Consider the following 54,554-nt stretch of genomic DNA (forward strand, 5'->3'; position numbering starts at 1 on the left):
AGAAATAACAACACTTATATGAAAATAAACCAGTCATTATCTAATCCAAACTCTGTTTAATCAAATGATATAAACAAATAGAAATAAGCAGTTATTGGCTACTTCAGTACCTGTTATTTGCCAAAACCTACAAGTGCAGATGCTCTTTCCTAAGTCAACAGCCATGTTGGTAGGCCAACCGTGGATCTCAAATATTTGATACTCTTCATCTACACTCCAAATCGGTGTCTATTTTTGAGATTCTCTCCTAATTTTCTGCAATCTACTATATTGTATTGGTGGGAGCTTACCAACATGGTGGGATAACTTGACCTTGTTTTTTGCAATGGACTGCATCGCAAACATCCGAACCTCCTCTAACATGGTGGGAGCTTACCAACATGGTGTGGACTTAGTTGTATTCGATGTGGACTTGGGCTGAGTTGCTGGTTTGGATGTGGACTTGGGTTTAGGTGCTAGTTTGGGTGTGGGCTTAGGTGTCTTCTTAGGTTCTGGTTTGGGTTTAGGTGTAGGATTAGGTTTCTCCTTAGGTGTTGGTCTGTGCTTAAATTTGGGTTTAGGTGCTAGTTTTGGTTGGGGTATCTCCTTCAATCGGAGACGGGGGGGAGGGGGGATGGAAGTAGATTCAGGTGGGGGCTTGGATGCTGCGTTGAAACTTGGAAGGAGCTTTAGTTGTGCTGTTGATGGGTGATTTGATATGAGAAGGAATGGTTGGTGTATCATTCTTTGGGCTAGGTGTGTCCCTTCCCTATCCCTCTCTACACCAGAAGGAATGGGTGTTTTTATCAATTCAGATGCTTCTTCCTCTACCATGGGTTAGAAAACTCCATGCTCATAGTATATGTGCACTCTTTTTTCATTATTCTTTGCATAAAAGCACATCTCTATCAGCTCTTTGTTATGACTTAGTACTCGCAGTCCACTCTTCATAGGTCTACCAGGAACAAGCCACCAATACTCAACCATTTTATCATAACCTAGGACCTTGTAGTAGTCTTTCAGTGAAATTACATCTAATACATTCTCATCCAGCCCAGTCAACTCATCAGTGTGATCATTGTCATAAACCAAACTGCCATTTGGTTTGGTGACAAAACTATCTCCATGATGATACACAATCATTATCCCTTCATCCATCTACAAATAAGATTAAAAAAAACACAATGGTTAAAAATAACATTAGCTTCAATAAATTAAAAATAGTAATTCAGATTACAGGTAATCAATCAAAAGTATTTTGGCAATCATTAAAAAAAATAAGTGTTTTAACTTGAATTTTAGAGTAGACTATTTTATTAAAGGTATCTAATTTAAATTCAACCTGTCTCATACAATCCTTAATCATTCCAATACAAATTAATTCTACCAACACAATTTACAATTTGCTGCCAATGAAACTTAAAATGCAGAGTTGAACATTGATACAAATTTATCTTATACAACAGATTTATGTACTAAGATAAGAATATTGAAATGAATAAAGTAAGTGGAGTAAGTTATGAAAGCAAACTAAAGTAATTAACCTTTCATTTTTTTTGGTATATATTAACCTTTCATATTTAGTAACAAATTAAACAATAAAAGCATAAAGAAAAAATATATCAACACAAGAAGAAACTAAATCAACAAATCTAAATATCCAAAAGAAAAAAAAACAATGAATATGATACAATTATGTGTAATTAACACACAGCAAAGCAAAAAAAAAAGTATAAAATCAACAGCAAACTTATTCTGATCTCACTACAAACATCAAATACAATATTAAAATACAAATTAAAATCATTCTTTAACATAAACACAAGCAAAATCAAAATCTTAGTTAAATCATGAGCTTCTTCTAAAATAAATCCATAACAACTAAAAAAACCAAAATCAATCATAATCATCAAAAAAAAAAGAAGAACATCAATTACATAGAAAAAAAATACTAAATTTTTTAGAAAATTATTCTCCATTTTTTCCATTAACCTTACTAATAACATTTTCATGACTACTAAGTGTATTAATTAAAAATCTATAACGAACAATCCACATATTTTTTCACCTTAAATTATCAGAAAATTTAACAATGTCACTGTATATCGAGTAGCATAAAAAATAGTTTTAAAGAATAACAGACTTTATTGTTTTGTTATTACCAAGTATTAAAAAATTGATAAGCATTGAACCAAACAGGGAGATAAAATATATGTACCGTACAGTTATTCTATTAGAGAAACATGAAAGAATAAGATTGTCCTTTTAAACTGATCAAGGAGTAATACAATTTTTCTAACAATGGTTACTCCAGTAAATAAATATATGTAATTTCAACCGAAAAATACTGGACAGATAATTAAATTAAAATAGGATATGAAGGAGTAAAATTGTCATTTTAAAATGGAATATGAAGAATCAATGACTGCTTAAATGGACAAAGAAATAAACAGTTGATCACAACCACATGCATGTAAAAAATAAAAAATAAAAACTAGCATACAAGAACTCTATCTTCATCAATAATCATAATCAATCACAGTCCTCCAAAGTTTCACTTATGAAATAGAACGGAAAAAATGAAGAACAACTCACAACCAATATTTTACAAAAAATAGAGCATCGTATGTTGAGAGCAACGATTTTATTACTAATTTATATTTTAAGAGATGGTGATTCTCAGGTAATTAGTTTTTACAATGGAGGGCAACATAAGTAAGAAAAGCTTCAAACCTCAGTTACAGTGACAACCATAGTTCTTCTTTGAAGGTACGTATACGAAGGGAGAAGAAAGAAGAAAAATGGTCAATTGAGATTTTACTTTTCAAGTGGTTAATGTTTGGGTTTTGGTTTAACCCTTTTCTCATGTCACACGACGTGGTTTCTAAGAATTTTCGACACCAAGAGTTAAACGACGTCGTTTGAACAGTGTCAATGTGTCATTTAAAATTGATGTCAGGTTAATTTTCTGATGATAGAAAATGACAAAAAACCTAAATTGAGACACAGGTCAAAATTTTAAAGTATAATTAAAGTCAATTAAAATCTAAAAAACTAAATTGATTTGGAATTCAATTTCAGAAGTCATTTTGAGTATTAACTATTTTTTCGTTATTTTGAGACGGATAAGCGGCCCAAAGATGAAAATTGAAAACAAAAAATGTAAACAATAAAAAGAAAAAGACAGTCTGTGGCCGTGTGGGTTGGCGGTCTCGAATCTGCCTCCAAAATTGGAACCATTCAAAGTGTCTCTGTTTGTGAGTGTGTGTGTGTGGGTGGGTGACGATGGCGATGGCGACGGCGACGGCGACGGAGGGAACCGAAACCAACGACGACGGTGCTCGTCCATGGCAATCCTACCACACTGTTTATACAACTGCCAAAGCAGGTCTCTATATGCCCCTACTCTTTTTTATAATTATTATTAATTTTCATTTCTTGTTTGGTGTTTATTCTTGAAAAAGGTAATTCAATGCAAATTCGCTGTTTCCTTTGCAAAGTGACAAAGTAATAACTCAATTTACATGATGGTTGATACTTGATACTATCCTTGACCCTATGATATTTGATGTATACATACTGAATTCTTTTGTTCAGGAATGGATGGTGTGGACAAGGAGAAAGTACAAAGGACAGTGTATGAAATGAGCAAAGGATCTAAGTATTTTCAGAACGAGGAACGCAAGGACGCTTTTATTACCCAGAAGATCGACAAACTCCGAACTCAATGTGATAAGCTTACCCAAGCAGACCTATCCCATTTTCAGAAGGTTTATATAATCATCAACCATGTGTATTATGTTTCTCACTGGTTTGGATTTTCTTTCTGATAATCAAAGGGGTTTCAAAATCATATGCACTCATTTGAAGTTTTTTCTGCAATGACAGGTAGCTGACCGAAGAATACTTGAGCTAGAAGCTTTGCGGGATCTTTCAAGGATTTGGTTACATGTAGATATGGATGCTTTCTATGCAGCAGTTGAGACTTTAAGTAACCCTACATTAAAGGGCAAGCCAATGGCTGTTGGTAGCATGTCTATGATATCCACTGCCAATTATGAGGTTTGTTGTGTCAATATTAAACTTGATGTTGAGGATTCTAGAGTCTGAATGATTCCGATGCTGATTTGGATTTCATATAGGCTAGGAAATTTGGGGTTCGTGCTGCTATGCCTGGGTTCATTGCACGTAAACTTTGTCCAGAATTAATATTTGTCCCCACAGATTTCAATAAGTATACCCATTACAGTGATTTGACCAGAACAGGTACTTTTATTTTGTAACGATTAATAGTAGATTGCAGTGTATTTTCTTTAAATTCTATTAGCTTAATCTTCACTTATTATTGTTAGTTTTTCGGAGGTATGATCCCAATTTTATGGCTGCTAGCCTTGATGAAGCATACCTTGATATAACTGAAGTATGCAAAAGAAGGAACATCAAAAGTGAAGAAGTAAGTTGAGACATTAAATTAAGTTAGTACTCAAAGGCCTCTCCTCTAGATGTGTTAACCCTCTAACTTCTCTAAATTTGGATTCTAGATTGCGGAAGAACTCCGCACTAGTGTTTATGAAGAGACCGGTCTCACATGTAGTGCAGGAGTGGCACCAAATCGCCTACTTGCCAAGGTTCCTCATCTTGTTTTAATATTGTGAACTGGAGCATCAGAAATAGTTCCCCTTTTGTTTTATCAAAAAATAAAGTAGTAGACATGGAGTGACTCTGATCTGAGGATTTCACCCACATGCAGGTTTGCTCAGATATTAACAAGCCAAATGGACAGTATGTCTTACCAAATGATCGTATGGCTGTTATGACCTTCATATCCTCCCTTCCTATCAGAAAGGTTCAAAATTTTGTCTACTGATTTCATTAATTATTAAAATTTCCATTTCAAATTACTTGTGAGGTGTCTTGTTGTGAGCACGATTGTTTTATATGCATGTGTATTTGGAAATTAGGATTTTCTGATTAATAATGAATGAATACTGTTGATAGATTGGGGGCATTGGTAAGGTCACTGAACATATTCTGAAGGCTGTATTTGGAATTAACACGTGTGAACAGATGCTGGAGAAGGCTAGCTACCTCTGTGCTCTTTTCTCTCAGTCAACAGCAGGTTAGATACCTGGGTGGCTTTAGCTGTTTTTGTAATAGTTACTGTATGCATGCTATATTTATAGGGATTTCTACTTTTGCATGGCAGTTAGACTGGAGTTTGTGCAATTTTCCACCTGAATCACTGACATCTATTTCAAATATGCTTGCTTCTATTGTCTACAACTTACAAAAGTTAATAAACTTAGCCTTCAGTCTAAAATTTTCCAACTGTAATAATGTTTAATTTTAAATTAATTATGTGAATCCTTTATTAACATGTGACTTTTTTGTGAATTTTCTGGAAGATTTCTTTTTCTCTGTGGGTTTAGGTCTTGGGAAGACAGATTCTCCTGAAGTCAGATTTCGGAAGAGCATTAGTAACGAAAGAACATTTTCTGCCACTGAAGATGAAGTTCTGTTGTATAAAAAATTAGGTACCTAACATATCTGTTCCGGAACTTTCTTAAATTTCTAGTTTTCAATATTTTCATAAAAAAATTCTAGTAAATTAGTTGGAATTTGGAGAAACTTAACATCTGCCATTCAGTATTCAGTTGGTTTAAGTTGCAGTGTTAATTTCATTATATGCATTGTTTTGCAAAACGGTTTAGATAATGACTATGACAATGCTGAATTTCTGAAATACATAAGACCCAAATTATGTTAGCCTAACAACATATCAGCTATTGAGTTATGCAAAGCTTGTGTTTGCAGCGGAGCTTGCTGAAATGCTGTCCACAGACATGCAAAAAGAGGGTCTCTGTGGGCGAACGTTGACTCTTAAACTGAAAACTTCTTCCTTCGAGGTACTATTGATGTCTTGACTATTTTCTTTTGCATTTGTTCCTAATGTTGTTCAAGAACAATTTTATAGCTTTGTTTTTATCCTCTGTAGACAAGGCTTTATTTTTAAAAGGAGAAAATAACTTCACTTCTTGAAAAGCCATGCTCATTATTTGTTAATTTTTATTTTTAGAGAACTAGGCACTGGGTTATTATGGTTTGATAAATTTTCTATATCTTAATTTCGATTCCCTTTTTTGTTATTTTCACTGTGTTTTACCATCATGGCATCATACTATACTGTTGTTGCAAGTGGTAATAAATGCCCAATCAACAGGTTCGGACTAGAGCCATGACTTTACGAAAGTACATAAGCTCGAGGGAGGATATCTTGAAGCATGCTTCGGAGCTTCTAAAAGCAGAACTTCCTCTTTCAGTAAGATTGATAGGTGTGTGTTTCTGCTAGGTTCATTATTATTGACAATATTAAGGATGGTGCTCAAGGCCGAGATGAAAGAGCACTAACAGTTTAAACTTTAGAGATGTAGACTACGAGAAAGTTTGCATTTGTGGCTTGTCTGTGTCAGTGTATAACTTTTTTCTTCTCATCCTAGGCCTTAGGATGTCACATTTTGATGGAGACAAGTATGGTGGCTCAACATCTAATCCGAAACAAAAGACTATCACCGACTTCATTGCTTCTGTAGATGCCGATAGGAACCGTTTTTTGCCAGATGTTGCAGATCATGATTTTGTCAGCCATACAGAGACTAATGTTTCCATTGGCAGTTGCCAAACAAGCAGAGATCCTGCTGATGGGAATCATTCATCTGATGTAAACTGCCAAAGTGGCACTGGCTGGAGTTCAGAGGAGGTATACTTATACAACAATCTGCATAGCTGAAATATGTGTCAATTTTAGAAATCCATTGATCAAATATGGGTGATTGTATACATGACTGTTATTTATGCTCTCTGATATATTTATTAGATACAAACATCTGGCAACAATGCTTCATGTTCTAACTATGGCCAAGTTAAAGAAGCGGTGGAATCAACTTTTCCAATTCAGGGACAGTTTGAAGACACTAGTACGCTAAATTTGTCTAATCTCCTGGACGATGAGCGACTTAATTCTTGTGAGGATAAGACAATGTTGTGGTTGAATGACTACAAATGTTCACTTTGTGGAATAGAACTGCCTCCTAGTTTTGCTGAGGAAAGATTAGAGCACTCTGATTTTCATCTTGCCGAAAAGCTTCAAAAGGAAGAATCTCGGATTCACCAAAGAACATCTGTTTCAAGTCGAAGGTAAAATCATGGATTTGTACACGTGCCATGTTTTCTGTGCCTTTTAATTTGACTAGTCTATGTTTCTTTCAGCTGGGATCAGAAGAACAGAATCACTAGAGAAAGGATATCCAAGAAGCAAAAGTTGTCTCAGAAAGAAGGCAGTTACAGACCCATTGATTATTTCTTTTTGTTAAAGAGCAATAAAAACCGTCCCAGTTAGTTTTGTACAGCGTATAAATCTATATATGTAATTATGGTACATTGTGTAACACTAATGCCCCCGCCCAAAAAAAAAAAAACCCACGCCCTCGAAAATTGATTTATTCCACCTGTAAATTAGTTAATAGCATAAACCTTGATGAATAAAATGGTTTCCCTCATGGAACGCTGCAAGTTCACAATTACAGTTACTAGTACGGTTTTAATGTGAATGGACGATTTCGTAAGGTACAGTAGAGCAGAAAAGAAATTATATTGTATATGCATGCAGGATTCGAAGAACATGAATTAAAGTATATTCTGCAAACACCCAAAAAAAAAAAAAATTCAAACAACTCGAACTAATTTGTCCGAATGATAGTCTTTAACCTTTTGTCTTGCATTGGGTGTTTTTCTTTTCTTTCCCTTTCTCTTTGTTAATCTACTGCATTGGAAGTTCGTTAACAAAAATAATCCTCATCCAATTACTTTCTTTTTAAGGAAAAAGCACAGTAAAGTGGAGCATCCTCAAACAAGCAAAACGTACTCAATTCCAGCATAACCTCATTCAATTTTTATATTAAGAAAGCATTTGATTATTATGAAGTGTTTAAAGTCTCACATCGAATAATATAAAGGTGGTTACTTTATGTGAGTGAACTGTTAGATAATTTGATATATTTAACAGAATTATCTAAAAATTTGAAATATCATTTTCACATGAAAATGCCTTTTTTCTAGAAATAGCCATCTAATATGAAATACTTGATGTTGTACTTAAGAGAAGTCATTCTTTTTTCTAATGGCTAACTTTAAAGATTTTGTTTTTCACTTTTCTCAAGTACTAACATTAAATTGAAAAGAAAAGAATCGAAATTACTTCTTTGCTATCCAGTTTTTTAGTTGTTAACATGCATAGTTTATCTTGTAACACATTATCATCTGATTTGCCACTAACCCGTCATAATTTGGCCTGGAGAAAAATAAGATTTCCTATGTAATGTGGTTGATGGAAGAATGCCATATATTTTCAGATATTGATAAAACTTTGGTGTTACACTCAATTATTGGATTTTATAGTGTTTTTTAAAATTTTGGAACAGAACAATATGCCCCCACATATTATCCCACTCTAAAATTTTGAAAAACATCATAAAATCCAATAACTAGTGTTACACCAAAGTTTCATCAATATCTAAAAAAATTAGCCGAAAAATGCAAGTGGCGCAGCGTAGCTGTATTTACCGGGAGTACAGAAATTAGAGAATGAATGAGCAGAGCGTGTAGGATGTGAGGAATTGTCCACTTCAACTCCTATTTGGCTATTTCCATCATTTCTTCTTTTTCTTCTTAATTGTCTGTCTGTGAACTTTGATTCATTATTTAATTTAAAACTGAATCTAAATGAATTCCTAGTTCTTGAATGAAAATGTTTACATATTAACACACGCATTGAAACTTGGGTGAAAGTCGCATTAATCTACAAAAATCGGGGGAGCGTTGCTTCTATGACATTCATTCACCACATCTACAAGCATCTTCGTTGTTTCACTCATGCGTCTTGCTTCTACTTAAAATTGGAAACGATACATAAACAAATAGACATTTAAAATGCAGCACTAGAATTAAATTTTTTAAGCTATATCAAATGAAAAGATCTTCTATGTCTGTTAGTGGTTCGGCATTTCCGAGAGACTTATCGGGTACATTAACCACCAATTGTCCACATGCACCACTTATGTCCTGACCCATCTGCTTCCGAATTGTTGTTCGGATATTGTACGTACCTCTAAGAATTTTCTGAAATGCTGAAACTTTCTGCTCAGTAGTTGGTTTGAATTGACTCAACATACCAATAGAGTTGAAAGGTATTAAGTTCACCACCTGCGAGATAGTTGAGACAATATGCACAAGTTTATTACATAACTGGGAATGTCGATCAAGTTTAATAACAAACAGATGCAAGGTGCAAAACAATTAGCCTACAGCAAGATATGAACTTGGTACCGTGATTAAAAATGCAACAGATGCCCTATTTGATTTTAATCATTAAGGGTCACTGAGTTCTTGAGAAACACCGACAGAAATATAGTATAGACGAGCTTAGATGTTCAGTGCTTACCACTTGAAATGTTTCTAGCAGTTTTCCCAATTGGTGGGCATGCTGCTCTTCATCATTGACCCCATCAAGCATTATGTACTCGATCAATATCTTCTGCTGACTGTTAAGGATGAAACATGGAAGTTTCAAAACCACTGGAATTGTTCACACCTGAAGGGCCAAAAATACAGACTAGATAAAAAGAAATCACACGAATAAGTGTGATTACCTGTTTCTTTGATATTCTTGCAGTGAAGCCATCAGTTTTTGCAAAGGAAAAGCACGAGCAGCAGGCATTATCTGGCATCTGATGTCTTGTGCTGGTGCGTGCAGTGAGACTGCCAAGTTCAAACCAGGCAGATCATTATGAAGTTTGTTGATAGCATGAATGATGCCAACCTATTAAACATGCAAACATACCCTTCATAAATTCTACAATTCAAGATTTATTTTATTTATTCTTTAACGAAGAAAGACTTATAACAAGAACAGAACATATAAATCAAGGCATGTCCAGACTCCGACTACAAACATAATTGGTTTACATAATTCTCAGATTTTACTCAACATTAACCAATATGCTTATTAACGAAGAAATGCCATCACAGGGCTTTCCACTACTACTCTCAAACGAAGTTGATAGTACTAATTGTTCAGTCTTCCATAGTATTTGCATGTAAGTAATCCCTACATGAATAAAACAGAGTTTCTGAAAGGTAGTTTAGGTCAGGAAAATAATAGGAGAAAACAATGCAATACCGTTGAGACAGTAATCCTTTTCAATGACAATTGAAACGGCAATCCAGTCATGACACGAATGGATTCTACCACAGCAGAATAGTTGTTTAGAGGCTCTCCCATTCCCTGTCAGAGCCAAAAATAAGTATTAATTGCCCTAAGAACATATATATGAAAAGAATGAACAAGGTCTTAGAATAATGTGTGCAATCATGCATCAATTCAAGTGATTAGAAAAGATTAGGCCCTGTCAAAAAGAAGCAGCAAAAAAGTCCAAGCTTTTATAGACAAATAGGCAATCAGAGTATACCATGAAGACAACATTACGGATTTGTGAAAACCTAGAGGCGTGGACCAATTGCTCGACTATTTCTCCAGATGTTAAGCTACTTTTGAATCCCATGGTTCCAGTTGCACAGAACTTGCAACCCATTTTACAACCAACCTGAGATGATATGCACAAAGTTGCTCGTAGACCACCGGGACGGGGTTTACCGGCGTATTTGCCCAAACGAGTGTCATACCTCATGATCACAGCCTCTACAAAAGCGCCATTCTGATACAATAATGATTGATTTAAGAAAACAAAGCAGAAAAGTAAGATGTTATGTTAAGATGGAGGAGGAGGAGTTAGTTACATGGAGCTTGATGAGGAGCTTGGAGGTGACGTTATCGTTGGAGTGGAAGACGGAGTGGAGGGAGGAAGAGAGAGGGGGGATGGAGCGGAGAAGAGAGTAAGCCGGGGAGGGGAGAGAAGGGGCGTGGTTCTGCCAGTCCCAATCGGAGTGGTGATTAGATTTGAGGATGACGTGCTTCCAAACAAGAGGAAGGAACTTGTCAGGATCAACACCGCATTTCTCCAATTCTCTTCGCATCTCACCCGCATCGAACACCGACCGAATTCCCATTCTGCTCTTTCCTCGCTTCCTCAAACCAGAGGCCCAATATTTTGCTTTGTTTCCACTCAAAAGATTGACAGTGACGGGCAGGCCACGACAGCGACGTTGCAGGCGTAGGCGACGATGCGGGTGACGGCGGCGTGGACGAAGGGAGCGACGGCAGCGTTACTCAAGGTGGATGAAGGTCGCACACTCATAGTCGCAACCTAGAGAGGCAACTCTCGACAGAGTTTTGAAATCCGGGTCGGATTTGGGTATGGAGCTTAGGTTCCTTAGATCTGGGCCGGGTTGTTTGCCCAGATCCTGACAAAAAAAGATTGACAGTGCGGTTTGTTTGGATGCCACAAAAAAAAGAATATTTTTTTACTGATTTTTATTTTAAATCTTAAAAAAATAAAAAATAATTTAATATTTGGATATTTTAACAAAAATATTTTTTATTTATCAATTGTTTTTTAGTATAATAATATAAAAATATTTATTTATATATTATGTAAATTTTTTAAATAAAAAATATATTTTAAAAAATATAAAAATATGATTTCTAAAATAAAATTATTTGTCCAATAATTTTATTTTTATTATTAAAAATTTATCAAATGTACTAAAAAAATTATTTTTTAATAACTTCATGACACTTAAATAAGTGCATAATCTAATCTAAAATATTTTAAATTATTAAATAAACAAGTTTATAATAAAATAAAATGATCAATTAGTCTTTTATTTTTAAAAAATTTCAAATAATAAATTCTAATTTAAAAGAGAACAAAAAATCAGTAGAATAGAACTATGAAGGTAAATGCTACCTAATAACAAATTTTATGGAAGCAGTTTCAGATAAGAATGAGTTTGTTTAGGTAATTAAGGTAAACTTTTAATAAAAGATATTTTTTGAATGATTTTTTTTAAAAAAAAATTATAGAAAAACAAAAATAATTTTATGGGCAAATCACATAAGTAAATCAATGGGAGCAGAATATTATACAAATCGGCCAAACTAAAAACTGGTTCATGAATCAACCAAACTATGTCTCTATGTAGTTCGAATAAAGTAAATTCGAACTCAAATCATATGTAATTCGAATCATCTAGATTCGAATTACACACATGCACACTTTAACCATTTGCACGAAATCCTAAGTAATTCGAATCAGGTTGATTCGAATTACTCAAATTTTGCCCCTAGTAGTAATTTGAATGAGGCTGTTTCGAATTACACTGGATTCAGCTATAAAAGGAGTTCGAACCCACCTCATTTGAACTATTTCTCCATTCTCATACTCCACCAAATCCCAGAGAAAACGACCCAGATTTGCTCCGACAAAGACTCGAGCAGAATACTCAGCCGATGGGGGACGATCCGGAAAGACTATATCGTTTGGATGGAATTGCTTATATAGCCGGGGTCATCAATGACGAGGTTAGTAGATAGGAAAATTTTTTGCTAGTAGTTTATTTTAGTGATTTTGTATGTGGTTTATTCTAGTGATTTTGCATGCGGTTCAATTTAGTTGTTTTGCTTGTGGTTTTGTTGGTGGTTTATGCTAGTGGTTTAGGAGCGTGGTATTGCGAGTGGTTTAATTTAGTGGTTTTGCATGCGATTTTGTTGGTGGTTTATGTTAGCGGTTATTGTTAGCGGTATTGCAAGCGGTTTATTTTAGTTTTTTACACCTTATTTATGTTGGCGATTTATGTTAGTGGTTTATGTTAGTGGTATTACAAGTGGTTTATTTAGTGCTTTTGCATGCGGTTTTGTTAGCGGTTTATGTTAGTGGTATTGCAAGTGATTTATCTTAGTGGTTTTGTATGCGGTTTTGTTAGTGGTTTATGTTAGCGGTTTATGTTAGTGGTATTGGAAGTGGTTTATTCAGTGGTTTTGCATGCGGTTTATCTTATTGGTTTTGCATGTGGTCTTCCTAAGTGGTTTTGCATGGGGTTTATGTTAGTGGTTTATGTTAGCGGTTTATGCATGCGGTTTTGCTAGTGGTTTATGATATTGGTTTTGCATGTTGTTTTTGTTAGTGGTTTCCATATGTGGCTTATGTTGTTAGTGGTTTCTGTTAGCGATTTTGTAAGTGGTTCTAATTATGCGGTCCATCTTATGCGTAGCCCCAGCGATGCATCTCGAGCATGCGGCGGCAGCAGGGCATGTGACTAGATGAGAGGTACGTTTCGTACTTGCAGATGGACGGATTATACCATCTTGCGAGACTGAACGATAGATGGTTTTCGATTGGATGAGTCCCTTGTCAGTGCCTTCGTCGAGCGGTGGCGTCATGAGACGCACACATTCTACATGCTATTCAGAGAGTGCACGATCACACTACAGGACGTGGCGTACCAGTTGGAGTTGCCAGTCGACGAACGTTATATCAGTGGTTGCCTGACAGATTTCCAGATATACATCCAGGGTGGCCGTCCAGCATGGGTGTGGTTCCAGGAGTTGCTTGGTGTGTTACCTCCTGTGAACCAAATTCAGAATTCGCAGGAAACTGCACCTGGTTCCAGGAGACCTTTGGAGAGTGTCCCGCGGGAGCCGATGAGGAGACAGTGAGGCACTTTGCTCGTGCCTATATCATGATGTTGTTGGGCACTCAGCTGTTTGTCGACAAGTCTGGCAACCGTATTCACATTAGATGGCTACCCTACGTGGCTAGGCTTGAGGAGATGGGTGGCTACAGTTGGGGATCGGCAGCACTAGCATAGTTGTACCGGTGCATGTGTCGAGTGGCCAACAGACATGTGGTAAAGTTAGCTGGCCCGTTACAATTACTTCAGTCTTGGATCTTTTGGCACTTTCCTGGGTTTAGGCCTGCTAGGTATGATACATTCAGCTGGCCCTTGGCCTCGAGGTAATGTTCTCGGACTTGTCTATTTCAAGTTAAATTATTTAATTCAATGTCCGCTTATAATGTTATACTATTTTGTCACACTTTTAACCGATGTGAGATGCAGGTGGTCAGGTCACAATCCTTCCGGTAGCGAGAAGGGACCTAGAGTGTAGATGTGGAGGCTGAGGATAGACATGTTACAGGCTATGGATGTGAGTATACTAACCGCCAATGTTTAGTTATTTAAGCTTTCAGACTTCGGATCACGATTTGGCCTAACAATGTTGATATGTTTTTGCAGTTCATCTGGATGCCCTATAGCTCCCCCGACGTCCTTCAGGTTGTACATCTGAAGGTGTTGGAGCCTCATCATACGGCGTTATGGCGGTGTGTGACGGCACTTACATATTTTACCGTGATAGAGTGGCATCAGATTGATAGGGTCTTACCGCAGTTCGGCGGAGTCCAGCCCCGCCCCCAGCCCGCCCTAAACATCGACTTCTTGAATACTCAATTCGGTTCGCCCACTCACACATGGCAGGGTCTTCTGACCGCAGAATATCAAAACAGTAATCAAACTCCACCTCGGTCTTAGCATACGCTGCATTCACAAGAAGCCTCCTTGCGTCCTTGCCCTTGAAGGTCAGGGCAAAATTTGCTGCCACATGTCAAATGAAAAATGCACGGTAGGCAGCTGGAGGTAGCCATCCTCCGTTCGGAGCCTCAAGCGCGGTCTTGATGCCGTTATGCCTGTCTGATATAACCAGCAAACTAGGCTACGGTGTCACGTGCTGACGCAGGTGGGAGAGAAAGAAGGACCAGGACTCAGCATTCTCACCCTCAACTAGTGCGAATGCAACAGGCAGAATGTTAGAGTTTCCGTCCTGTGCAATGGCGACGAGCAACGTTCCCCCATACTTGCCATACAAATGGGTGCCGTCAATACTAACCAACGGCTTGCAATGACATAATGCCTTGATACATGGTGGAAACGTCCAGAACAGTCGGTGAAAATAAGCTTGCGACTCGTCCACCTGTCCCCCAACTCGAACAGGGCTCGTCCTAAGGACTGCAACAGTGCCAGGCATCGTCAACTGAACTCCTAACACCCACCTAGGGAGCTCGTTATACAACTCATCCCAATCACCATAGATGAGGGCAACGGCCTTCTGCTTTGCCAACCAGATCCTCCTGTACGTCGGCCTAAACCCAAAGTGTGCGGTCGTGGCATTTAGGAGCACCTTGATGCTGACGGATGCATCAGCCCTAACCATTGGCATAATGAATGCCGAGATGACATGATAATCCAAAGTCCTGTGGTCGCTGGAGATGGAGGTCGCGAGACACGTATGTGGTCCGTTGTACCGTTTGACCTCCCAAATGCCCTTGTGCTACCGAAGACTAAGCCGAATCAACCATGTGCACCCATTCCCAAACTCAGAACACTTCCCAACATACTGGCGATAGTCAGACTCCACCACCTTATACTGTACTCCGCGTTGGATGCTGTAAGTCTTGACAATTAACACGGCCTCGTCTTTATCCTGAAATTGCTGACCAACCTGAAACTCTGTCAGACCTGCAGACCCTTCTGCATCTCTAGTGCCAAATCCAGCAGGCTCCCCAGGAACCCCCTCCTGCCTCATGGCATCCAAGTCCAAAGATGAAAAATGTGGAGGGTACTGCTGTGTGCCAGAGCTAGAACCACCTCCCGCCCCAGCAGGCTCACTCGCTCCAATATCATCGCCACTGTCATCAACAATGATATCCGGCTCCACATCATCGTCCTCTGGATCATCCAACAATCCATCTCCAACCCCAGCCGATGCAGCACACTGTAAAGAGGTCGACACAAAATCCCCTATTCCAACCTCGCCGCCTACACTGCCGTTGAGATCAACAACGAATGAAGGGGAAGCGACAGATTGGACCGGAGGTTCGTACATAGGGACGGACGAAGATGCACTGGCAAGTATGAAGCTAGAACCGGCTACCGTGCCTACAGTGGGGGTATTCCAGTTCGAACCCCCCGAGCTGGATACCACATCAACCAACTTTGCCAACAGCTCTGGTGTCCTCACTTTGGGAAACTGTTGGCGACAATAAAACATGACCTACAAGTCCTCATCACTCCCGATCGTGAAACAATCATACTTCACGATTTCTTGGAGCACCGAGATTGGAATGCGATAGAAAAATTTCTTAACCCGATTCACACCTTCCAGACCTAGTTTCTGCAGTACAGAATTAACAAGGTCATTATAGCTCGTCGTAGGCCTCATGAAAATACTGAGAGGATCCTTATTAGTGAACTTCACACCGGATCGTGTTTTCCTCTTAATCGATCCTCTGTGGTGAACCAAGACTACAAAACTCTCCTCACTAGCCATTTTCCTCCTCTAATGAGATCAATTCACGTTCACACCATATATATACACCTTTGGTCCTTTATAATTTAAAGCAGCTTACATCGAACTATACTTGGTGTAATTCGAACAAACCTATTTCGAATTACATGGGATTGCGTGTTGGGGAGTAATTCGAATCAACTTAATTCGAATTATTGTTAGTGTGTAATTCGAAACAGGTTACTTCGAATTATATTTGTTGGTGACTCAGTGTGTAATTCGAAACAACTTGTTTCGAATTATATGTAAATTGAGTTTGAACTTAGCTGATTCGAACTACGTATAAACGTGGTTTGGTTGATTCATGAACCAGAATCTGCTTTAGCTAATTTCTATAAAAAAATTGCTCACCTTGACTTATTTAAGTTTTTTGTCCTAATTTTATATTTGGATATCTCATACAAAAATATATTTTTATATATTAATTATGTTTGAGTATAATAATATAAAAATATTTTTTTTATTTATTAATTATTATTATATAAAAAATATTTTTTTTAAAATCCTTTAAAAATATTATAAATTATAACTTTAAAAAAATATCTTTTATTATTTTAATATTTTTATTTTTACTATTAAAAATTTACTAAATATATTAAAATTTAATGATATCCAAATAATCACGCTCTCCTATACATGGAGAAAGAGAGATTGCAAATGGGGATAGTTTAGAAAGTGAATTCTGGAACAAGCATCGCCAAGAACCTTGGCTGCCAAAAAAAAAAGAGGACATAAGGTGTAAGAGACATCACATCAGCACATCAATCTCATACAACATGTTGCACAGCTGATAAAAGAAAATCCAACTTTCCAAGAACTTCGGATGAACAAATAATAATATCCACCTCTAATTAGGACGATGCAGAAGAAATTCTCAACATTCTATTAACCACTCAGCCTTCCGAAGGTTATCTAATGTGGGCACCAGGACCAAAGAGACCCTTCACAGTCAAAAGCGCATTCAAACTGTGGTTGAATGTACAAGCAAACATCACTCTAGGAAGCTCAACATATCAATCATAAAATCATCCCAAAAAAAAAAGTTGAAACGCTTGTGGAAAAAACTATGGAAGATGAGCATATAACAAAAAAACAAGGATCATTTTGTGCAGGTTAATCAGAAAAGAGTAATAATTTAAAGTTCTAATTCATCTTCTTAATTATCCTTCTAATAAGAATTAGTCAACACATTCTCAGTAAAACAGTGGGTGACGCCCCCAGAACTCCAGAAGGATCAATGAAGATCCCAGAAAAATCAATAAAGATTAACACTGATTTTACAGATTTTGAAAAAACAAAACCGATATGGACTTGGGAAAGCAGTTCAGGACCATGAAGGGTAGGTAGACCATCATGGCTTAAAGTCAACAATGCTTGGGGTCAATTTCACCTTTGGAAGGAAAACTTAAGCGACTTATTGGGATATCCAGATAGCAAGGAATGAAGGATAGGAGCATAGCATATGTAGCTGAGATAGCAAGAAATAGTTTGAGCATCATTATTGCATTTAACTCTTTTCAGCGTAATTTTATTCTCAAGATGTGTAATACAGTTGCTAATCACACTGTTAGACTAGCTTCAAATGTAATAGGATCCTAGGATTTCTTAGATAACCTTGATGTTGTACATCTTAATGTATTGGACATTTCTTATGTTTAATCATATTCTCCCGGCTCTGTTGTTTTGATGCCATTTTCAGGTCCAAGTTTTTATCATTCAATAAATCAATGTTTGACAAATAAGTATTACATTTACATGTATATTTTCGCGTGTAAAGGAAATAGAAAGTCACCCAATTGCTCCACTATTGAAACAAAAAGCATTTGATGCAGCAGACCAAAGCAAGTGGTGTTGTTTACGGTTGATTCTGTAGGAATTACATTACAAATGATAGTAGCTCCTCATCATGTTAAACCAATCAATAAAATGAAAGAATACACATTCTATATATATAGAATTTGACCCAAAAAGAAAAGGAAAATCAAATAGAATTACTTTGTTGGACTCAGCACATCACGAGGAGGAGGATTGAGGGTATCGTTTGCGAATATTGTTGAGAGGATGATGATATTGAGAAACATTGGGGGCATTATTGGGAATAGAAGCAAGGGGTGTCCCTTTGCTTCTGCCTCTCGGGGTGGCCACAGCAAGAGTGTGATTATGAGGCTGCTGACCCCAAAACTCAGAGCTGCCGAAGGAATCCGATCCCAAAAGTAAATGGTAACTGTCTGAACGGCTCAAGCTCCGTTTAGGCTTCTGTTTCTTATCCCTGATGGCATCAATGATATATGGAATCAAACCTTCCATTGCTTGCTTTTCCTTCTCTCGTGCTCACACTATATAACCTTTTGTTCGATTTTGGTTTTTGACCTTCCACACACACACACGTCTATTTATGCTGCTACGATGATGGCCCACGCTTCATTGTCTTTTTTGTAATAGCTAGCAAAGCCCCAAGAGTCGTTGAAACTTCGTGCGTGATTCAACAGGGCCTTTGACTTTTCTGCTGGCGGCCATGGCATGATGGCAAGTCAGTAAGATCAAGCTAAACAGCTCATGGGTCATGGCCACTTTCAAAAACGTGCCCATCTCTATTTCACAAACAAACAAAGAAACAAGCACAGGGCTCCAAACTTGACTACAATTATTTGTCCACAAGTTGTATCCTTAAGTTAAAAAAAGTTATAAGAATCACGCACGTGAGTTTTACCCAGCTTCGCCAAACTAACGATTCTTCTCATATTTACTATCTTGTTTGGTAACTAATTTCCTCCATAGCATGCCAATTTCGATGTACGAGGGGCCCACATTTGTTTCTTACTAAGTTATTCAACTTGTTATGGTGTTCATTTTCAGTATTGGGTGGCAATAGTTTAATACAAAGTATGTACCATTGAAATTTAAAACAGATCATCGATTATTACGTTTGAATTGATGACGGGGCTTAAAAATTCCTCGGTTGAACATTTTAACAACAGCTCCAAGAGGTTGAATGTTAGTGTTCCTTAACTCAGATTAATTAAAAAAAAATCATAAAACTCCCTCCCATGTGTATAGATCCATCTTATTAGAGAAGCGTCCCTAGTGCTAGTTTAATTTGCGCCCGTACGGTTAGAAATTCTGCTCTTTAGATAACGGAAAACCTTTTGGCTAAAAAAAATGAAGCAATAGTATTTAGTATATATCTGTGATCTTATTAGAGATAGATGAATCGAAAAACACGTTAGTTTATCTTCAAATAAAATTGGATTGGCCATATCAAACTTGTAACATACTAATATGAAGTGAAACAATTGGTAGTTGTTATGAACTGTAACGAAAAAACTAAAATGGGGAAATGGTGCAGTGTTACTAATTAATTAGTATAATACTATAATTAAGGTGAAAATATGGTATTATGACACATACACTTCCAAGCAATAGGATAGTATTCATTCTGTTGCATTGTCAATGTTTTGATTGAGACCTCGACTCGGACGCAAGGCCTGCATTGGTTGCACTTTGAATGACATGTAGCCGGAATTGACCCCCACCTTGGTTTTGCCCCACCAACAACGCTTCCCTGAAAGTGGATTATTTTTAAATTTACCGAGCAAGAAACAGACACACAATAAACTAAGTGTAAATAATAATAATTAGAACTTTCATGTATAAAAAATCAACTATCAAAAATCAGTCATTAATATAAAATATATATTAAAAAAATTATATATTAAAAATAAATTAAACAATATATATTTATATATGAATATATTCGGACTAATTTTAATTCACATAACATGTTTTATAGGAAATAGGATGAAACGCACGGGTGCGGGAGCGAGTGAAGGAGAAGGAGAGGAAGGTAGAACTCGGCAATGGATCAAGCAGGTGGCATGGGTAAGGATGAGGAGGACGACAAGAAAAGCTTTAGATTGTGGTTGTCGTGTTTGCTCCATGTAGGAGACAAGTATAATTGTGTAAGAGTAAGATCTTGTTTCTTGTTATTATTGGAATATCACTGTATGTTATATTATGCAGTACAGTAAGTTTCATAGAAATGTTAGTATTAGAAAATAAAGTTTATATTGTTTTTATATATTTGTTATTTATACTAGTAAAAGGAAAAAATTGTATTTTTTTTAATTTCTATTAGTTATTTTTAATATTAAAAATAAAAAATATATAAAAGAAATATACACAAAAATAATCACAAGAAATGTACACAAATTTTTTTTTATTATTAATTTATTATAGGAGCAGTTGAAACTTGATTGATTTTCTGCAAATGAAATGGTCAAAATGCAATCATCTGGTCATTATCCACACATACAGAATCACACATTGTGGTTGCAGAGGAGACCATTCAAGCTAAGTCATCACGTCACGGTCCCTTCAATATCAAAATTTGGCCTGCTGGATCGAACTTTCTGATGCAATTTATGATGTGATCTTACAGTCTTTCACATGCAAGGCCAACTCCCATGTTTACAAGGTCAAGTATATTTTTTAAAAATGATAGAAATCAATTTCATATGGAATCAAGGTAAAAGTGGAGTAGCTTAGTTGGTTATAAGACTCCAACCCTGTTTATGGCCCACCTATCATAAAAAGTAACTCCACATCAGTTTTTGAGTCAGGAAATAGTAACTCAAAACATCTCTCTCTTCTCCATTAGGAGGAACTAACTTTAGTCCCTATTGTGGTCTCACTTAATTAATTAATTAAAATGCTTGAAATTAATATAATTAATTTTTTTAATAATGTAATTTAAATTTATAAATTTATAAATAATTCACTATTAAAAGATATTAATATTAAATAAATTCATATATAATAATAATACACAATATATAATTCGGGGTTACACTAATTTGTAAAATTACTTAATACAAAAAAAACATAATTAAACTTTATAGTTGACGACAAGTATTGTGAAATTGCCATATGTGTTCAATCAAGTCCTCTTTCAATTGTCTATGCTGATGCCTATTTCGAAGTTGGGCATTTCTTTGGAAAAATTGATGGTATGGTGCGAAATCTTCTTCTCCCAGCTGAAGTTGTGATAAGCCATTTTCGACATCATCATACTCTAAGCCCTGAGCAAAATTTCCTGCATAAGTGTCTCTTTCATCCTCAACAATCATATTATGCAATATAATACAAGTTCTCATTATGTTGGCAAGCTTCTTCTTTTCCCAAAAACGAGCTGGACCATGCATAATTGCAAAGCGTGCTTGCAACACTCCGAATGCTCGCTCCACATCTTTTCTTTGCCCTTCTTGGTATTGTGCAAATAACTTGCGTTTCTCCCCTTGTGGCTTTGAGATTGATTTGACAAATGTGGCATTTGGTGCACGAAATTGCAATCACACTTTTGCAATCCGCACAACTAACCAGCAAGTGCACTGGGTCGTCCAAGTAATACCTTACGTGAGTAAGGGTCGATCCCACGGAGATTATTGGTTTGAAGCAAGCTATGTTTATTTTATTATTTTTAGTCAGGATTTCAATTAAAATTATCAGTTTGAATTATTAGAAAAATAAAAGAGTGTGAATTAATTACTTGTAATGTAGTAATGGAGAATATGTTGGAGTTTTGGAGATGCTTTGTCTTCTGAATTTCTGTAATGTAATATTCCATCCATGGAAAAGTGCAAAATTCCCTCCATGGCAAGCTGTATGTAGGGTGTCACCATTGTCAGTGGCTAACTCCCATCCTCTCAGTGAAAACGGTCCAAATGCTCTGTCACAGCACGACTAATCAGCTGTTGGTTCTCGATCATGTTGGAATAGGATCCATTGATCTTTTTGCGTTTGTCATCACGCCCAACAATCGCGAGTTTGAAGCTCGTCACAGCCATTCAATCCTTGAATCCTACTCGGAATACCACAGACAAGGTTTAGACTTTCCGGATCCTCAAGAGTGGCCGCCATCAATTCTAGCTTATACCACGAAGATTCTGATTAAGGAATCTAAGAGAAGCTCATTCAATCTGATGTAGAACGGAGGTGGTTGTCAGGCACACGTTCATGGATTGAGGAAGGTGATGAGTGTCACGGATCATCACCTTCTTCATAATTAAGCGCGAATGAACATTTTAGATGGGAACACACACGTTTGAATGGAGAAATAAAATCAATTGCATTAATTCATCGAGACGCTGCAGAGCTCCTCACCCCCAACAATGGAGTTTAGAGACTCATGCTGCCAAGGAATATAAAATTCAGATCTGAAAATGTCATGAGGTGCAAAGTAAATCTCTAAAAGTTGTTTAAATAGTAAACTAGTAACCTAGGTTTACAGAAAATGAGTAAACTATGATAGATAGTGCAGAAATCCACTTCTGGGGCCCACTTGGTGTCTGCTGGGGCTGAGACTTAAGCTTCTCACGTGCCTGGGGCTGTTTTGGGCGTTCAACGCCAGGTTGTAACCTGTTTCTGGCGTTGAACTCCAGCTTGTAACCTGTTTCTGGCGCTGGACGCTAGACAGCAGCATGATACTGGCGTTGAACGCCAGTTTACGTCGTCTGTCTTCGCGCAAAGTATGAACTATTATATATTGCTGGAAAGCCCTGGATGTCTACTTTCCAACACCATTGAGAGCGCGCCAATTGGACTTCTGTAGCTCCAGAAAATCCATTTCGAGTGCAGGGAGGTCAGAATCTAGCAGCATCAGCAGTCCTTTTTTAGCCTAACTCAGATTTTTGCTCAGCTCCCTCAATTTCAGCCAAAAAATATCTGAAATCACAGAAAAATACACAAACTCATAGTAAAGTCCAGAAATATGATTTTTGCCTAAAAACTAATAATATTCTACTAAAAACTAATTAGAACATGCTAAAATCTACATGAAATTACCCCCAAAAAGCGTATAAAATATCCGCTCATCACAACACCAAACTTAAACTGTTGCTTGTCCTCAATCAACTAGATAAATAAAATAGGATAAAAAGAAATTAAGAAACAATAATATCTCAGAGTTTCAAGTGAAGCTCAGATTCTAATTAGATGAGCAGGACTAGTAGCTTTTTGCTTCTGAACAGTTTTGGCATCTCCCTTTATCCTTTGAAATTCAGAATGATTGGCATCCATAGGAACTCAGAATTCAGATAGTATTATTGATTCTCCTAGTGTATTATGTTGATTCTTGAACACAGTTACTTTATGAGTCTTGGCCGTGGCCCTAAGCACTTTGTTTTCCAGTATTACCACCGGATACATAAATGCCACAGACACATAATTGGATGAACCTTTTCAGATTGTGACTCAGCTTTGCTAGAGTCCCCAATTAGAGGTGTTCAGAGCTCTTAAGCACACTCTTTTGCTTTGGATCACGACTTTAACCACTCAGTCTCAAGCTTTTTACTTGGACCTGCATACCACAAGCACATGGTTAGGGACAGCTTGATTTAGCCGCTTAGGCCTGGATTTATTTCCTTGGGCCCTCCTATCCATTAATGCTCAAAGCCTTGGATCCTTTTTACCCTTGCCTTTTGGTTTTAAGGGCTATTGGCTTTTTCTGCTTGCTTTTTCTTTCTCTCTCTCTTTTTTTTTACTGCTTTTTCTTGCTTCAAGAATCAATTTCATGATTTTTCAGATCATCAATAACATTTCTCTTGTTCATCATTCTTTCAAGAGCCAACAATTTTAACATTCATAAAATTCAATATAAAAAATATGCACTGTTCAAGCATTCATTCAGAAGACAAAAAGTATTGCCACCACATATAAATAAGTAGAATTTTCCTTATTAAGAACTCGAAAAAATTAAATTGCCTCTTTATTCTACAAATCTACTATTTTATTCATGTTTGATGATGATGAGAAAAATAAATTATAACTTAATTGGAAATAAAACCAAAATAGACATGCTAATTACTACTACTTCTATATAACTTCTAAGGTAAATTTCTATAATAATACTATCACAGAGTTAAAGCTTAAAATTAGAACTTAACAACCTGTATTTTGGGAAGTAGATGTTCCTCTAGTCTGTGGGGTGCTTGGTCCTTCAAGGAATAGCTTCTGACGCTTTAGTTCCTTCAGTTCACATCCTTGCTCTTCCTGTTCCCTTAGGTGCCATGATCTTGATGAGTTTTAGCTCAGTGATCATGGCAAATCACACCAAACTTAGAGGTTTGCTTGTCCTCAAGCAAAAGAAAGGAAAGGAGAGGAGTAGAGGGAGAGGCAATTTCGAAATCCAAAAGATATGATGAGTTGAAAAAGATTTGAAAAAGATTTGGATTGGAAAAAGATTTGTGTTTATGAATTAAGATACATTTGACATTTTTGAAAAAGGGATTTTAGAAATTAGTGTTTTTAGAAATTAGGATTAAAATTTTTTGGAATTGAAGGATGATATTTTAAAACATGTTTATGCAAGAAATTATGAATTGAAACATAAAAATTAGAAAATTTGTGAAGAAAAACGAATTTTACCTCCTCCCCACCATTCTAGCGTTAAACGCCCAAATGCTGCTTGTTTTGGGCGTTTAACGCCCAATTGCTGCTTCTCCTGGGCGTTCAACGCCCAACTGTTGCTTCTTTCTGGCGTTGAACGCCAGGAAGTCCTTTGTCACTGGGCGTTTTTCTGAACGCCCAGAACGCTGTCAATCTGGCGTTAAACGCTCAGAAGGTGCTTCTTTCTGGCGTTCAACGCCCAGAAGATGCTCCTTTCTGGCGTTTAACGCCCAGATGGCTACCCTTACTTGCGTTGAACGCCCAGTGGGTTCTTCTTTTGGGCGTTCAACGCCCAAAATGTTTCTTACTGGCTTTTTCACGCCAGTGAGCTTCCAAATTCCCTTGTAACTCTGTGAATCCAATCAATTGCTATTTTACCTTTTGAAGATACTTTGACATATACCTGTAAAAATTAATTAGCAAAAACAAATAAAATTAAATTTTGTGAATGGCTGGGTTGCCTCCCAGCAAGCACTTCTTTATTGTCCTTAGCTAGACAGTGAGCTCTCAGGAGTCTCACAGATAATCAGAGCAAGGTTGGGACCTTCCAACATCAAACTTAGAGTTTGAATGTGGGGGTTCAACACCAAACTTAGAGTTTAGTTGTGGCCTCCCAACACCAAACTTAGAGTTGGACTGTGGGGGGCTTTGGTTGACTCTGCAGTGAGAGAAGCTTTTCATGCTTCCTCTCCATGGTTATAAAAGGAGAACCTTGTGTCTTATAGTTTGCAATGTCTGCAAACCACAGAGCTTCCTGAACAGCAAACAATTGCTCATCCGGAAAGGTTTCAGAGATCTCAGTAGGAGGGAGGGATGCTCTTGCTACTGGTTCTATCCGGGACAGGTGATCAGCTACTTGATTCTCTGTTCCTTTTCTGTCTCTTATTTCTATATCAAACTCTTGCAGAAGCAACACCCATCTTATGAGCCTGGACTTTGAATCCTGCTTTGTGAGTAGATATTTAAGAGCAGCATGGTCAGTGTACACAATCACTTTTGATCCTACTAAGTAGGATCTAAACTTGTCAATGGCATAAACCACTGCAAGTAATTCTTTTTCTGTGGTTGTGTAATTTTTCTGGGCATCATTTAAAACACTGCTAGCATAATAAATGACATGCAGAAGCTTGTTATGCCTCTGTCCTAATACTGCACCAATGGTATGGTCACTGGCATCACACATTAGTTCAAAGGGTAATGTCCAGTATGGTGCAGAAATAACTGGTGCTGTGACCAGCTTAGCTTTCAGGGTCTCAAACGCCTGCAGACACTTTGTGTCAAACACAAATGGCGTGTCAGCAGCTAGCAGATTGCTCAGAGGTTTTGCAATTTTTGAAAAATCCTTTATAAACCTCTTATAGAATCATGCATGCCCCAGAAAGCTTCTGATTGCCTTAACATTAGCAGGTGGTGGTAATTTTTCAATTACTTCAACTTTAGCTTGATCCACCTCTATTCCCTTGTTTGAAATTTTATGCCCAAGGACAATCCCTTCAGTCACTATAAAGTGACATTTTTCCCAGTTTAAAACTAGGTTGGTCTCTTAGCATCTTTTCAGAACAAGTGCTAAATGGTTAAGGCAGGAGCTGAATGAGTCTCCAAATACTGAAAAGTCATCCATGAAGACTTCCAGAAACTTCTCTACCATATCAGAGAAGATAGAGAGCATGCACCTTTAAAAGGTTGCAGGTGCATTGCACAAGCCAAATGGCATCCTTCTGTATGCAAATACTCCAGATGGGCATGTGAATGCCGTTTTCTCTTGATCTTGGGGATCTACTGCAATTTGATTATAACCTGAATATCCATCCAGGAAGCAGTAGTATTCATGACCTGCTAGTCTTTCTAGCATCTGGTCTATGAATGGTAAAGGAAAATGATCCTTTCTGGTGGCTGTATTGAGCCTTCTATAATCAATACACATACGCCACCCTGTAACTGTTCTTGTAGGAACCAGTTCATTTTTTTCATTATGAACCACTGTCATGCCTCCCTTCTTAGGGACGACTTGGACATGGCTTACCCAGGGGCTGTCAGAAATAGGATAAATAATCACAGCCTCTAGTAATTTAGTGACTTCCTTCTGCACAACTTCCTTCATGGCTGGATTCAGCCGCCTTTGTGGTTGGACCACTGGCTTGGCGTCACCCTCCAATAGGATCTTGTGCATGTATCTGGCTGGGCTAATGCCTTTAAGATCACTGATGGACCACCCAAGAGCTGTCTTGTGTGTCCTTAGCACTTGAATTAGTGCTTCCTCTTCCTGTGGCTCTAAGGTAGAGCTTATGATTACAGGAAAGGTATCACCTTCTCCCAGAAATGCATATTTCAGGGATGGTGGTAATGGTTTGAGCTCGGGTTTGGGAGATTTCTCCTCTTCCTGAGGGATTTTCAGAGGTTCTATTATTCTCTCTGATTCCTCCAAATCAGGCTGAACATCTTTAAAGATGTCCTCTAGCTCTGATTCGAGACTCTCAGCCATATTGACCTCTCTTACTAGAGAGTCAATGATATCAACACTCATGCAGTCATCTGGGGTGTCTGGATGTTGCATGGCTTTGGCAACATTCAACTTGAACTCCTCCTCATTGACTCTCAGGGTTACTTTCCCTTTTTGGACGTCAATGAGGGTTCGGCCAGTTGCTAGGAAAGGTCTTCCTAGAATGAGAGTTGCACTCTTGTGCTCCTCCATTTCCAGCACCACAAAGTCAGTAGGAAAGGCAAATGGCCCAACCTTGACAATCATGTCTTCAATCACGCCTGATGGGTATTTAATGGAGCCATCAGCAAGTTGAAGACATATCCGGGTTGGTTTGACTTCTTCAGTCAAACCAAGCTTTGTGATAATATATGCAGGTATTAAGTTGATACTTGCCCCAAGATCACATAGAGCCTGCTTGGTACAAGTACCCTCTAATGTGCATGGTATCATAAAGCTTCCGGGATCCTTAAGCTTCTCAGGTAAGCTTTCCAGGATAACTGCACTGCATTCTTCAGTGAGGTAAACTTTTTCAGTTTCCCTCCAATCCTTCTTATGACTTAAGATCTCTTTCATGAACTTGGCATAAGAGGGTATTTGCTCAAGTGCTTCTGCAAACGGAATCTTTATTTCAAGAGTCCTGAGATAGTCTGCAAAGCGGACAAATTGCTTATCCTGTTCCGCTTGGCGGAGTTTTTGAGGATAAGGCATTTTGGCTTTGTATTCCTCAACCTTAGTTGCTGCAGGTTTATTACCTGTAGAAGTGGGTTGGGAAGCCTTTTTAGAAGGGTTGTTATCAGCACTTGTATGTGACTGATCCCCCACTGGCGTTTGAATGCTAGGGGTGGAAGCTGGAGTGGCGTTAGACGCCAACTCCTTATCTGTTGCTGGCGTCTGAACGCCAGAACTGTGCTCCCTTTGGGCGTTCAACGCCGGATTCATGCTTGTTTCTGGCGTTGAACGCCAGGAATGAGCATGGTCTGGGCGTTCAGTGCCAGCATTATTCCTCTCTGGGCTCTGATTGTCCTCAGAGGGATTTTGAGTAGCCATTTGTTCATTTCTTGGCTTCCTGCTGCTTTGAAGTGAGGTATTTAATATTTTTCCACTTCTTAATTGAACTGCTTGGCATTCTTCTGTTATTTGTTTTGACAGTTGCTTTTCTGTTTGCTTTAACTGTACTTCCATATTCCTATTAGCCATTCTTGTTTCCTGTAGTATTTCCTTGAATTCGGCTAGCTGCTGAGTCAGAAAGTCTAATTGCTGATTGAATTCATTAGCCTGATCTACAGGACTGAGTTCAACAGTTACTGTTTTAGCTTCTTCTTTCATGGAAGATTCACTGCTTAGGTACAGATGCTGATTTCTGGCAACTGTATCAATAAGCTCTTGAGCTTCTTCAATTGTTTTTCTCATATGTATAGATCCACCAGCTGAGTGATCTAGAGAAATATGAGCTTTTTCTGTAAGTTCATAGTAGAAGATGTCTAATTGCACCCACTCTGAAAACCTCTCAGAGGGGCATTTTCTTAGCATCTCTCTGTATCTCTCCCAGGCATCATAAAGGGATTCATTATCTCCTTGTTTGAAGCCTTGGATGCTTAGCCTTAGCTGTGTCATCCGTTTTGGAGGAAAATAGTGATTCAGGAATTTTTCTGACAGCTGTTTCCATGTCCTTATGCTGTTCTTAGGTTGGTTATTTAACCACCTCTTAGCTTGATCTTTTACAGCAAATGGAAACAGTAATAATCTGTAGACATCCTGATCTACTTCCTTATCATGTACTGTGTCAGCAATTTGTAAAAATTGTGCCAGAAACTCTGTAGGTTCTTCATGTGGAAGACCGGAATACTGGCAGCTTTGCTGCACCATGATAATGAGCTGAGGATTCAACTCAAAGCTACTAACTCCAATGGAGGGTATACAGATACTACTCCCATATGAAGCAGTAGTGGGGTTAGCATATAACCCCAGAGTCCTCCTGGACTGTTCATTTCCACTTAGTTCCATGATGGAGCAAGGGAGATGGTATGGATGTTGATATTGTCTATTTTATTATAAAGATAATTTTCGAAATAATAGAATAAAATAAAAACCGAATTAAAAATAAAATAAATAAAAAAAGAAAATTAAAAATTAAAATTTATAAAAAAAAAGTTTGAAAGATTTTCGAAAAATTGAGGAGAGAGAAAGTGGTTAGGATATTTTTGAAAAAGATATTTTATTTAAATTTTTTTTTAAATTCTTAAAAAGATAAGAATTGAAAAATTTTGAAATTGAAATCTGAATTTTTATATAAAAATTTCGAAATAATAGTTTAAAATTAGTTAGAAAATATATTTTTTTTGAATTTTGAATTTTATGATGAAAGAGAAAAACACACAAAAGACACAAGACTTAAAATTTTTAGATCTAATGCTCCTTATTTTTGAAAATTTTGGAGGAAAAACACCAAGGAACACCAAACTTAAAAATTTTAAGATCAAGACACAAGAAAAACTCAAGAACACCTTGAAGATTCACAAGAACACCAAGAACAAAAGAAAGAACACCAAACTTAAAATTTTTAGAAAACTTTAATAAAATTTTCGAAAATTATGAAAAGATTAACAAGAAAACACCAAACTTAAAGTTTGGCACAAGATAAAATCAAGAAAAATTATTTTTGAAAAAAAAGATTTTTTAAAAAAAAAGAAGATGCCCAATTGCCAAGAACAAAGACCAACGCTTTAGCCAACTGAGCTATAAATTCAATGTTGTTTTTAAAGATGTATTATATTTATGGATAAAGATAAAAATTTTTGAAAACTAATGTTTTGAAAAAGTACAAGAAAAATACGAAAACACACAGAACAAGAAAAACTGAAGATCAAATAAGGAAAATAAACAAGAACAACTTGAAGATCAAGGAAGAACAAAGAACATAAATACGAAAATTTTAAAGAAAAATATAGAATATGCAATTGACACCAAACTTAGAACAAGACACTAAACTCACGAAAAAATTAAAATTGATAAAGAAAAATAATATTTTAGAAAAAAAATTGTTGAAAAGGGAATAAAGGACTCAGATTTAATGACTCTATAGCATCAATACTATATTCCTAATCTAAGCAACAAAATAAACCTTTAGTTTGTTCAAACTCGAACAATCCCCGGCAACGGCGCCAAAAACTTGGTGCACGAAATTGCAATCACACTTTTGCAATCCGCACAACTAACCAGCAAGTGCACTGGGTCGTCCAAGTAATACCTTACGTGAGTAAGGGTCGATCCCACGGAGATTATTGGTTTGAAGCAAGCTATGTTTATTTTATTATTCTTACTCAGGATTTCAATTAAAATTATCAGTTTGAATTATTAGAAAAATAAAAGAGCGTGAATTAATTACTTGTAATGTAGTAATGGAGAATATGTTGGAGTTTTGGAGATGCTTTGTCTTCTGAATTTCTGTAATGTAATATTCCATCCATGGAAAAGTGCAAAATTCTCTCCATGGCAAGCTGTATGTAGGATGTCACCATTGTCAGTGGCTACCTCCCATCCTCTCAGTGAAAACGGTCCAGATGCTCTGTCACAGCACGGCTAATCAGCTGTTGGTTCTCGATCATGTTGGAATAGGATCCATTGATCTTTTTGCGTTTGTCATCACGCCCAACAATCGCGAGTTTGAAGCTCGTCACAGCCATTCAATCCTTGAATCCTACTCGGAATACCACAGACAAGGTTTAGACTTTCCGGATCCTCAAGAGTGGCCACCATTAATTATAGCTTATACCACGAAGATTCTGATTAAGGAATCTAAGAGAAGCTCATTCAATCTGATGTAGAACGGAGGTGGTTGTCAGGCACACGTTCATGGATTGAGGAAGTTGATGAGTGTCACGGATCATCACCTTCTTCATAATTAAGCGCGAATGAACATTTTAGATGGGAACACACACGTTTGAATGGAGAAATAAAATCAATTGCATTAATTCATCGATACGCTGCAGAGCTCCTCACCCCCAACAATGGAGTTTAGAGACTCATGCTGCCAAGGAATATAAAATTCAGATCTGAAAATGTCATAAGGTGCAAAGTAAATCTCTAAAAGTTGTTTAAATAGTAAACTAGTAACCTAGGTTTACAGAAAATGAGTAAACTATGATAGATAGTGCAGAAATCCACTTCTGGGGCCCACTTGGTGTATGCTAGGGCTGAGACTTAAGCTTCTCACGTACCTGGGGCTGTTTTGGGCGTTCAACGCCAGGTTGTAACCTGTTTCTGGCGTTGAACTCCAGCTTGTAACCTGTTTCTGGCGCTGGACGCCAGACAGCAGCATGATACTGGCGTTGAACGCCAGTTTACGTCGTCTATCTTCACGCAAAGTATGGACTATTATATATTGCTGGAAAGCCCTTGATGTCTACTTTCCAACGCCGTTGAGAGCGCGCCAATTGGACTTCAGTAGCTCAAGAAAATCCATTTCGAGTGCAGGGAGGTCAGAATCCAGCAGCATCAACAGTCCTTTTTTAGCCTAACTCAGATTTTTGCTCAGCTCCCTCAATTTCAGCCAGAAAATACCTGAAATCATAGAAAAACACACAAACTCATAGTAAAGTCTAGAAATATGATTTTTGCCTAAAAACTAATTAGAACATGCTAAAATCTACATGAAATTACCCCCAAAAAGCGTATAAAATATCCGCTCATCACCCATTCAGGATAAATACCATCTGCTAAATAGTATCCCATAGTATAATTATTACCATTAATAGTGTAATTTACCTCCGGAGCATGGTCATTTAGAATATCATCGAATACTGGAGAACGATCTAACACGTTGATATCGTTATTTGAACCAGAAACTCCAAAGAACGCATGCCATATCCAAAGGTCTGAAGATGCTACAACCTCGAGCACTATGGTTGCAACCCCACGATAACCACTCATGTACATACCTTTCCACGCCTTTGGACAATTTTTTCATTGCCAATGTATGCAGTCAATGCTACCCAACATGCCAGGGAAGCCACGACCCTCCGCCATTTGTAGCAGGCGTTGTGCGTCATTTGGTTTGGGTTTTCGCAAGTATTCATCCTCGAACACCGAAATGACACCTTCAACAAATTTTTCCAAGCATTCAATTGTAGTGCTCTCGCCTATGCGCACATAATCATCAATAGCATAAGCTCCTACGCCATATGCTAACATCCGTATCGCAGCTGTACATTTCTGGAGTGGTGACAAGCCTCTTCTTCCAGTTACATCAACCCTCTGTTGGAAATACGGATAGACGTTTGAGAGAGCGTCTACTATCTGAAGGAACACCCGTCTTCTCATTCGAAATCTCCGTCGAAAAATGTCAGCATTATACACCAGTTCATCTGCAAAGTAATCTTGATAAAGGCGATCATGTCCTGCTTCTCGATCTCTGTTGATCCATCTACGAGTAATTGGGATAGAGCTTCTATCGATATCTTCTTCTTCTGAATCTTGGAGTAAACACTCATCGATCCAATTATCTATGACTGTGTTATCTTGCCGTCTTCTTTTGCCATACAAAGCCTCATTAAACATATCATCAAAATTTCTAGCCATATTTAGAAATGTAATTTTTAGTTCTCTTTCGAGGTGAGAAACAAGAGTTGAAGTGGAGTTGCAGAGTCATTGATAGTTGATATTTATAAGTGTGTCTGCAATAAGTACCTTAACGGCTAGTTAACGGCTAGTTTTGCAACGACTATTTTTGCAACGGCTAGTTTTGCAACGGCTAGTTAACGGCTAGTTTTGCAACGGCTAGTTTTGCAACGGTCACTTTCATGAACAATAAGGGCACAATAATATTGACTAATTTAAAAACTTACATAAGAAATAAATAAAACAAACTACATCATAAACCAGTAATACGCAATAAAAATAAGAACATACTACATAACTCTACGAATACAAGAAACCATTAAGTAAACCACTTGGCGATTATTTTCTCACATGCAATCTCATGAAGAGCTCGTCGTTTTTCACTCATTGTAGACGTGTCAGCATTAAGTATTTGCATATCCGTCTCCCTTTCCCTTTCCTTGGCCATCCTTTCCATTTCCCTTTCTTTTGCTTTTATCTCCATTTCTTTAATATACCTCTGAGTTTGTAATTCTTTTTCTTTCATTGTTGCTTGAGCTTGTAATTCTTGTTCTTTCATTGCCGCTTGAATTTGTAACTCATTCTCTTTGATTGCCATAATCTTTGCTCTATGTTCCTTCTCCTCTTCTCTTTTTTTTTCTCTATCCATTAGTTCCTTTTCTCTAACATTCTTAATATCTTCCATGAGAGATAATTTTTTGACAACCGATGATTTTCTTTCGCTAAAATCTTCAGACATCTGTACTTTTTCCTTACCTTTTCGCTTGCTCTTCTTTGATCCTCGTGGGCGAACAGGAAAGTCCACACCGGGTTCGTCAGCCAACGGTATTTCTGGGTTTGATGAGGATGAGTATGCTCCAGTTACACTAACATTGATTCTCTTTGAGCTGCCACTCTGTGTAGGTAGTTGGCTTCTCCATTTTTGCTCCAACCGAAGCATGTTCCAATGCCTCTCAAAAGTGAATTTTTGACCATAATTTGTGGAATAAAGTTTATAAGCCAACTCCCACTACAAGAAAAAGGCGCATTTGTAACAAAAAATATTGTTACAAAACGTCGAAATTTTGAAACAAAAATTTTTTGTAACAAAAAAAGGGTCCATTGCAGTAAGTCCCGTTACAAAAAGTTTTTGTAACGAAAAATGGAACTGTTACAATTCAATACCATATTTTGTAACAATTTTTTCTGATACAAAAAACCAGAAGCCGTTACAAAAGTGGTAACAAATTTTGATCTTAAAGGTATTTTTCGTGACGGTCAATTTTTTCCTATCAAAAAATTTTGTTACAAAATGTAACATGATTTTGTAACATTTTTTTTCCTTTAGTTACGAAAGCAAATTAATTATTTTGTAACAAAATTTTTTTATTATAAATTACATGCATAATTTACTAAATTATTTTTTAAATTTACTAATATATTAACGATTTTAATAAGCAAGTTTACATGGATATAATATGCAAAAACATACATAAGTCAAACAAGATCCTTTAAGCTAAAATTGTCTTGAAACAAAATAACATTAGCTAGTGAGTACATTGATTAGTTCAACAAAAACATAAAAGTTCTAACATAAAAGTTCAACCAAAACATAAAAGTTCTAACATAGATTAGTGTCTCTATACATCAAAACATTCTTGAGCCCTCAAGGTAGCATATGGTCACCATTTCAGCACTCCTGTCAATAAGAAAAACCGAAACAAAAAAGTTAGAAACCATAAGCAACTTTAGGAGTACCTTTAGGGTCTAGTTTGTTTCATTGTCAGAGCGAGCTATGAGAGAGTTCAACATACTCTTGCACACTACAGTATACACATCTCAATATGTTCTACCTTACTATTACTTAAAATCAATGAAGACAAGTATGAAACATGTTTCAAATAGCACTTATCTATTACTTAAAAAATTCAAGGCAGCCAATGGGTAACACAAGAATTTAGATTGAATCAAAATCAATGATACTTACCTCTATTAACCATCCATTTGCAACAAGCCTTGGCACAAATCATAGTAAAGATAACCAGCAAGAAAAGTGGAATGATTTGGAACAGAAACCTAGGAGATTAAAAGAGAACAGAGTGATGATTTTGGATAAAAGAGTATGATAAAGTCTTCCTAAAAACAAACCTTACATTTGAAATCAGTTCCAGAGCAGCCTTTCGAACATCATCAGCTGTAATGTCATTTTGAAAAGAATCTCCATTACAGCAAGAATTTTTCTGAGAGCTAGAAAGTAAAAAATGAGAAAATCTGTTGAAACCCTATTAATGATGAATGGTTTCCTTGAAGATAACGTGTCCAAGATCCAATATTTGAAAGTTTATTAAAGTGCTCTAATGAATTCTGGAATGCCTCACAGATAGGTGAAACACATAGAGCATGACTTGGTATTCTACTTTCCCAAAGAAAAGGCAACCACTTCTCAATTGAGACATTCTTCCATTTAAACATTCTAGTCAGCAGCTTGTATGCATTACCCGAGAGTTCCATGAAACCCTGGGGATATGCCAATGAAAACCAAAATCTTGTTACTGAACATATTATGCAACAACCTCAGCAACCAATATGACAAAAGAAGCAAATTGAACCTTCAGTTGTATTAAATCTATTATATTGCAGAGTAGAATCATTATACTGTTTGGCAGATAACAGTCTCCATCCTCAAAGCAACCAAGAGGAGAAATACCCAACCATAGATCCAATGTAGCTTTGACATCTTCAAAGATTTGCACGTTAATATACAAAACAAAGAAAGCTTACTAGCTTAGCAAAATAAGAAATTCAATAAGACAAAGTATATAATTGATTCTAAGACCATAATTGAGGACAACATTCACCTTAATTGGGCGTACATCAACGATGAGAACTCCTCCTCTCCCTCTTCCATTTAAACATTCTAAATTCAGTTTATTGTATCTACCAAACAAGTTAATGTATCCTCTCCTTCTTCCAACTCTTGTTATTTCAGCTTCTTTTATACTAAGTTACAAATGATTAAATAGACTAGTTCTATCATTAAATCACTCCTTGACCTTAACCTATTACGAATGTAAAGCAGCTTCTTGTTTCTTTATTCATGTATGTTAATAACATGAATGACAACAATCAAGACAACCTAAGCAATTTGCAATTATAGTTAGAGCATGTATGATATATTTTCTCTAATTATTTAGCTTAGCGAAAGGCCCTAGTTGCCTTAAGGATGGTAAAAATTACAACACATACCTTATGTTTCAAATTTAAGTGGCACTTGCTAACCTGTATGACAAATACTTGGCTATATATATTATGTGATGACTTAATCTGTAAGTACTAAGTAGTGGTAAAACCAGTATTGAAGCATTGAGAAATATCATACATACATAACTTCCTAAATTTTATAAATCTTGGACAACACCAGAATTTGTGTAACCTTGCAGATTCAACAATCAACATCAGCATATCCAGCACCAAATTCATCAATCAGCAATCCCAATCCGATGATTCAGGCCAACTCAAACTCAGAATTTTCACTACTCAGCAACAATGCAACAAAGCTAGCTGCAGAGAATTCAATAATCACAGAAATAGCCAACTCACTATCTCAATACCAACTTAATATTCAGAAATACCAACTCAAAGATATACTTATATAACAAAGGAGAAACATGGAGACGAAGCAATGGCAGCAGCTCCGACACCTAGAAAAACAAAACCCGTCATAAACGAACCATGGTCCGAACCCAAACTGGAGTGGGATAGGGTTTGGCAGCTGCAGGGGAGTCCTTTAGCGGCTGCAGCAGCGGTTTTCCAGCACCATTCGGTGAGGCAGAACAGCGGCGACAACTTCCTTCGTCGTCACCTCCTCTCTTCCGGCGACAAGCTCCAGCGGCAAGGATGGTCGAGCTCCTTTCTAACAATGGCAACGATGTTACTTTCTCCCTCTCTGCCTAGTTCGATGGCGACGGCTCGGCTGGGGTTCGGTGGTAGTGATTTCTTCGTCGGCGACCACAAGATGCGGCTTCTCGATCGTGTCTCTCCTTGGGCTCCCACAAGCGACGGTGACGGACTTAGAGGCGGCGGCGACGGGACACGCAGCAGCAGTCCGTGATGGTGACGATGGCAGCACTGGCTTCTTGGCGAGGACCATGGCGGCGCTGGCTTCGTGGCGAAGACGATGGCATCTGCAGGAACACTTGGAGACAATGACGAACGCGAGGACAGGGGCTTCTCCTTCCTCGCGCACGCTATCTGGTCCCTGACGACGGTGGTTCAACCATGGTTCAGCGGACAGAGGAGAAGAGAAAGGAGCAGAGGAGGAAGAAGAAGAGAAGGGTGGTTCGGGTAGCTAAGGTAGTGAACTTGCTGAGGAGCAAGGGGGGTGAATGGTGGTGATGAGGTGGTGATGATCAAACTTGAAGATAATAGCTAAATGGGGGATGAAGTTGCTCTGAAGAGGAGGAAAAGTGAAAGGGAGGGGCTGCGCTAGGGTTCCTGGGTAAAAGGGAAAAATTATGGGTTAATTAGGATTAGGGTTTATAGGGTTTAATTTGGTATTAGAGTTTAATTTGGGGTAAAAGTGAAATTAAGAATTTTGGGTAAATTGGAGTTTGGTAAATTTTTAATAAAATTAAAGCATATTGTATAAATTTGAAATCTAATTTAATCTCTTAAAATTACTTTAAAAATACTACTCAATTATCAATTTACTAATCAGTTTTTAATCAAGTATTCTAATTTAAAATTAGAAATAATATAATTTATTTTTTGTTTATAAAAATTAAAGTATTAAATTCTAAAATCTCAATTATTTAAATTAGATCATATAAAATTCTTATTATTTTATATTTCCTAAATTTTATTATTTAAATATAGAAAATAATTCGATAATTATAAAATCAGATAAAACCTTAAATTCGAAGACCACCGAAGACCACCAGGCCGCCACTCACAACACAACAGCGGAGGAAACGGTAATAACAAACGAGATGACGACGAGAAGAACGTTTTTCTGGGGCTACACTGATCCTTCTTCTTCCGGCGGGATTTTCATTGCGCTTTCTGGAGTGGTAGACGGTGCAGAGTGTTCGTGAGTGAGGGGTTGGGGAGACTTAGGATTTTTTACTGCAGTGTATCCCTTTTTACAGCTTTTAGTATTTTGTTTTTTTTTTCTTTTCTTTTTAGTTACTTTTATTTATAATTATAATTTAATAAAATTTCTTTAAGTGACATAAATTAATTTTTAGTTAATTTTAAAAATCTGATTATTAATAAAAATTATATATTAATTATTTAGAAGAATATAAAATAATATTTATAATTTTTAAAAATTAATGAATACATACATTATATAAAAAATTTTAATTTTTGAAACAAAATAAAATTATTTTAAAAAAACATATACACAATTTTTTTTATTTTTAAAGTGTTTAACATTTTGAAAAAAGAATTTGTTATAAAATATACTTATATTTTGTGACAAATAATTAACTTGTTACAAACAATATTGAATTTCTAACAAATTAATTTTTTGTTACAAAACAATTAGAGTTTTTGAAACAAAAAGTTGTTTTGTTACAAAATAATTGGAGTTTTTGAAACAAAAAAAAATTGTTACAAAATATTTTGAATTTTTGTAACTTGTTTTTTTTTGTTTGTAACAAAACACTATATCGTTACAAAAACTAACATAATTTGTAACAAAATAAAACAGATTGTTACAAAATATTATCATGTTTTGTAACAACTTGTAATGTTGTTACAAAACATTATTCTTTTGTAACAATAAAAAATTGTTATTACAAAATACTATTTTTTTGTAACAATTTTAAATTTGATAAAAAATTTTTGTTACAAATGTTCCATTTTCTTGTAGTGTCCTTTATATCATCAGCGTTCGAACCACTCCTTAGGTTTCGACTAGCTTGATCGTAGCAACCAGTAAATTGTGCAACAGCCTTGTTGATCTTATACCATCGTTTCTTACATGTAACTACCCCCCTTGTCATGTCAGAGCAAAATTCTACACAGTAGCTATGAATTCGACTCCAAAATATTTCTTCCTTTTGATCGGTACCAACTATAGGGTCAGTTGAAATATTTAACCATGCACTAATCAGCATATCATCCTCTTTCCAATGCCAGTGTTGAATACTATCTTGCCTCCGATCTTCAATATCATCATCATTGAGGTCGATAGCATCTAATCCACGAGGGTTGGCAAAATCTGAATATTACGAATTTGGACTAGATTGTATAGGAGTCTGAGAGGATGGGTTAGAAGAGCCACCAACACCAGATGGGTTATGTCTTGATGCACTAAATTGAGTTGGAAATGGCAAAGAAGTTGGAGTAACATTTCTGATAGAGGGGTTAAATATGGATGAAAATGGAAATGGGGTGTTTGTGAATTTTGATTTTGCGGTTGGAATATAGGAAATTGATTATTATAAGGAGTTTGAAAATTGAAATTAGAGAGATTTTGTGGATTTGGATTTTGAAATGTATTTGGTAGTATGAAATTTTGATTTGGAACTTGAGAGTTTGAGGTTTAAGATTGTTGGGTATTAGGAATTTGAGGAAAATTTTGTAAGTAATTGAAGAAAGAGTTGAGTTGGTTTGAATTCATTTTTTCGAACAAAAAATAATAGTAGAAGAATTTTGATTTTGTAAACTTGGAAAAAGATGAAGAAGAGTAGTAGAGAGTGTGAGAATACAAGTGTATCTAAGTGGTATATATAGAGTAACAAACTATTAATTTATTAATAATAACGGTAACATAGTAACGACTAGTTTCTAACGGCTATTTTTACAACGACTAGTTTTGCAACGGCTAATTTAATATAATAATATAAATATAAATAATATTTAATATTATTTTTGATATAAATAATTAATATAGATTACTAATTAAATAAAAATTTAATTATTTCATTTATTTAATTATTATAATTATTAATAAATTATTAATTAAATAAGAATATCAATATTTAATATAATTAATTATTATAATTATTATTACATTAATTATTATTTAATTATTTAATATAAATAATTATTATAATTATTACTAAATTAATTATTATCTATTTATTTAATATAATTATTTATTATAATATAATTATTTAATATAATTAATATAATTTTATATAATTATTTATTTAAATAATAACTTGCCACTTGGCAAGTTATTATTGGCTTGCCAAAGTCCCTGCTCAGGCCTCAGAGGGCCTGGCTCCCCTAGAAATATGTGTGGGGACCTTCACTTGGTTTGCTCCAATGGTTAGGACTTGTTGGTATCAGAAAAAAGCAAAATTGGGTCTCTCCATTGGACTTGCTCTAACGTGTCCACGTTTTGGAAGTAAAGTATATTTTTTTGTTTTTAAGTTTGTGATTTTTTAAATATTATTAATTTTTAAAAAATTAAATAAAACTAAATATTAGGAATATTTTTAAAAAAATATCTCTTAACATTAATTTCGTGTAAAACGTTAGAGATAAAATTAAAAATTTTTAAAGATAATTTTGGCATAAATAAAAAATATTAGAGACAAAATTAAATTAATCGAAAATATTAGGAATAAAATTGAATGAAACTAAAAATTAGAGATATTTAAAAAATAAAAATAAAAAATATTAGAAACAAATAATATATTTTACCCAACGTTTTCGTATTTGTTATCTGATTGACTCGTTAAATAATAATTACATATTGCTTTTTCATAATCTAATATATGCAGAGTTAAGTCTCAAAGTGGTTTCTGAAATTACACTCGAGACTCAAAGTAATCTCTAAAGTTAATAGTTATTCAATTTTGTTCTCAAAGTTGCACTCTAAAACTCATAGTAATCCTTAGTTTCCGTTCATCATTGGCCATCGAAAAGCTGAAATAGACTCATTCCTGCAACGCTGGCACTGTGATGACTAGCTAATGTGGCAAAGAAAACTCTTTTTCTTTTTTTTTTTGCAATTTAGTCCTTTTTTCTTTTAAAATCCTAATCCCCAAATTATCTTTATTTTTGTAATTTTCTCCCACCCTTCCGCCACACTGTTACCCATCAAAACCTACACTATTTCGACGTCCTCTTCGCCGCTCACAGCTGCAACTCGTACTCCCTCCTCCAACTCAACTCCTCTGACTTCATCGGCGACATCTCCCTCCCTCGGCAACAGTTCAAGAAGCTCGTGCTCTTCTTAGACACCAACAGTTCACAATTCTATTTCATTGCATTGTATGAAAATTCCAACTTTTAGAGACCCACAATTCCTCTTAACGTTCCTCCATTTCACACTCCTTCAAATGAACCACCACGACTGCCAACCCATCGCCAGAAAACGTCGCCGCATCAACGTTGCCTAAGAAGATGAAGAAGAAGAAGAATAATATGACGCAAATAGCAACAAAAAGAAGAACAAGAATAATAAGACGACGAAGAAACTTAACGGCGGTATCCTTACTTCATTCTTAGTCCTCGACGTGTAAGAACACCGCAACTTCACCGCCACGCTGCGCCACCATTTCAACCACGACAACTACTATTCCGGCATCGAAGAAGAATCCCACAGAAGGAGAAAAAAAGTCACATGCCATACCAACGGTGAATTTTGACGATGTCACAACTCCACCGCAGCAACGTCGGCTGTAGGTGAAGGACCACTCGAAAGCGTGGTGGGACGAATGCAACATGCTTGAATTCCCCGAAGAAGAGTTCAGAAAAGCATTCAAAATGATAATAGCAATGTTCAATTTGATTTGCGATGGCCTCAATTTGGTGATTGCGAAGGAAGGCACCACCTTGAGGAACACAATTTTGATACGACAGTGTATGGCGGTTTGCCTGTGGGGATTGACCATCGGTGATTATGTGCAATTAAACTTGTTAATAAAGGGGGAAGTAAACTTGTTTTATGATTATGCACAAAGAGCAAAATAAATTTGGAGACTGTAGAGAATGTAAGAAAAAGAGGAGAAGAGAATAGAGGAAGGAACTGCACAGAGTGATCTTTAAATTTAGGGATTAGAATTTTCAAATTTGATTCATGGACCAAATTATTACCACAAAAAAGTTTACTAATCTATATTATCTAGCTATTACCTGACTAGCGTGTCAAAGATGAGTCCATATAAGCTTTCTGGTGGTGCCTATTTGACGAAAAATGCTTGAAGGATGATTCTGGTTCTCGGAGTGAAACTTGAGGGATGAATATAGGTAATTATTAATTTTAAAGATTACTTTAAACTTCGAATGTAACTTCAAAGATCACTTTAGACTTAACTCAATATATGGATATAAAGTTTTTTATATTTGCCAGAAACTAATTTTACTATTTTGTATGCTGTATTTATTTTGTATGTTTTCGTATTTATATTATTGGCAGTATTTATTTATTAGTATTGTAACATAATTAATAACCTGATAAATTCGGCTCATTTTTTTATATGGAAAAGATATGGGAGTAGTGCAATGAAATGGAGAGTTGCCAAAAAATTGCACTGGTATGGTGTCAGGGAAAAAACGTAAGCTACATTTTATGCTTTTTTTTTCTTTTTTTTTCAGCAATTTAAATAAACGCAGGTTGCGTTTTATTGTTTTAAAGGTTTTCAATTTTTTTTAATTTTTGTTGAGCCCAAACGCAACCTGTATTTAATGAGGGATGTATATTACTTTTTTTTTGAAATAATAAAATGCAGCTTGCATTTTTATCAATTTGACAGCCTTTTTTTCGAACAAATAAAACGCAAGTTGCATTTTTTGTGCGTCAGAAATTTTTTTTGGAAAGCTAAAAACGCAAGCTGCGTTTGTTAAAATAAAATATATTTTAAGCAAGAGTCCAGCCTATAAATACGAAGCAGGATTCATTCAAAATGCTTCATTCCACTTCTACTCCTCTTTTTCTTCTTTCTTTCATATATGTAACAGTTCTAAATTTTTAGGGGTGTCAAAAAAATCGAGTTAGGTGGGCTTGAAGTAATGGAAGGTATTGCAAATTTGTGAGTGTATTATAACGGTGATATTATACCAAACACACATGAAGGAGTGACTTTTATTTGTGAATGTCCGTTGTCATTTGCTATACCGTACACCATGAGTTTTGTGGAGCTGCAAAATGGTCTTTGTGATAACATACAAAATTACATTTTGAAAAGGGTGAGCAACATTTTATACAGGAATCCTATACAAGTATTTGGTGGGCTGATACAATTTCAAATAATGCCCATCACGGACGACGCTAGTACGCAGCAGATGTTTTGTATTTATCAACGAACCCGATTTCACGTGCCGATGATAGAGTTGTACGTTGAGTTCGAACAGCATTCGAGCCTGGACATGGTCGGCGAGGAGGTCGATGTTGATGAGTGCGGGGACCTAGAATGGGAAGAAGATAACAACGATAGTAAAGAGGAGTTCGAAGCCAACTATGAAGTCGATGACGAAAACGGTGACGGAGACTTGGTAGACAATCCGGCGATGCAGAATGAAGCGGACTCGATTATAAGCCGGCACCCGTTTGGTGTTCCATCTTTTATGCAAACTCTGGATCTCGAAGCCATGCATGCCCCGGAATTTTCTGAGTATGCGAATATAGGTATGTTATGATTATTAATTCAAGTTACCACTAGTGTGCATTTTATTTGCCTTGTCTGACTGATGGTGGTGCGCATGTTGTAGGTGAAGGCAACGTTGCGGTAGAAGATGGTGAGTTTAGTGTCGGAATGGAATTTGGCTCTAGAGAGTCGATGATATCTTCAATCAAAAGCTACACTATCTCTATAGGAGTTGATTACACTGTGTATGAGTCTGAGCCACAGACATTCTATGCGAAATGCAAGAGTTATGGTGCCGGGTGCGACTAGCTTATCTGAGCTAGCTTAATTCGAAAGAAAGCTTGTTGGGAGATCAGAAGATACAATGGTAAACACACATGCTCCATGAGCACGATCTCACAAGATCATGCCAAGTTGGACTCAGACACAATTGCTGATGCCATTAGGTTGTTGGTCGAAGTAGACCCATCGATAAAGGTGAAGTCTATTATTGCAGAAGTTCAATCCAGGTTCATCTATACTGTTAGTTATCGCAAGGCTTGGTTGGCAAAGCAGAAATCTATCGCAAAAATTTTCGGTAATTGGGAAGTTTCTTACCAGACTCTGCCGGTATGGTTGAAAGCAATGACAGCGAAGATGCCGAGGTCTTGTGTCCAAATAAAGACGCTCCTCGTTTACCGTGAGAGTGAGGAGGTTCAAGGTGTAACAGTTTTGCATCGCACTTTTTGGAGTTTCTATCCATGTATAGTAGCCTTCCGAAACTGCAAGCCACTGGTGCAGGTTGATGGCACACACTTGTACGGAAAATATAAAGGTGCACTTCTAGTTGCCGTTGCACAAGATGGGAACCAAAACATTGTACCTATTGCATTTGGAATAGTCGAGGGTGAGACGGTAGACATGTTGGAGTTTTTCCTAACCAACTTGCGGAGATATGTTGTTACCAATGATGGCGTTGACATTATTTCTGACCACCATAACTCCATCGACGTAGCAATAGCTCGCAGTAACGGTGCATGGTCACCACCAAGAGCGTGGCACATGTTCTGTATCAGGCACATCGGGTCCAACTTCTTAAGGAGATTTAAGGCTCCGTATTTGCATAAACTTTTGGTTAACACAAGTACTTGATTTTACTGATATGGTTCTATTCACAGTAATTTTGTGGTATTTTCTTATGATTAAATGATTTGTCTAATAGGATATTCAAGGACGGAACAGGAGTACAACAAAAACTACCAAAGGCTTCAAGAGCGGGGTGAGGTGTCCACGCAATGGTGTGATGAGATCGGTGTTGAGAGATGGGTGTTGGCATTCGACAGGGGTCATTGTTGGGGACATATGACGGCAAACTTGGTAGAGTGCATAAATTTTGTCCTGAAGGGTGCATGCCACCTTCCTGTGACTGCCATTGTTAGGTCTACTTTCTATCGGCTAAACGAATTATTCACTCGGAAGAGCGTCGAGGCTCATGAGAGTGTCCGCAATGGATTCACGTATTCAGAATTTGCCACCAAAAAAGTAGAAGAAAGTTTTTGATGTGCAGGAAGCATTGTGGTCAATCGGTTCGACAGGCGCAACAAGATGTTTGATGTTCGCAAAATGTCAGAGGTTCTATTTACACTGTTAAACTCACACAATGACATTGCGATTGTGGCTATTTCCAGGTCGAGCGACTTCCATGTTACCACGTCCTTGCATGTTGCACTAACCAGCATCTTGATTGGCAAGTACATGTGCACGATATGTACAAGATGTCCGAAATTTGCAAGGTCTATAGAGGCGAGTTTGTCCCGATGGGTGACCCATCTACATGGGCTCTGTATGAAGGAGCGAAGGTGATTGCAAACTGGACATTGAGGTGCGCGACCAAAGGAAGACCCAAATCAACCCGCTACTTGAATGAGATGGATTCACGGGACATGCGTGGTCCTCGTCGGTGTACTACATGTGGACGGGAGGGACATAGCCGTAGCCGATATCCACAGCACGCAGGTCCAAGCTCTACCGGGGGTCAATTGTGATTAAGGCTTTTGCATGTTAACGCATTTTTAACTAGTTAGTAACTTTGTATGTAACTTTTTATGACCTATTTAACTTTTCATGTAACTTTTTTTTGTGCCTTCATTACCTAGTTCTAAGTAGTGTGTAAGCTTTTTTACGTCTTTGTACATTTTATTTATGTATGCATTAAATAATGTATAATAATTACGAACGTAGATAAAATGTGCAACACACGGAACTGAAATGGAAAAATACTATACAAATCTAAATACATAGTAATAGATACGATGACTAATAGAAATATCTAAACATACTACATGATCTATATCACTGAATGAAAACATAAATTGAAATAGACTAAACTAAAAAGCAACAACCTACTTCCTGGGTGCCTTCTTTGCATACTACGATGGGGTGTATTTGTCCAGAGGCGCAGTCTGTGTCCGTAAATTATACCAATGACCTTGAGATCTACTAGCGTCACCAACACCGACATCTGGCATGCTGGCACCGCCAGTGTCGACATAACCAGAACTACTCATGTCGGGAGCACTATATCCACCATAAGGAGACTCGTGCTGGAGGTCATGTCCCAGAAATCCCTCTTCCGGCTGCGGGTACTCATTCAAGTCAAACAACTCGGTGTGCAGTGGTGCAGAAGGACGAGGAGGATCTACATGACTCGACGATTGATCCATGTCGAAGTCACTGGCATGACCTGATGTCGCACGACGACCAACAGACGGCTCACTACCAGCAGGCCCTTGCTGCTCTGGCGCTGGAAATAGATGAGACGTGTCTTTCATGAGCCGAGAGAAGCTGATTGAATCAAGTCCGCCCAATGGACTAAATTGACCACCTGTTGGAATTACCAACTGTGGTATGTAGGGCTCCGCTGCCTTATGTTGTTGTGGTTCTGGTATGTATGGTTGTTGCTCCTGATATACCGGAAACTGTTGGGCATATGTCGGCTCCTGAAAGTGTTGCTCATATGCCGACACCTGATAATGCTACTCATATGCCGGCATCATGAACTAGTGCTCAAATGCCGGCGCCTGGAAGTGGTGGTCATGTGCCGGTACCTAAATGAAAAATGAATGCCGCTAATAAATAATGATAAGAGTAATGATAATAAGTAGAATCAGTAATATTAATACTAATAAACCTTAAGGATACCTGAAATCCTTGGTCATAGGACGGATCCTGATGTTGAGGTTCAGTTGGTTGTGGTGGACCTTTTTGTTGTGCGTTGGCGTCGGCTTGTTCACTTGCAACTCTATCTGTCAGCTGTAGGTTACCCCCGTACTACTGTGTGTACCAGTCATAGTACAATGGGAGGGAATGAAAGTCGACAATCTCGTCCCCTGCTTGCAGTGAATCATAGTGGCCATAACGCCACATGTTAAGTCATTCCTTGGTCTGGTCTCTCCAGTCATAATGCTGGGCACCGCTCAAATGCCTACAATGAGCACCGCCGATCTGAAATGGCGGGTCTGGTGGAAGCTGCTGCAACCTGAACTATCATTGAACTCAAACTATTAGGTGCCACTCTATACATTCGAACGACACTAACGGCGACTTTGTGGAGCACATAAACAAATTTGGGCCGAGGTCATGTGGAACAACCACTCCGATATACGGCCGCCATGTAAACTGCACATCAGTTACCATGAGACCTATTAGTAACATTATTATTCTAAATAAGCACGGTAACATAAATAGTTAAAACTTACATCGTTGACTCCTATGTCATCGATTCCTCGCCTAAACTGCGCTATAGACCTCCGTGTATATCTCATATGCCGGCGCTAATGACTCCACCTAAGCACGAGTATGATGAATGCAATAAGAACAACAACAACAACAACAACAACAACAACAATAATAATAACAATACTAATAATAAAAATAATAATAATAATAGTAAAATATAATACTGTCGCGCAAGTGGAACACCAACATCGAGGAGCTCATTGCGCGGTATAGGGGTCATGAATGGCATACGCTCCCACGCCCAAACAAAAAGTAGAATGAGTGGCCCATCCATTTTTTTATAGTTATATCGTGATGCACGACACAACGATATGTATAGATGTGTCAGACTAGCTGTCCCAACTGTATTCTGAAATCTGATGAAAATCTCGAAGTAGAGGCAAAAACTTCGTGTTTAGAAACGTGGTAGACTTATCTGAAAACACCATTGAACCAAGCACGTAGAAAATGTGAGCCCTAACGTACCGCTCAATAGACTCCTGCGTGTCATACGGTTCAGTGTCTCTGCACTGTCGGACCCATGCAAGATTTACTTTGCCCAACACGTGATCATCCGGACCCGGCTGCCGACCAAAACAAGCGATGCAGTTATCCACCAAAAACTGGTAACTGCTATCCGATCTACCCGTGACGGGTTTTCCGTTAACCTGGAGGCCAAGTATATGTATCACGTTCTCTAGCGTCACCGTCACCTCGCCCACTGGAAGGTGGAACGTGTGGGTTTCTGGCCTCCATCGTTCCACCAAGGCACTTAACAGTGCTGAATGACCTCTCATTTCGCCTATTCGCGAAACATGTTGAAACCCAGTTAATGCTAGTGCCGCAGCAATTCTCTCATTAAAGGTATTCGGCGGATCAAATTTTCTAAGTAACAAATTTCTGATCGCCTGCAAAAACGAAAAATAATATTTATTGAAACTAACAACAACTAACGCAATAATAATAATAATAATACGGTTACTACTAATGATAATAATAACAATAATCATAATAACTACTATTATTATTATTACTACTACTAATAAAAATAATAAATAATATTAACAACAACAACAACAACAACAACAACAACAATAATAATAATAATATTGCAAAAATTGCAACTAATAGTAATAATAATACCGATAATAATAATAATAAAAATAACAATAAAACAGTTCAAATAAAAATAAATAAAATAAAAATAAATATATTTATTTATCACATATTTAAAAAAATACCCATTGAGGATAATCCAAATACTCAACAATATGTTTTTCAGGTAACGTAAAATTGCGAATTATTTTTTTATGAACTATCTTACACCCTAAATCTTCTACTCTTCTTCTTCTTCACCCACTTTCTCCAACTTCTCAAGGCACCACCCTCCCCTCTTGCAACGCAATGTCCCGCACAATGGAACCCACCCTCACCTTTTTTTTGGCCCCTCTTTGTTGCCTCTTCTCCTGCGTTTTTCATTATAAATGCACGCTCAACGTCCTCCTTTGAAACGTATCACGCATGCAGCATAGCTCCCTGACAATCGCATCCTGCGATTAATTAATGTTTGTCAGCTGACAAACGCAACCTGTGTTTGTTGAGCTCCAAGCGGTCAACACACAGCAGGTGTCTGTCTCCATGCAGAGAGCTGCGACAGGTTGCAAAGCTTGACTGTCCCATACTGACAAACGCAATCTGCGTTTTATTGTTGCAGCCTTTTGTTTTTTCTGTCTCAGCCAAAATGTAACCTGCATTTTTCAGGTTACTAGCTATGGCAGATCCACATATCAGGATTACACGCCATGCACCCATGAAGCTGCATATCACCATTTTTTCATTCATTAATAAATTAATTTCTGGATAAACTCCTATACTAATTTTTTTTTCTATTTTTACCTCTTATCAGCTAACACCCAAATTTTGGTGAAAATTGACAAGACCCTAATAATATACTATAATTATTTTTTAAAACTAAAAAAAGTATTTTTTTGGCCGATTTGTATAAAGGACTTAAAGAATGAGGAACATCTTAATTATTATTGAGCCAAATTGCTTTTTGTTATATATTACGTTTTTCTTTTAAATATATTATATAATCATATAATATATTTTCAATTTAATATATATAATCTAAAATGTTCCATATATAATTCAAAATATTTAATTAAATATTATTTTTATATCTATTTTTAAATAAATAGACAAAAATACACATGAAAGAATTCGAGGGACTAAATCCCTAAAATGGTCTCCCAAATTGGGTCCTACATCAATTTCACTCCTAAATTTTCAATTACATCATTTTAATTCTCGATATTAAACTCCAGACTCCATAAAAGTCCCCAAGCTCATTTCTTGCTTGAGTAAGCAAATCGGAGTGTTAATCTAGTAAGTTATTGCCATGGTGGCATTAGTAACAGCTATGTGACGTGGATATATGGTGAGCATGCTCTAATGTAGTTCCTATCCCTATTTATAAACCCTAAACCCAATCAGAACCCCATCATCATCATCGTCATCATCATCATCATCATCATCATCATCATAATCATCATTATCATATTCTTCTTCAACTGGAAACTGGACAAGAACGTCAGTGCAAACTAGGCCTGGGAAGGTGCCAGAATGGTGTGGAAGTGGATGTCGCCCCGTCTTTAGGTGTTCAGGGACTAAAACGCATCCTAACAAACCCTTTTTTTGGTGTTCTAATTATAATGTAAGTGGTTTAAGCTCATATATATATGGTTTCTATATCTGTGTTCCAAATTGGTGATTGTTTTTTTATTATTGCATACCAATGGAAAGAGATGCTGCGGATTATTTGTTTGCGAAGATTCTGAACAAGAAGATGTGGTTTCAAAAGCTGATCATGAACAATTAAAAATGAACTTGGCCTGGAGGCTAGAAAAGCTGAAAGCAGTTTTGAGAACTCAGATTTGTTAATCCAAGCCATGTGTTTAATGTTATTGTTAGTTGTTACTTTTAGGTTAATGTGACATGGATTATACAAATGTATTTCTGATCATAACTATAATGTATGAAAAATTTGAGCATTATTGGATGAAAAGATTTAGTTTGTTATGTTCTATCATTTGATTTGAATGCTTACAAAATAAAAATTGAAGATAGAATAACTATATGGTCAATAATTAAAGCACAATCATATATATAATTTATCAAAATACCATAGTATGCCTATCTTTAAGGTCTTGAGTGTTTCTCAAATTACCAAATTAACAAAGCAAACATAATAACAATAAGCAAACATCAAAAGTGGATCATCACCCTTATCTATGACCATTACCATAACATTTCTCCAAAATAAAACAGACTCAAATTTAGTAATAACTAGCTAACATCATCCTTTATATATTTATAAAAAAATATCATCATTTTTTTGGTGGCTTGAATCCTGGAGTTGGTACAAACTTCAGGAAGTTTGCCAATTTTAAAGCTGTAGTTGAATTGACTCCCTGCATTGGATCCAAGTTTGCAGAAGTTGTTGGAGGAGATGATCTTCTTCTAGTTGCCAGTTTTGTAGGTCTTGTTGGAGGCATCTAATTTGATTCAGGTAACTGCAGCATTGTAAGGCCATAAGTAAATAAATAAATAATGATACACATGAGCACCGTAGGCAAAAAGTAAATAAATAAATTTTGACAACATGAATGTTAAATAAAGTAATCAAGATAGTTAGAGAAGATGTGGTTTCACCTTTTGAGTGTCTTTAGTTTTAGAGTATGTTAGCTGAGAGAGACCAATCTCAGTAGGTTAGACTTTGATTTCAACCAAGCCAGCACCTACATGGGCTTGTGGATCTTTGACAATAGGAGTGGGATCAACACCATCATTCTGCGGTTAATATTTTTGGGATTAGCAGAAGGATGATCATTAGTGGCATTAGTAGAGCTTGGTTCAACACCCCTTAGCACCCTTAGCATCCTGTGCTGCCTTTGCTGCAGCAGCAGCTACATCCGCATCTCTCTTCTTCTCACATCTTCTCTTTGTAAGACCTTTTACAGACAGTATTTGTAAGTAAATTGTCTTAATTATTTTTTCAATGTGTTTGCCTTAGAATTCTTGTTAGAACCATTGCCTTTATTCGTATCCTTCCTCCTTTTTATTTGAAGCTTGCCTACCTTCCATTTTACCATGGGTGCCAATGGCCTATTATATTCAAAATATTCCCATAAAAGTTAGCCAGGGATAGAATTTATATGGTGGCTATAGGTGATCTTGTAAGACTCCATAATTAACCATTTATGACAAAAGTCTTATGGGTACTTGTTCACTCTAACAAGGATAGCACGAGTGTGTACACAGGAAATACTTAAATTTAATGCAACACTTTATCAACTAAATAATAATAGACAACATCGACAAATATATAATTTAATGTTGCTGAGCATATCGTACAAGTATTATTTTTAAACAAATTATTTTGAAAACAAAGTAGTAAAAGAAAGCAATAAATAAAAGAAAACAATACATACTCAAAATCAGCATCGATTAATAAACAAATCAAGTGCATTTTAAATAAATTATGACCTATTAGCATCTAGAACTGATAAGTGTAGAGTCTTTTTCCCAAATCAACAATATGGTTTGTAGGATGAGTATCACCAACCCAAATTGGATGCCAGTTTTTAGACTCCTTCCTAATCTTCTTAAGCCTACTTTTGATAACTGGTGGTAGTATTCCTACATGATTTTCCAGCTTCACCTTATTCTTAGCCATTATGCACATTACAAGCATTCTGACTTTCTCGAGCAGTCTAATGATTGGCTTTCCTCGTGCTTCCTTTATTTATGAGTTAAATACTTCACAGGCATTGTTGCAAATAGAGTTCAACTTCAGCTTGTGACTGAACTTTGACCTTGTCCATGAATCCCCCAACCATTTGTCCAGATATGCCCAGGCATCCTCGTTAAGCCTATTAATCTTATCCATTGACTCCTTGAACTCCTAGTACGTAGTAGCCCGTGCACAATCCCACAACAATTCTCTTAGCTCCAAGTCTTTCTAATGTTTGTTGAAATTACGCCACAAATACCACACACAGAAACGATGATGCACATTAGACATCACCTCTCTCATGGCTGGAATCGAACCCTGCAACAGATACATAACAACATAGCCATATTGAGTCAAAACATAAAATACACATAATGACTCCTATAATTTAATTTCGTGCACCATAATAGACCCTAACTTTTAAAAAATTGCACCATAACCATCCCTGACTTTCACAATGATTCACCATAATAGAACCTAACATTTACATCATGTAAACAAAATAGCCCCATTCCAACTGTGTTGAATCAATTCAAAGTCAACCCAAATAAAAGTCACCAAACTCATATACCAATAAGAACAAAAATTAAACGTTTGCTTATGGATGCCTGCTTATGGTATTATGCATACTTTCTAATTTCAAGAATCAATAATCAATCTATCATCATCATTAACTCAATCACAGTTAGTAATCAATAACCAATGTTATACACATATACAAAAATAATAATCATAAAATCAAATCAGGAGACAAAGTAATAGAATTCCAGCATACAAGTATTCATCATCCATTAGCAACAGATATTGTAGTGGTATACTTCAAATACACTAGCTTGGTATACTCTTTCTTATGCATAATTTTTAACTCATATACCACTAATAATAAAAAATAAATCAGCAACAAAAAATCAACACATACCTTTTGCATATCAGAAATAAAGCATCACTCGTGGGTCTTGTAGTTTTCAAGGTCTGAATACAACAATTTCAGGAACCACTTCTAATTATCTTTGGCCTCAATGTTCACAATTGCCCATATAATCACGTAGATGTGGTGATTAACATCTTCTCCGACGGCTGATAGTATTTGGTCTCTAAATACGGTCTTCAAGAAAGAACCATCAAGACCAATTAGTGGACGTCATCCAAATTTAAAACCATTCTTGCAACCAGATAAACACACATACATCCTCTCGAAGATTGGGTCTCCATATGGCTGTGGAGTTGTGCCAATTTGAACAGATGATCTTGAATTGGTCTTGAGTAAAGTAAGGCCATAGTATTTGACTATAACATACTATGCCTTCCCATCCCCATATACCACATTTCTAGCTCACTCATTTACATTCTTTTACCTTACATATTATCCTTACCTTTTTTCTATCGTTTTTATTGAATCTGATATGCCTTCTCTCTTGGATAGTATAATCCATCACAATCTTTTTGAAATTCCATTTGGTATTGAATTTCATTCCCACGTCTAAGTGTAATTTACCAAACCTTGCCCCTTCCCTAAATATTGGAAAAATTTCATCAAAATCGTCATCTTCATCCAGCTCATCTTTAGAATTCGGTGGGGTTTTCATCTTCAATGAAAGCCATGAATTTGTACCATCAGAATTAGCCCCTGAATCATAAGCATCATAGTTTTCAACCCTTACATCTTCCACAAACCCAATTAGTGGACGTCATCTAACTTTAAAACCATTCTTGCAACCAGATAAGCACACATACATCCTCTCAAAGATTGGGTCCCCATATGGCCGTGGAGTTCTGCCAATTTGAAGAGATGATCCTAGATTGGTCTTGAGTAAAGTAAGGCTATAGTCTCTGACCATAGCATACTATGCCTTTCCATCCCCATATACCACATTTCTAGCATCATTCATTTACATTCTTTTATCTTACATATTACCATTACCCTTTTTCTATTGTTTTTGTTGAACTTGATATGCCTTCTCTCTTGGATGGTATACTCTTTCACAACTCTTTGAAATTCTATTTGGTATTGAACTTCATTCCCACTTCTAAGTGTAATTTACCAAACCTTGCCCCTTCCCTAAATACTGGAAAAACTTCATCAAAATCGTCGTCTTCATCTAGCTCATCTTTAGAATTTGGTGGGGTTTTCATCTTCAATCAAAGCTATGGATTTGTAACATCAGAATCAGCCCATGAATCATAAGTATCATAGTTTTCAATATTTGCATATTCCACAAACCCAAGATCAACTTTTTGATTTGAAACATCTTCCACAAATGCATCATCATCAACTGTTATCTTCTCCTTACCCTTATTAGATGCACCTGTAGGACCATTTTTCAATTTCACAACCTTCCTTCTTGAGGAAGAAATATTAACCGAATCAACCAAATCAGAGAAGCCATCATCCCCTACTGGCTTATAAACTTCGTCTTCAGCACTCTCATAACTATCAAAAGAGTCTTCATCAGAAGATAGAACAATTTTAAGAACCTTTATTGACTTACCCTTTGTAACAGATCTTGTGCAATGCCTCACAGTTGCAGACCCCAGACAATACTTCTTGGACAGATTGGTTTTGAATTGTGTTGATTTATGTGTAGATTTTAGAAGTGTCTCAGG

The 54,554-nt window shown here is 36.7% G+C and overlaps 4 protein-coding genes across 4 annotated transcripts; 2 read left to right on the forward strand and 2 right to left on the reverse strand.

Annotated features, from left to right (window-relative positions):
* The first annotated feature begins 3,151 nt into the window (after positions 1–3,151).
* LOC130954698 (DNA polymerase kappa) lies at positions 3,152–7,568 on the forward strand. The gene is made up of 14 exons (XM_057881456.1): positions 3,152–3,367; positions 3,577–3,749; positions 3,868–4,041; positions 4,122–4,245; positions 4,332–4,432; positions 4,521–4,607; positions 4,730–4,825; positions 4,978–5,098; positions 5,385–5,513; positions 5,794–5,885; positions 6,200–6,311; positions 6,477–6,736; positions 6,854–7,173; positions 7,246–7,568. Exons 1-14 carry the CDS (start codon positions 3,265–3,267, stop codon positions 7,373–7,375), a joined length of 2,022 nt encoding a protein of 673 aa, XP_057737439.1. The 5' UTR covers positions 3,152–3,264; the 3' UTR covers positions 7,376–7,568.
* A 1,237-nt stretch (positions 7,569–8,805) lies between these two features.
* On the reverse strand, positions 8,806–11,302 carry LOC130954766 (uncharacterized). The gene is made up of 6 exons (XM_057881530.1): positions 10,831–11,302; positions 10,503–10,748; positions 10,214–10,318; positions 9,684–9,853; positions 9,476–9,575; positions 8,806–9,237 (listed from the first exon to the last, which is right to left on the reverse strand). Exons 1-6 carry the CDS (start codon positions 11,098–11,100, stop codon positions 8,998–9,000), a joined length of 1,131 nt encoding a protein of 376 aa, XP_057737513.1. The 5' UTR covers positions 11,101–11,302; the 3' UTR covers positions 8,806–8,997.
* A 20,917-nt stretch (positions 11,303–32,219) lies between these two features.
* Positions 32,220–32,834, reverse strand: LOC130956909 (uncharacterized). Its single transcript, XM_057883846.1, has one exon. It carries the CDS (start codon positions 32,832–32,834, stop codon positions 32,220–32,222), a length of 615 nt encoding a protein of 204 aa, XP_057739829.1.
* A 10,949-nt stretch (positions 32,835–43,783) lies between these two features.
* LOC130956910 (uncharacterized) lies at positions 43,784–45,423 on the forward strand. Its single transcript, XM_057883847.1, has 3 exons — positions 43,784–44,522; positions 44,601–44,920; positions 45,067–45,423. Exons 1-3 carry the CDS (start codon positions 43,784–43,786, stop codon positions 45,421–45,423), a joined length of 1,416 nt encoding a protein of 471 aa, XP_057739830.1.
* The last annotated feature ends 9,131 nt before the right edge of the window (positions 45,424–54,554 follow it).

Source organism: Arachis stenosperma, chromosome 10 (genome assembly GCF_014773155.1).
Source record: "Arachis stenosperma cultivar V10309 chromosome 10, arast.V10309.gnm1.PFL2, whole genome shotgun sequence".
NCBI classification, from domain to species: domain Eukaryota; kingdom Viridiplantae; phylum Streptophyta; class Magnoliopsida; order Fabales; family Fabaceae; genus Arachis; species Arachis stenosperma.

Excerpts from the sequence above, each read along its gene's own strand:
- LOC130954766 (XM_057881530.1), bottom strand. The coding sequence starts at position 11,100 with ATGGGAATTCGGTCGGTGTTCGATGCGGGTGAGATGCGAAGAGAATTG. Across the intron at positions 10,749-10,830 it reads AGCTCCTCATCAAGCTCCAT|AATGGCGCTTTTGTAGAGGC; the intron begins GTAACTAACTCC and ends TTATTGTATCAG. Across the intron at positions 9,576-9,683 it reads CAAGAATATCAAAGAAACAG|TCAGCAGAAGATATTGATCG; the intron begins GTAATCACACTT and ends CATCCTTAACAG.
- LOC130956910 (XM_057883847.1), top strand. The coding sequence starts at position 43,784 with ATGAGCACGATCTCACAAGATCATGCCAAGTTGGACTCAGACACAATT. Across the intron at positions 44,523-44,600 it reads TAAACTTTTGGTTAACACAA|GATATTCAAGGACGGAACAG; the intron begins GTACTTGATTTT and ends TTTGTCTAATAG. Across the intron at positions 44,921-45,066 it reads CAGAATTTGCCACCAAAAAA|GTCGAGCGACTTCCATGTTA; the intron begins GTAGAAGAAAGT and ends GGCTATTTCCAG.
- LOC130954698 (XM_057881456.1), top strand. The coding sequence starts at position 3,265 with ATGGCGATGGCGACGGCGACGGCGACGGAGGGAACCGAAACCAACGAC. Across the intron at positions 4,608-4,729 it reads CAAATCGCCTACTTGCCAAG|GTTTGCTCAGATATTAACAA; the intron begins GTTCCTCATCTT and ends ACCCACATGCAG. Across the intron at positions 5,886-6,199 it reads TGAAAACTTCTTCCTTCGAG|GTTCGGACTAGAGCCATGAC; the intron begins GTACTATTGATG and ends CCCAATCAACAG.
- LOC130956909 (XM_057883846.1), bottom strand. The coding sequence starts at position 32,834 with ATGGCTAGAAATTTTGATGATATGTTTAATGAGGCTTTGTATGGCAAA.